At 37.0% G+C, this 70,791-nt stretch overlaps 5 protein-coding genes, 2 long non-coding RNA genes and 1 pseudogene across 13 annotated transcripts; 4 read left to right on the top strand and 4 right to left on the bottom strand.

Moving 5' to 3' along the window:
* Positions 1-2,654: 2,654 nt before the first annotated feature.
* On the bottom strand, positions 2,655-9,195 carry LOC113673120 (dynein intermediate chain 3, ciliary). 4 transcript variants are annotated; one of them, XM_027189483.2, is made up of 15 exons: positions 9,093-9,195; positions 8,625-8,818; positions 7,661-7,822; positions 7,356-7,474; positions 6,776-6,918; positions 6,564-6,677; positions 6,125-6,229; positions 5,730-6,013; positions 5,309-5,362; positions 5,048-5,091; positions 4,679-4,814; positions 4,153-4,299; positions 3,964-4,055; positions 3,191-3,413; positions 2,655-3,006 (listed from the first exon to the last, which is right to left on the bottom strand). In XM_027189483.2, the coding sequence occupies exons 2-15, from the start codon at positions 8,805-8,807 to the stop codon at positions 2,950-2,952; spliced, it is 1,863 nt and encodes a 620-aa protein (XP_027045284.2). In that variant the 5' UTR covers positions 8,808-8,818; positions 9,093-9,195; the 3' UTR covers positions 2,655-2,949. The 4 variants fall into 4 exon arrangements, with proteins under 4 accessions (XP_027045284.2, XP_027045287.2, XP_027045286.2 ...); XM_027189486.2 differs by having other exon boundaries at positions 8,625-8,815; positions 9,118-9,186; XM_027189485.2 differs by having other exon boundaries at positions 9,118-9,186.
* Positions 9,196-9,226: 31 nt separating this feature from the next.
* LOC113673130 (CDP-diacylglycerol--glycerol-3-phosphate 3-phosphatidyltransferase, mitochondrial) lies at positions 9,227-14,977 on the top strand. The gene is made up of 5 exons (XM_089184016.1): positions 9,227-9,502; positions 9,638-9,715; positions 10,397-10,680; positions 11,069-11,604; positions 13,483-14,977. Exons 1-5 carry the CDS (start codon positions 9,269-9,271, stop codon positions 13,875-13,877), a joined length of 1,527 nt encoding a protein of 508 aa, XP_089040142.1. The 5' UTR covers positions 9,227-9,268; the 3' UTR covers positions 13,878-14,977.
* LOC113673116 (TNF receptor-associated factor 6) lies at positions 14,280-29,845 on the bottom strand. 2 transcript variants are annotated; one of them, XM_089184017.1, is made up of 8 exons: positions 29,551-29,845; positions 26,978-27,038; positions 22,696-22,803; positions 21,931-22,092; positions 20,913-20,987; positions 19,398-19,475; positions 17,177-17,427; positions 14,280-16,891 (listed from the first exon to the last, which is right to left on the bottom strand). In XM_089184017.1, the coding sequence occupies exons 1-8, from the start codon at positions 29,754-29,756 to the stop codon at positions 16,402-16,404; spliced, it is 1,431 nt and encodes a 476-aa protein (XP_089040143.1). In that variant the 5' UTR covers positions 29,757-29,845; the 3' UTR covers positions 14,280-16,401. The 2 variants fall into 2 exon arrangements, with proteins under 2 accessions (XP_089040143.1, XP_089040144.1); XM_089184018.1 differs by lacking the exon at positions 29,551-29,845 and adding an exon at positions 29,129-29,239.
* Positions 29,846-34,427: 4,582 nt separating this feature from the next.
* On the bottom strand, positions 34,428-67,864 carry LOC149038706 (TNF receptor-associated factor 6-like). The gene is made up of 9 exons (XM_089184027.1): positions 67,656-67,864; positions 47,828-48,037; positions 47,061-47,121; positions 44,846-44,953; positions 44,048-44,209; positions 41,270-41,344; positions 39,844-39,921; positions 36,955-37,226; positions 34,428-36,664 (listed from the first exon to the last, which is right to left on the bottom strand). Exons 1-9 carry the CDS (start codon positions 67,778-67,780, stop codon positions 36,175-36,177), a joined length of 1,581 nt encoding a protein of 526 aa, XP_089040153.1. The 5' UTR covers positions 67,781-67,864; the 3' UTR covers positions 34,428-36,174.
* LOC149038707 (uncharacterized) lies at positions 47,432-47,960 on the top strand. Its single transcript, XR_016180230.1, has 2 exons — positions 47,432-47,585; positions 47,835-47,960. It is a non-coding gene; the product is annotated as an uncharacterized LOC149038707 (long non-coding RNA).
* Positions 48,382-49,963, top strand: LOC149038708 (uncharacterized). Its single transcript, XR_016180229.1, has 2 exons — positions 48,382-49,023; positions 49,712-49,963. It is a non-coding gene; the product is annotated as an uncharacterized LOC149038708 (long non-coding RNA).
* LOC149038709 (uncharacterized) lies at positions 51,530-56,971 on the bottom strand. 2 transcript variants are annotated; one of them, XM_089184024.1, is made up of 8 exons: positions 55,037-56,971; positions 54,872-54,949; positions 54,625-54,750; positions 54,102-54,249; positions 53,853-54,004; positions 53,543-53,613; positions 53,212-53,293; positions 51,530-52,795 (listed from the first exon to the last, which is right to left on the bottom strand). In XM_089184024.1, the coding sequence occupies exons 1-8, from the start codon at positions 55,110-55,112 to the stop codon at positions 52,692-52,694; spliced, it is 837 nt and encodes a 278-aa protein (XP_089040150.1). In that variant the 5' UTR covers positions 55,113-56,971; the 3' UTR covers positions 51,530-52,691. The 2 variants fall into 2 exon arrangements, with proteins under 2 accessions (XP_089040150.1, XP_089040149.1); XM_089184023.1 differs by having other exon boundaries at positions 53,543-53,616.
* LOC149038710 (uncharacterized) lies at positions 65,037-67,220 on the top strand (annotated as a pseudogene). Its single transcript, XR_016180219.1, has one exon. The product of XR_016180219.1 is annotated as an uncharacterized LOC149038710 (transcript).
* Positions 67,865-70,791: the final 2,927 nt, after the last annotated feature.

The raw sequence follows: 70,791 nt of genomic DNA on the forward strand, positions 1-70,791 counted from the left end.
TAGCCTCTATTTTGCGCGAAAACATAGTCGTCTTATTTTTCCTTGGAAATTATCTGTTACTCGAAGCTCACAGTTTCGCATCTTGGAACAGATAATGTCCGCGGAAAAAATATTCGTGCATATTTTCTCGCCAAATAGAGGCTATTTTTTTAAAACTACAACTATGAGTGCTTTTCTTGGCTTCTTTTTCTAGATTTTCGGTTAACTTTTCCTTGACCAAATCTCACTCAAAAAAAGCTCGATTGTCGATTCAATTTTCATGAACAGAAGTAAACTCAAAGTCTCACGTCACTGAAATAGATTGATAACATTTAGTGTGTGAACTGATGAAAAATAGTCATTCTAGTACCGTATGATCTACCGGAATAACACCATAATTTTTGTCTTTCCTTCCTTTTTTGGCAAGGTCGTGACTATACTGTGTGTTCTAGCACTGAAGAGTGAATTTCTTGTGGTTACACCATACAACGACACACTTGCTTGCTTTTCAATTTTGTATATTTATGTATTTCATAGAAGAGGCGTTTTATAATGTGATAAATACGATCAGTAGACTAGCTTTCACGATGTGAATCTTCTACTCAGGTTCGTAAAATAACTAAGAGCACATTGACTCCAAGGTTTTTTAGAAATCAGTAAAACATTTGGGCAAAACATTTTATATCGATTCAGATACTCTCTTACCCACACCCTCTATGGCTAAGCTTTGTGGTTGTCATCTACGGTTACACGGCAGGATCTGGGTACAAGATTATGCTCCAGATAGACTATTTTTCCATTGGCCATTTCTTAAGTACATGAATGCTTGAAATTCCAAACTTTCAATGAATCATTATGACTATGAATCTAAGAGTTTGTCTTGCCTCTTTCGAGAATTTAGAGGACAAAAACGACGAGAAACGTGAACAAGACAACATCTGAATACCCGGTTTCTGTAATCGTTTTATAATCACTGTTTGGTTGCTTCTAAAGAATTGATCCTAGCCAAAAATAATCAAAGAATGATTTATCTTGGGATTCAATCACTTAGTAACAATCGTGGTTTGCTGTACACCACTAACTTTTCCCACTCCCCTTCCTCATAAGTTACTAATGGTCTGTCCCATATTTTATATTTTTTCGACGGTTATGCTCTGAGGCAATAGTGCTATTAACTGACTCGATTTTAGTTCTACTCTCTGATTTTTTTAATCAATCTCCACCCGAAATTTAAAATTCTAATGCTCTGGAAATAACCTCCTGGTTTTCTCAGACTCTAAACAAACAGACGTCGACTTGAACTAAGTTAACTCAAAGGTACAAATTCCTTAAATACAGTTGAGAGATCTTTCCATAAGTTTCTTATCTTTTCTCACTTCAGTTTACTTCCTTGATCTTTTATTTCCTAACCTGGGGAATATCGACAGACTCAGATTTATCATAATAAGAATAACATGGAAATGGTTTGTCAATCATCGGAAAAAGATAAAGACTGTCATTCTGTAATCACGCCTTGAGTTTCTGTTTGCTATTATGGTCTCGTCTTCTCACTTCCTGCAAAAGGATTGATGTCTCTCGTTTTATTAGAATTTAGACAGCGTATTATACATAAAATGCCACACTATCTTGCTTTGCGTGTAGCTTAACATTTTCTGGAAACCTTGGGAGTTGAAGACACTGCTCTGTCCCATCCAACCTAGGACGAGGAAGTCTTTGCCAATCACCGTTGACACAGATAAGAAAAAACACTGACGGTAGACGCTAGGCGTTGGTAGCTCTTTCACTTATTCTTCCTCAGTAAAGCAGAATGATACGCTCATCGAGGATATACTTGAGAATCTAAACACTATCGACTGAATACCTCCAACATGGATATATGTTACATCTGACGTAACAGGAAGTCCCCCCAATGCGTTTCAACTTCTACATCTATTTTAGAAATGCCAAAAGCTATGCCCACCAGATCGCAGCTCCTTAACTATCCATTGTCAACACCCCAATAAACTTGTTTTATGCATGCTAGAGCAGCATATGGTTCTTCAAGTCTATAACTAAAAAAACGTATCTTTTATGATGCTCTGAAGAGATCGCTACAGGTTGAGGTGGTCCTTCAATACAAATATTTGCCTAGTTGGTCAAATCTAATCCCGGAGGATCTAAATTTTCGGTCTCACATCCGAGCTCTTACCGAAGTCTACAAAAAGATTTCGAATAAAGGGATTCATGGTAGACCTATTAGTGGCTTACTCAGCTCACTTGCCCGAGTAATCTTAACCAACAAGATTGCGCTAAAATAAGTTTTTTGATTGATGTTCAGCACCCGGAAGAGGAAAGCAGCTGGAACTCAACTGCCACAGTTCCGCAAAAGGTTTTCCTACACAAAGTTACCAAAGAGAAGAAAATTGGATGTAGGAACTTAAAGTAGGTCTTGGTGGTTCGTTAGTTTGCATCAAACATTTTTAAAAACGGCGCAAAAAAAAAATCGGTCAGTGTTAACAAAATAATGGTTTCAATTTTGTTTTTATTATCAGTGTCTTTCGTCAATCAATTCCTTTAAAAATCTTTTCCTTCTGTCCTTCCCTCTCATTGGAAAAAAAAGCATTTGTAAGCATACTCAGCGAACACTAACATCCAAAATGTACCATTGCGTCTTTCCAAAACTTTTGTATAACTAATTTTCACTTCTTTATTTCAAAAATAAAATAATAGGACGAACCGTTAAAGCATATTTACAAACACGATAAAGCAGGGAATGAACGGGCTCTTTCTTGAGGCGTTTTTCTGTACAAAACCCACACTTTCGGGTAACCTGTCACCTTTTGACCACATCACAAACACACAGTTACCAAATGATCTCAATGGAGAGTTTGTCTCATAAACCTTGCAATCTATTTACAGTGTTCGTTAAAACTGATAATTCACTCGAGTAGAGATACTGTAATGACAGCTGTTTTTGTTCTGTAACCATTGTTATTCTTTCACAGATTCTTCAGTTTTCTCGGAACTTTCAGCATCGTTTGGTGGAGCCTACGAAAGCGAAAGAAAACCTTTTTAGGTAGCTCTGAGATAATAACTATAGTTTGTGAAAAGCTTCAGTCGCGAAAAACGTTATTGTACATCTATTGTTGTGTCATTCGGGAAACTTCGAGCATCTACACGTACACTCTCGCCTAAACGCACGCTACATGGGCAAACAAGAAAGTTTTCTTACCTCATCAGACTGCTTCTCTTCGCTGGCTCCTTCCTGATATTCTTCATGAGTGATTCCCTCTTGTGCTATGGCCTGTTTCACCTCAGAAAAGGCTGCATTCCTCTTGTTTTCAGCTTCCTCTAGAGCTTTCTTCTCAGCGTCAATAATCTTAAAGAACTCAGCTTCTGCTTTGCTAACTAAATCCTCCCCTTCCTCCTCATCAGCTTGCTCATGAGCTTCCTCTCTATAGGAAAAATCCAAACACATGAGTCAAAACACAACATAATGTGCTTTTTCCGAAACAGCAGGCATGCGCGAGGAGATCAATTCTGGCTAGCCACGCGCCAGTTTCCCACGCAAAAGTTCAAAGGAAACCAGAAGAAACAACCGCTGTCTCGCAAAATGAGCATAACAAAACTGAAACGTTAATAGAAATCTGTAAAAGGGAACAGAAGTGGGTAAACTTTTCGAACTAAAAACTTATTCAGGTACTGATGTACCGATAATTTACCGTTTAAGTTTATGACTTAATCAAAAAAGTTATAGTTTTTAAAACACCGTAACTTACTGGCTGGTATGGCTATTTGTAACTTGTGTGAGAAAACTTGGTTCTGACAGCCTGAAAGCACGCCACCTTACAATGACTTATAACCCCTTGCAATTGCAACGCTTGCACACGCGCAGACGTTTGACTGCTATCTTGCTTTTTCAGACACGACCTTTCACGTGGTCTAATCCCGTATAAGACTTACAAGATCGTAGCAAAACAGTTCAATGCAGGCGTATTATCTTACTTATCCTGTGAACTCTTTGATCTCTCCTTCAGTCTCATCTCACGATGTCTTGTTTCTAGAATCTTTTCTCGTTTTGTCTCCCTTTCAAACATCTGAAAGTGCAAATCACAGGAGTTTGAAATCAAAGTACTACATGACATTTAGGTTTCATCTGGTATATACATAAATGTGTTAACATGCCATTCTTACCGCAGTGACTGAAGCTTTCTCATTTCTCTGAATGTTGCACAGGCCATCAGACAGCTCTAGTAGAGTGACAGTACCAGAGTGTGAACCACAGGCTACCAACCTGCCATGCTCTTGCACACGCAGCGAATTCAGAGATTCGTCACAAACCTAAAAACAAACCGCAAATAAAAGTTTCGGCTATCTTGTTATTTGATCATTTCCTTTTCAAAAAAATCTAAATTATTACCGTTGGAAAATTGGGTGTAATTTGACAGGTACAGTACAAGGATTATAAGCTGTTATGTTGGCCTCTTTATTTATTTATTATTTTTTTTCTATGATCAGACCAAAGTCTGTGTTTGTCCCTGGATGGAAGGGTCAATTGTGTGTTCCAAACAGAAGTTCTATAGTAACCACTTCAGTCTTCTATCATACTGTATTCTATGGACAATGCATAAACCAAATATCCTACCTAAATCACAAAACAGTTTGTCTTTTCTGGGCTTGTATTACCATCATATGTAAGACCAGACAAGGCTGAACTTACTTGAATACTGAGTGTTGGGTCATTCTGTTTGAATAAGTAGTCCCACACATCCAGTGTACCATCCATCTTAGTGGTAAAGAACACGGCAGGCCGCACAGGACTCCAACATCCATCTGTCATGTATGACATGTGTTGCCTGGAAAATCACAACTAAAAATTACTAATTAAGAACTATGACCACGTATGGTAACTCGTTCTTGCAACTTTGTGACTCAAAGATTTCCTTGGCTACTGGTGGCTTGTAGCATGCTATTAGTCTCATTTGGCTTCACAGCTTTCCATGACCTTCCATAGGTAACTCATACAAAGGTTTTTGAAAAGAAAGGAAATACAGTATTGCTAATAGCAATTTACAAACTCTTAACTTACCTTGTCCACATAATAGACGATTCTCTAAGATCCTCTGACCATATCTAAGGATGGACAAAACAAGAGAAATTTATCACAATTGAGCTGAACCATATAATATATAATTTAGAAAAAACACAAAAGCCATCCACTGAAATTTAACCCTCAGAGCATCTCCTTCTCATCACCCATGCAATACATCTTCATAAATTGTGTTGATAACATCACAGGGCACTGGAACAGTGTACTTATGACTTAAATGATCATCATGTTCTTACTTACCCTTGCTGTCCAGTCTCCAATGGTCAAGAAGTTCTTGGGGAAGAATGGGTTGCGCTGAAAAGTGAAAGTGACAGCTGCCAATTCAGTTTAACTTTATTTTTCTTTAAAACAAAACATAGCTCTCACATTAATTGCACCAGAAGTTTGATATGTGGTTAGCTTTCCAGCTATTTGTGGGGCAAACTATCTCACTTTTCTTTTTTTGTACAAAGAACAAAGAATGAACTGGTGGTAATTGGTGATTTCTGTTACTTCCATGCTTAATGTGGCTTATAACTAGTACATAAATTATCCTGTTTTCTAACAGATTTCTAATTTGTCTACCAGTCACAGCTAGAATAAATGATTCTATAGTGTTGCCTAAATATTTTTTAGCATAATCAAAACCTTGAAATTAAAGGGAATGCAAAGGGGAACTCACTTGAACAGCATACACAGGTCCATAATGCTGGGAAAAGGAACACACAATCTTCTCTGAAGGTGTCTTTGCCTTTCTATTACAAGACAACACAGATCCTTGCTCTGTTCCAACCATAAACTTTGTTGGCATAGTGGGTTCATACTCTAAAGAGAATGCTCCCTGGGGCCGAGGATCTTTCTTAGGATTTGGACACAGTAACAAGGACTCTGTAGGCTCTCCACCCATCCTACGAATGTCCCACCAGAGAACTCGCCCATCAGTACTGGTGGAAAAGAATTCAGTACCTAAAGAAAATATTGAGCATTGAGGAATTGTCACTGCAGAATAAACTTAATGACTATAATCCATTGAGGGGATGGATAAGAGTAACACAGTTTAAAAGCAACAACACTGACCTGTCTTTGACTGAAGGAAAATTGTTTTGTATACAGGGTCCCTATGGCTGTGCTCAATGGCTGTCATTTCCACAGGATGAGATCCCTTTCTTGTGTCCCAAAATCCTGTTTAAGTTTTATTAGAAGATTGTATAGTGTATGGTAAAGAGCTTTGCACCTTAATATCATTTTCTCTAGGTCTCCCACCTTGCACATAATTTAAAAAATAACAATTTTATTTAATAGGTGAATTCCTCTGATTTTAGAGCATTTCCTAATTTTTTTTGTCATTCATTTTACACATGAGCTTCTAGTTTTGATGAGGAGGGTAACCTCATACCATGCCTTGACATAAACATAAAAAATGGTTTCATTTGATTGACTCCCCTTTTAAGTTTTTTAAGTTGTGAGAATCCTTTGTGTTAAATTACGAAATCAAATATATATCTTAGTACAATACCTAATTGTCCATTGTAGCATCCTCCAACAAGAATATGTGGATCTTTTGGGTTATATTCCAAGCAAACTAGTGGTGAGACAGGTTTCAAAGCCAGCTCTGGTTTATTTGGATTTTCTAAGAAGACAAGCATTTAAGTGCAAAGAAGTAAATAACAGTGTCCAAGTCATAATACCACTCTTAAAATAGCTGTAACTCTTCAAACAAATTCTTACCTATGTCCCATATGTATGAGTCCATAGAGGTCTCTCCTGCAAATTGCTGAAACTCTAAAATGGAGTATGCCACAGCCAGCTTCCCTGAACTATCTGGATACCATGAAAGGCTGGTAGCTGTACGCTTGGTGTCATGAGGATCTCTGAATAAATAAATTTCTTCTGTCAACAACTGCCATTGCCAATTTGGCCATTTTTTAAAATTATTATAATAATATTAAGAATAGCAATGATAATAATAATAATAGAGATGGAATTTAACATGGGACATTCCACAAAGTGGCTCTTCTTGTCCACTGTTTTCAAGTTGAATTGGAATGTTGGTTTTTGTGGAGGAGGGAGAATCAGAGGAATTGTGGAGAAAAACCCTTCATACAAGGATGAGAACCAACAAAAAATTTGACTCGTGTGTGACTGCAGGTCTGGTAACTAAACACAAGCCACAGTAGTGGGAGGCAAGCCCTCTCACCACTGCACCATCCCCACTTAATATTGAAGTACAGATGTGTTGCTTCTTTTATTTAGGCCTGTAATTTAAGACAAAAGTTATGGTTTTCAATGTGATAATTAACTTGCTTACCTGAATACATTTATGGTTTTTGCTGATGGTGGGTCACCTGAAGTGTCCACATCAATGTCTGAAAAGTACTCCTCATAAATGTCAATTGCATTGTTCTGTTTGATACAGTGTTCCATAATCTGAAAAGCAACAAATAGAAATTGTATATCAAAATAGGCTTGAAGAGTATCAACAAGATTAGAGCTTGAACATTGAGATCACTTCAAAATGTGATCTTCAAACCTTCACATAAATTATTAAATTGGTCTGATTCACCTTTATCATGATATACTAAGCAAAAATTAGGTGTATGTTCATGAACTTACATTTGAAAGTTGTTGAATGGTGTTCATGTAGATCTCATCCTTTTCCACTTTTTTCCTGTACCTGATGGTTTGTTCAACCTCAGCTGGATTTACGTCTTTTGGCCAACCACCCTCCACATGGTTTATACCACGACTCTCTGTCTCAAACCTCTCTGTATTCACCTTACCAAGTAATAACATATCTCTTACTAAATATGTTTTTTAAGTCTGAATATCCAGAGAGTAGTCCTAGGAAGACTCCTCTTAGTTCACAACTGATTATTTGAAAGCTTGAGGTTTGGATAACAGTCAAAATGTTCAGACAATTAAGTAATCAACAATGATGTCTTTTGGGACAATCTCTCAAAAAGATTTCATAAATTGTCAAATAGATTTATCATGAACCTTGATCTATTAGCTCTTGTTTTTTTGTCATTGTAACTTAAGCCTTGCAGTGGTCACTCAGTCAAGTGGTCTGACTGTAATCTGCACACGTGCACACAAGATGGAATGTGAGATAAGTGAGGATTGCAATGTGGAAATAGATTGCACATTTAATGAGTAGAATTTTTTCCATTTGTCTGATTTCTTGCTTTCTTTCCAGTGATTACAGAGGGCTCTTCTACCCTCATGTGTGCATGACATACATATCTCTGTGTGCTTACCTTTGCATGAGCAGTCTCTTTATTTTTCCCAATGAATAAACTACTATTCTTTGCAAATTACCTTGTCCATTAAACATTGCTCAAAACCAATAAGTGTATTGACACTTTCAAGAAGGGCATTCAATTACTATGCAATCTAACCTCTGAATACCTTAAAAAGTGTTAGCTGTCATGGGGAGGTCAAATAATGAATAAAGATGTTGAATTTCCTATGGAACTGGGTCTATACTTAAGATTTAACATCTAGGAAGTGTCTACTTACGCAGGGAGGAAAATCATAGCAGAGTGTTTTTGTTAATGGATAAATTTTCTTTAAGTACCTCATGCTCAGACATTTCTTGAACACACTGAATCCCAGTATCACAGGGGTTTTTCTCGATGTAGTCTTGGAGGAGTTTTTCATCTGGAGCTATATCTACGTGTAGCTCTGCTTGACGATCAGAGAAGTTACACTGACGTCCAAATTCACTTCTCTTCTTTGTGTATACGTACACAATCTCCATTTTAGATACTTCTGTCCAGAAACAACCGAGAAGAAAGAAAAATAGGCTCAAAAAATGAAAAGTAATCTCGCAAAATATTTCAATTAAGAAATAAACAACTGTAACACTAAGATTATCCTTTTGGTAGCTGTTGCAAGCATTCAACGATATAAAAGCAAAAAACAAAATCGAGTTTAAAAAAACTTCTAGATTGGGATAACATAGGGATCGCAAAAAGCTATTTCAAAGTTTTGAGCAAAAATTAGCAGATACATAGATAAATCTAGAAAAGATTGAAGAACATACTTAATTTAAAAAGCAGACAACATACAAATAAAGTTTCCTCAACACAGAGCAACGGCAAAGATGGCGGACCTTGTTGTCGTCTCCTTCGCCTGGCAACCCGAGAAGGCTTGGTCGCTAATTTCAAGCTCGGTTACAAAGTGAACGTGATCGTTTTTTTCAGAAACTTTTGTCAAGTAATGCAAAGTCTGCTCGATTTTGGGCCAGTTTTGTTTGCGAGATCTTCTAAATTTTGTGTTTGGATTAGTTCAAAGCTTTTTTCTTCTTCACATTGTTATTATGGTGGCACTTCTCCCCGTCAAACTCCAAGGGAAACAGTACAATGGATGGCAGAACATGCACCTGTGTTCCCGGTGAATGGGAAAGATATTACAGTTTTAAACGAACCTGAGCAGTTTTTTGCAACTCTCAAGGTATGACCAAATCGGATATCATTTATCAATATTATGTATGCACGTATTACAGGGTTCAAGCTTGTGTTGACGTTTTCTTTTCCTATAGATAAGCTAACTGTTACGTCTTCTTTAATGATATTTTTTCTTTTCAAGGATAATGTCAGCAAAGCAAATCGCCGGATTATTTTGGCTTCACTGTACTTAGGGACAGGAGAAAAAGAGCAACAACTAGTAGGTGATTTTATAACTCAAATTAATTGACAGCATTTTCAGCATGCTAGTACAAGCTAGTCAGCTGGCTCTCAGATCCCAGAACCCGTGGCCGGCTAGGGTCATCTCTCCCAGCTGTTAGTGCCTGTGAGAGCCTGCTGGCTTGTTACTGGACTTCAGAAGCTTCATCCAAGCCACTTCTGCTTAGATTACTTTGAACAATACTATTTTTACTGTGCAATATATTATAATGGTTTTTATCCCAGGCAATCTTCAATACATAAGATTTCCCTTTTCCATCATACCTGGATATATATAAGTCTTTTGAATGGAGGAGTAACATATGACCATGAAGTCTGGTGATTGGAGTGAGAGTGGTCTGGAGAAGAACTGTTATCAGGAGAAGAGAGTCAACAATATTATTATTATTCTGATTAAGACTTCACCTTGGTTGATGAAATGCCAGTCACTACAACAGACATCAGCCCTTCTCAGAACAACTCTAAAAAGACTAAAAGATCAAATACCTGGATTTCTTAAAGAATCAAGCAATTAATGAAAATTACAGTTTCAGAATACGGCATAAGGCTTTGAGAATTTTCTTAGGATTACAAAAATTGGACATTAGTGAACATATGTATGAAAAAACAGTGATAAGTAAAACATATCAACAAGCACCAACTACCAAATACTTGTCTCTAGGTTGATTGTATCTATAATGCTGTGAAGAGATCTACCTCTTTGGATAAGTCTCTAGATGTGGAGATACTTTTGGAGCACACCCGAGGATCCAGAGGAGAGCACAACTCTAGAACCATGCTCCTACCACTGATACAGAGCTTCAGTCCTTCCATCAAGGTGTCCCTGTATCATTCACCCAGCCTCAGAGGCCTGCTAAAGCTGCTTCTTCCTGAGAGGTTTAATGAGACAGTGGCCCTGACACATCTTAAGGTGTATCTTACTGATGACACTTTGATTATGAGTGGGTAAGTTCCTGTATTAAAACAAGACTAAGAGAGAGATAAGTTAACCCTTAAACTCCCATCAGTGACCAAGACAGAATTCTCCTTACAATATCAATGTAATATCAAGTATGCAAATATGCAAGAATAATGACAAATGTGTAGTAGGGGATTATTAGTTGATTCAATACCAAATTCTCCAAACTAAAATCATAACAATTGTATAGCAGACAGCAAGGAGAAATACTGATAAGATCTGAGGGTGAAAGGGTTAAAGATGAAACATGTACATAGAGAAGCAGTCAGTCATTCATTAAATTAATGTTATTAGTTTATCAGATTGTCAATTTAAACGCAATCTGCCAGTACTTCTCTCTCTCCATCTCTTAGTACGTGCTTATATCTTCCCTAGAGCTAACCTGAGTGCAGACTATTTCACCAACCGTCAGGACCGCTACATTGAGATCAAGAATTGTCCTCAGTTGGCAAACTTTTTTCATAGCCTTGTTTCAACTGTTCGAGCTTTCTCACTTCAACTTCAACCAGATAACACCACAAAAATGGGAGAAAACTTTCCTCTTCATCCAACTAAAGGATTTGATGGTGGAAATAAATTCAAGGCTGAAGCAGGGAGGAGGGTGTCCAAGTTCTTGCAGAACCAAAAAGAAAAGAACAATTGCAGCGATTTATTGAGGACACCAGACCAGGTTTGTGATACCTGGGTTGTTCCTTTGGTCCAAATGTTTCCGTTTGGCATTCGTCAGGATGAGGTTGTCACCAGCAAGTTACTGAGTCATGCACCTCAAGCTAGCAAGCTATTCTTAGCATCAGGGTATTTTAATTTAACAAGAAAGTACAGGAATATTATTTTGAAGTCACCTGCCAAATGTGAAATACTGACAGCGCACCCAACTGTGAATGGTTTCTACCAAGCTAAAGGAGTGGCTGGTAGGTATAGTAGGTATAGGTTAAATAGTCCCACACTAAAAGATTATAACTTAACTGCACAGATTCTGTGTACAAGTAACAGTGTAGCAATGGTAACAGGACTGATTGGAGTCCAATGCTGCCTCTAATCAAAACTATATTGAAATTCTGGAACATGATTGGTTATCATCAGTCCCATTTAAGCATTAATAGGACAGGGTTTGCATCGTGCTGTTGTTGCACCTTTCACCTAGTTAACTGTAAGTTGCTTTTTTATGAAAACGTCAAGTTTATTTCTCAAATTTGTCATAGTTTGGTTAATTGGTAACATGACGTCATGTCATCCAATTTTGTCTGTAATCATACTGATGATCAACAAATTGTACTCCCACTTTGTAGAAGTCTGATTTTGTGACCTGGTTTAAGGAATTAATTCAATTCTTAGAGTTCAGTTTAATGACAGATTTGTGTGTGCTCATTAACTTGCCAAGTTAGATAAAGTAAGATGGACAAAATGGAAAAACAGGTAAATTCAAACCTGAGTAGCTCAAATTGATAAACATCTAATTTGTTTATGGTGTTTCTATACTTACAGAATATACTATTACCTTCTTATTATTTATTTATTTTTTTTTGGTGTGGTCTGAAAATTATGAAAAACAATTCCAAATGACATGTAAAAATTGTATACAGTCAAAACTGTATCAAGCTGTCATCCATGGGGAATGGCAGGATGATAATAAAGAATGATAAATAATGCTATTTAATGCCATCATCTTAAAAACGGTAACCAGTCAACTCGCCGACGGACCAACTCACCGACGGATCAACTCGCCGACGCCAACTCGCCGACATATAAAATCGAGTAGAGACGTCGGCGAGTTGGTCGTCAATCCAATACAACTTATTAGAAGTTAAACATACAGAAAAGTAAACGATATTTAGTAAAAAAACACTGGTGAACATTGGTGAACATCAAACAGAAGCTTAGGGTTTGAAGCTGTTAGAGTCATTGGACCGAGTTGGTCCAACTCGCAATCGCTCAGATTTTTTAACGAAAACTTGGCTTTCTAGACAAGATCTTTAGTAAAAAGCATTTCTTTTTATTTGCAACAAAGTTTATAAGGATCTCAAGGCAAATAAAGTAAAGTAAACATCGCCAATAACAGTGATTGATCCTTATAAACTTTGTTGCAAATAAAAAGAAATGCTTTTTACTAAAGATCATGTCTAAAAAGCCAAGTTTTCGTTAAAAAATCTGAGCGATTGACATGATGAGTCTTTACGGTGTTGTTGTCGCACAATAACTCGTTCGCGTTTTAAGCTGTTATAGTCATTGGTGATGTTCACCAATGTTTAAGCTTTTGTTTGATGTTCACCAATGTTAGTGTTTTTTTACTAAATATCGTTTAATTTTCTGTATGTTTAACTTCTAATAAGTTGTATTGGATTGACGACCAACTCGCCGACGTTTCTACTCAATTTTATACATCGGCGAGTTGGCGTCGGCGAGTTGGACCGTCGGCGAGTTGACCGTAATTCATAAAAACTTGCTAAAAAAACACTATCATTAATTTCAGAAGAGAAATGTGTAGAGAATTTTACATGAAAGATTATTCTTAGTTTTATCTGAGTTGTTCTGCTCTAAGTGATTGTTCAATACAGATGCAAGACAATTCAAGGCCATTGGCATCACTCAGAGGCAACCATGATTGCCTATTAAAGGTCTCATCTAAATAGGCTTGAAAATTGCAGTGATTAAGGGAAGACAAATTCGAAACTTTCACAACCAACCACATAATATGGGGCAGCTTAGTAGAGGTTCGACTGTTTAAGGTTTCAAAAAACCTAAAATTGCATGCAGTCAGTGTCCTAACAGTCAACTTCCTTTTCTTTCAGGTGGTATTCCTCATGCTTACACCCTCTTAGCACGAGATTTTTACAAGCAAATTTTGGAACACAAGCAAGCTGATAACATCTTGGTACAAGAGTATATACGTCACAAGTGGACATTTCACGTGAAAGGACTGTGGTACTACCCTCCAAATGAGCCTCTGCCTAGCTTAACCTTGATTGGTTCCCCAAATTTTGGACATCGTTCAGTTTATCGAGATTTAGAGGCTCAGGTTGCCATAGTTACAACTGACCAAGATTTAAGTGAAGCACTTCACAAGGAGAAGACTCACCTTTACAGCAGAGTGCAGCAGGTCACCTGTGAGACATTTGAACAATCTGAACGTAAAATACCAGTGTGGGTATATTGTGTAACAAGATTAATAAAGAATCTTCTGTAACACTTGTCTCTTTATTTTGGTTTGCACACAACAAATCCATTTATAAATGATGAAGGACTCAGCATGTGGTCGTGAATGTATATAGTAGAGTGCTAGGCATAAACAAATTGAAAGAACTTCTGTTAGCGCTCTGAAAACCTTGAAATATCATTTATTGGGTGAGTAAGAAACCTATTTTTGGGTTTGCAGACATTAAGTTGGTGTTATCAATGAATGAAGGAGTTTGGTTTGATGTTGTTTCAAGTTTTCAGGGTCGTAAACAGTGGGAATGCAGCTACCACTTGTCAGGCATGTGAGAAATTATCCTAAATTCTGCTGTTTTTGTGGTCTAGGTGTAGTAACTTACCTGTCATTATTATTCAGACTCAAATAATATTGAATAACAGGAGCCAACCTTAGAAATTTAATAATTCTACAAAGTTTATTAAAACTTGTGGGAGATGCAACATTGTCATAATTACTGGAAAGATTGCACACAGAGTAATCTGATTCCAATAAGATGCCTAAACCTTGTACTACCTCACCTCAGTACAAGAAATAATGGAACAAATTTTGTTTAAGCTACAAAAACAGAAAATGGAACCAGATAAAATATGCGTGATGCAGACCCTATTTCTTTAAATCGTAGCATAGCTGTACATCTTCTTTATAATATGTTCTAAGAACCCTTCAAGCTGCATGCTCCCCAGTTTCACCCACATTTATCAGTCCTTTAGAACAAAAATACACAGTCACAGCCATTCCATGATTTCTTGAGCCTACAATGTGTGTAACTAACTATTGGATAAGCCAGCTCAAGTTTTACTTAGGTCTGATCAAGTCCACAGTTAATTAATAATCTACTATTTAATAGCAGCTCTTTTTAGTTAATTGTAAAACAAATCTTTCCAGTTTTTGGATGTACTTATAAGTTTAACACTTGCTATATTTATAGAGTTGAAATGCAAGAACACTCTTAATGAACTCATTAACTCCTAGACACCTGCAGTTAAAAGGGTTGGTGCTAAGGAGAGTTTGTGCCCTTTCGTTCCTAAATTGTACTCAAAAATGTAAAAAAAATGAAAATCAGTACTCTTATAAAACAATAATCTTGTTGCTTCACTCACAGTTTACTTTTGGCAAGCTTAAAATAATTTTTTTTCTTAATTAAGTACTTTCCAAGCAGAGAATGGCAAAATGTTGACTTAAGAAAAAAAATTATTAAAGTTAAAGCTCTCTGAGGACACTCTTTTTAGGGGATAGCTCTTAACTCATAGGTTACTGGACAAGATTCCTTGATTTTTATAAAAATTGTGTACAACACCAGGTGTAAGGGGCCTGACCTTTATGTGGAAACATGTTCTACTTCCTGATAATGTTCACTCACTAAAACTTACAGGCATCAACTGTTGTTAGTTGCAATGCAAGTGCATTATCTTTCAAGTTACTTAAAAAACTCATTAATAATTCATAAGCCCATTAACCTATCAAATGGTAGATAATACATCACGTGCAGTGACTTTATATTGATAAACTTCATCCTTATTAGTATGCGGTGTTTTATCAAATATAAAGACACTGCACGTGACTTATGAATATTAATTAATTATCAACACAGAAACTGACACAACAAATGGTGGGAACATATTTAATGTTCTTTCAACAAATTTCACACAGTAAATTTACTTTTGCACCAAATTAATAGTACAGTTGTGAAATACACATCTGGAAAAATTCTCTATTCCATTAGTACAGTAATCTGGTAAAGGCATATTAGACAATACATCATCTGAAACTTCGAATTCAAGATCAGTTGGCAGAAGTGACTCCAACTCGTTTTCGCTAACCTCTTCGTTTGACCTTTTGCCAGTAGTCTCCCTATTTTCAGGGGGGCCTAAAATCTTGCTAACCTGGTGTTCTTTCAAAACATGTGTGAGATTTGATTTTCTTGCATACTAATCTAATTTTTCTCGTATGCTAATTTCTAACGTTCACAAAAGCATAATTGTTATGAACTCTCTTGACACATGCTTTTCCAAGAATGTTTTTGAAGCCGTTCAAAAAACTCGCAGCACGTGTTTTATCGGGTCAAAAACCACTCAGCTTCACCTCGTGGTTTGAAACCTGATAAAACACTCCTGCTCGTTTTTTAAACATTACATAAAAAACTAGGACATCTTTTTAAATTACCAACTAAATTTAGGTTAAAAGAATCATTCAGGCACTTTGAAACAACCCCTTTCACTTTGTAACATTTTTTGATGTCATGTACTGACAAACAGATCTGTGACCACAATTAATGACAAATTGATCAGCTGGTAGATAGAACTGACTTACATGTATATGAATGGAAGTTCAGTAGGAGGATAATCAAGAACATCAAATGATAAAAGTGAAAGGGTTAAAACTGAATAGAATGTTCATTACATGTATGTTTCCCTAAAAATTATCCTAAACTCACACACAACTGCCAGAGTTCTTTTATGATCTTTCCACATAAGTTGATATGTTTTAAAGACTCCAAGCAAGTCATGATAGTGCTGAACTAACCAATCATCTCAAATTTTACCAGCAGGGTATCATTCTTGGTGTACTGTGGCTGACAAATCAGCTCAATGGGGGCAAATTTTGGGTAACCCAATCCATAGTAGTTGTGCGGTGCCACTGGTCTTTGACATGCTTGCAATTTAGGTTCAGCCACCAGGGTTTCACTGATATCACGATGCTCCCCTTCATCTTCAGATTGATCCAAGATGGACAATTTGAACTTTTTAGCAAATGGCCATTGTAAGAAATCGTCATGATCACCTCGCATCAAATGAATGAACAATGCCACATGTTTGCCAACACCATCATCTACACCATTCATGTTGATTCGCATGCACAGTTTGTACCCAGGATACAGACTGGTGTAAAATGGAGGGCTGTAATTTGTTGTGCTTGCTCCACTGATGGCACCTTGGTAACAGTCTCCGAACTTTTCTATTTTCCAGGTATATGTTCCATCACAAAAACGTCCTGCTTGTTTCCTCAACCTATAATTTTAATTGGGATAATAAAAGTTGCTGCTGTTCATTAGGGAAAACAAAGTCACTGTTTTAAACTCAAGATACATGTGGTACAATGGAGAGAAACTCAGGCTGTGATGCTCCTGCCTTATGGATGTTAGATTTATTTTAGGTCAGTTTAAGTTGCACCAAAAGAAAGTGCAATCTTGGCAAATTCAGGGAAAGATTATTGGAAATAGTGTTTGAAAATTTAGCTTCCCAAGCTAGCTTCCTAAAAGTTATCATAAATTATCCAGCTCTGGGCAAACTTACATAATTTCTTGTTCACGCAGTGGTGTCTCAAGTCTCATATGTGCTTCCTCAGTTGCCTTCAATTGGCGTTCCAGACGAAGCACCTCATTACTGAGCTGGGTAACACGATTCTTTAGCTCCTCTAATTCACTTTGCTGTTGTTGGGTCAGCCTTCCTTCCTGGTCTTCTTGTAGTTGATGAAATTTTAAGCAGTCGTTGACATGACTTGAAAGCTGCTCCATGATATGCTTGTTCACATCAGATCGAAGACCCTGTAAAATCAAAGAGTCTGTGAGACAACTCACTAATGAAGATGTGCATTAAAGTAGAAAGATCATTGTGAGAGATGACACACAAATGCATTTATGTAATGCTTCCATATGCCAAAGATGGAAAATTTATATTCAATGCAGTTTATTTAGTAGAGGGGGACAGGAGGGCAGGAGCACTACTGGAAAAGGTGTAAAATAAAACTTTATAAGCAAGAAAGCAAAGCTTTTCTCTCAGGTTGAAAAGAATGGCAGAAGTTTAAATAAGTCAGGTCAAATACACATAAAGCACATTTGAAACTACAATTATAGCTATTGGATGGCACAGTGAACTTAAATTTCTTCTCTATAGTGAATTGCTTGTCAAACTGTGATAATCAGGTCAGTGAAAACTGGTGTACTGTGATGATGTTCATCTTGAGTAAATTACTTCCCCTCCCCTGAAAAAATCCAGCACCACAGAACGGATAAGAATAATATGCAGGCAAGTTAGTGTTAACAACTGAGTTGACAATGTAAATTGACCATTGTAAAGGGTAAAAAAGCCAATGTTTTGAGCATTAGCCCTTTGTCAGAGCCAACCACCAATCACTCTGACAAAGGGCTAATGCTCGAAACGTCAGCTTTTTTACCCTTTACGGTGGCCAATGAATGTTTTCAACTCGGTTGTTAACACTAAATTGCCTACATAACTGTACTCTCCCACCAATGCAGCACCACAGTTTCTTTAGAAACCTACCCCCTTTAAGAGTAATATGTTTTGGCACAGCTTGCCAATAACCCAGGTTTCTAATACTTATTATTGACTTGAAGATGGGAGTAACACAATGAAGGGCAGGAGTTGAGAGGCAAATGGGAACAAAAGTCCAGGAGGAAAGAGAATGTGGTAAGGGGGGTGAGAGGCTATGACCCCCTGTATCCCACCACCCCCTCCCCCCCCCCCCCCCATTTACTGATAAAACTCTGCATCTTTGATCTTTGAGAGTCAAATACTTGTTGGCAAAGATAAGTTTCAATCATGTGAAGGCCTTCAATAGGTTATGGGAACACTAAATTTTTAAACCTCAGAGGTCTTGCTTTTTAGCTGCTGTAAGTATTAAATTCCTGAGAGCTAAAGACTTCATACTCACAACTAACATGGAAGAGGAAGTAAAATTTCAAAGTGAGTAAAATTTATACAACTTGGATAAGAAACAAAATTTGAGACAACACAGAGAAATTTAATTCATCCCTGAGAATATTGATGGTTGGTAATGTAAACAGCTCCACTATGGGCATTTCATACTTGTAAGTTAAATTGTTTAAAATTCTTTCTTCCTTTTACAAAACCAGTCAGTTGTCTACTTAAAAGTGATTTATTTCAAAAATGTTTTTTATTTGTTGTATGTCTATTTTAAAAACAACAGCAACAACAATAACAATGACCACAGAGAAGGTAACCCCTCAAACATTAATTAATTTTGGCAATTATATCTAAAATACAGCTGTCATTTTTTTTAAATGTATAATTGCATAACTAATAGAATCCTTGCAATCTAACTGGCCACTGTCAAAGAGCCCGACTGTGTGACTTGCAAGCAAAAGAATCCAAACATGAAACTACCTCTGTCAATACATAACAAATCAAAACAAACAGTACACTGCAGCCCAAAACATTTTATTTATTTGAAGCAGCCATGTACTCCTTGCCTTTTTTGCATTACACAAATGTGTCATTTATGTTTGATTAAAATATATGTATAAATAGAAAAACAGTCTAAACAATGTTTTTCCTTGTTTCTGAAGTATTTCTATAGTCCTTTGTTTTTAACTCACAATAACTCAAACTCCAGACAACTCAAACTCCAGACAACTCAAACTCCAGACAACTCAAACCCTTTTCAATTTCTCATTATTTCCAAGTTTAAGTTATCAGGGGTCAACTGTATAATTGAATGTCACAAGGCCATATACATAATTATTCAAATAAATACCTCAAATGAGCATCCGAAAGTGTGTAGGGGGCATTTAATTCTCACATTTACACACACTCGTTCCAAGTGGTATTCCATCTAGTAAGGCAATGCATAATAATATCAGAACCAAAAATAATTGCTTTAGAAACTATAGGCTATGCACAATATTTTATTGTACAATTATAAGGAAGTTTAATAAGTGGGATGTTCATTAATCTCATTAAAGATATAACAAGGATAAGGTAGACAATCACGGGTGTCCTTTGCAAAAAAATTTTAACATGCTACTTAAAGCATACCATCATAAAGTACAGATATACATCACTAGAAATGTTGTGAAATGCACTATTTGACAAAAATTGTTTATTTTCAGCTTGATCTAATTGTAAACCAAATGGGGCATCACAATTCAAAATGGACAATGTTCCTTTAAGCAAATTAATCACATGTAAAATCTGACTGCTCAAGTAAATCCTCTGCACAGTTTCAATCCTGATGGGTTGGTCTTGAAAAACTTGTTGGGATTTTTCAATATTCTTACTGGTTGCTTTGCAATTTACCTGAGTTGTAACAACCATACTGTATGGCGACTTTGATAACACCAAAGTGATAGATGAAGGAAACTTTCAAATTCAAACAGAATTCATGATGCAGTGCATCTGTTCAGTTATAGATCACAGATGACATCCAAATATAGCAGGATCATCCTGTAGTGACACCCTCAGCTCCACCTAGCATACCAATTTTTTCCTCTTTCCATGTCCTCATGATGTCATTTATGGTCTATTACTGAACAGATGCACCACAACATGGAATCTGTTTGTGATAAATGGAGAGTACACTGCTTTGCTAATACTGCAACCAAATGAATGCTGAGATTGGTCAACCCTACACTAGGTTTCTCAAGGGGCATGTAGTTTCTCAAATGTTTGAAAAAGAGTATGTTTGCAGACCTCCTTTCGCTCCACGATGGACTGAGGAGAACAAGTAACAAACGAAGATATCCTGTAAGTTACATAACTTTAAATAAAATGTGTTATTTACAGTTTGTGGAAAAATGTTTTGTTTATGACATTTTCAGCTTTCATCACAGTTGTATCAGCATTGTCTTGATGCACAATCCCTCCTTTTTTTTCTCTTCTTTGCCCAACTTTAATGATGGACCTCTACCCCATGAACCCACAACTTGGAAATTTAAGAGGTTAAAATTTTGTACCTTGTACTGATGTCTACAGTCATTTTCACCTGCCTACACAGACCAATGATCTCCTCAGCCCATTAACTCCCCAAAGGGCTGAGGAGAAAGAGAAAAGGTTTGCATCCCACACAACAATAGAGATAGAAGCATAGCGAAACAACATCCCCCTGAAGGGACCTGGTGCTAAGTTGGCCAATCCCAGCATTCATTCTGACCTCAGCATTTGCAAAGTTGTTTATTGTAAAGATAATGACACTCATTTTGTTATAATTGCAGATTCTCTGATTCAACTGATATAATTACAAGAATTGCTAAATCAAATAGAAAGATCTTACCTTGCCTCTCTCAATACCATCTTTCTCACACATGTTACATCGTTGTGGATACTGGGGGCAGTTTTCAAAATGTTGCTGAAACCAAAAAAATCATTAGTTATTGCTTAAATTATGTCTCATGGTATAGATTTTGATATGAAAGTTATTTTACAACCACTTAAGAAGAGGTATAAAAATTAAACAAATAATTGCTAATCACAAGAGCGCCAATAATGTTGGAAGGACGCTTGGAGGCAAAATTCTTTCACATTATAATAGGATACCTAAAAAAAAAAAATAGAATGTGAGGGAAACAAACAAATCATCATAGCCCCTGTAGTTGTCTTTTAATAAGTTATTAACTAGTCCTTTCCATAAGAGTTAGCCCTTACCTTTTTCTGCAATTAAACAACAGAGTTGAAAAAAGGGTGAAGGAGGGGGGGGGGGGGGTGGGAGTTCCCAAAAACAAATGTTCTGAATCAATACATAGTCTTAGCCTTCTGCAAATGTGCACCAGCAACAAAGCCTTTGGAGCATACATCCATAATTAAATGTATAGTGAAAAATGTCAGATGACATTCCTTGATAATAATGTATTATGTATTCATTGACTGAGTTTGGTCGCACTGGACGGGAAAAATCATCAGCTCAAGAGCCAAATGTTGTCCTGTCTGGCCTGACCTGACCAAACTCAATCAATAAGCTTCTTATCATATGACTATATATAATGTGATAGATGGGTGCATGAGGGACAACCACAAAAAAGATTTTTCAATTCTTATTTTCTTTAGAGCAACAAGAAACTTGCAGTTTATGAGTGTGAGTGTGGGACTGGAGAGCGAATTGAGATCAGCTCACATCAACTCATTCTGCTCCATACAGGTCTGTTTTTACTAAAGGTTTTCTATGGGATTGTGTGGAAGGGGTTGCACATCATATGATATATAGTATTACACAATTCAGGGTTACAAATAATATCAGTAGGGAATACCATGTGATTTTAAAGTATGAAAAAAACAATTAACAAATCTATGTCTACCTCCAATTCATTCCACAAAACTGCCTCATTACAATAATCACAGGAGATTTTCCTAAGCAGACATTCTGCTGCCATGTGTTGCTGGAGATCTTTCCGTTTTACTTGTTTCTCACAGTCATTAGGGCAGCCAACCATAACATATGGACACTCACTTCGGTGATTCTATTATACAGATGCAAATTGGTCATTTTCAATAGCACAAGTTCTCTACCTGGAGCTAATGCTACTTACAGTTGTCTCTACACCTTATTAGATTGCCAGCAGGTTAAGTAATGTGCAGAAAGAAAATTATCAAAAGTCTATGGGATCTTTTTTGAGGGGCTTTTCAGTTTTTAGATAATCTAAGTATGTCTGCTGCGATGCCAAGATCTTCACTTTGTGTAAAAGAATGCACCTTTTCTGATGCGTGTATCTTCTAGAGAAAGTACATCTCTTCTTTTCCTAAATGAGCCATTACCAGTATGTTTGTTAAACATTTATTGATTTTCAACTGAGTTGATTGTTGAATTAGCTTTAATTATGTCACTTTCTAATTATATTTCCTATTAAATAATAATTGATAAAATACAGATCCACTCTATTGCTGTTAATATAATGTCTTCCATTTTCCAGAAATAATTATTTAATTAATAACAATTCTCACAAAGTTCACACAAAAACAAAACAGATTTTCCAAATTACAAAGCAACTGTTTTCCATTTGTTTTCCTTCTTAGGAAACTTTGTTTTAACAACCTTATTTTCTGACAAACCAAAGAGAAAATACCTGTAACTCTCCAAGGTTTCCTTTCCAAAGACATTTATTTTCTCTATTTGCTTGACAAAAAACCTGAAGGGTCATCATCTCTCGTTCTGCAAACTTGTCTGGGTATATCTTGGGTCAAAATATAAAAATGATAATAAAATAAACTCATTTAGCAACCAACAATGGGTTCAATTCTAAGTAACAAAAGGAACTTTGCTGTTCGCTTCAAATTAACATGATTTCTCGAGCAATTTGGTGTAAATAGGCACTTGTAACTTTTCAAAGACTAAAACTTTCACTTGCCCTAAGGGGGATGCACTTGAAATCAAGCTATTACCATTTTGCCAAAAAGATGATGGTTCTCTACCTTTCTATGCACAGAGGGTCCCCAACAGGCTTCTTCAGTCCTGCAATCCCTACTAAAATTTTTCTTCAATCCTGTAATTTTGATGGTCTGCACAATCAATTGTGATCCTGATCATAAATGTTTGTTCTTAGTCCATTCCCTCAACTTAAAAGGGCCTTTACAGTGGATGATGATTTTCTCAACCAGAATTGATACATTGAAGTCTTTGCTCACTGTTAGGTGTAAGTTTATCTATTTTCACCCAAATGATATTGTTCATTTTAGAAGTTTTCAAAGTTTTACAAGAATAACATACGGTAGGCACAGTAATGACTTCCTTCTTTTAACCTTCAATCATGAAAAATATCATCAGTAAAGAAGGTCCCCAATAGGTTTTTCAGGATCCGGGATTTGGCTTATTTGAAGGCTGGCATCCAAGAATTTAGAGTAACAAGGGAGCGAGATGTAGGATTGTTATTGTGAATGGGACACGGGAATCAGCAATTTTGAGGGGTGGGATTCAGGGATCAATCACTTAAACACTTTGAGAACTGGGAAGTCAGTTGACGAGAAAAATTGATCTACATGAAAGTCAAAAAAAAAGTCTAGCCTCCCACGCAGCAGTTTCTATGAGATTGTGTAACAATCACTCAGTTGTGCATTCATTACAAGGATCCACTTTACATGGCATTAAATTGCACAAGAAACTTTGGAAATGCAGCCAAAGAAGGCTTGAAGGAGACAACCTAGAGGGTGGTGTATTATTTAACAAATTCAAAGTCTTGGTATCCTGTACCCAAATGTGCCATGATCCTGTCAGCCATACCGATAATCAAATGTTATCACCTGTACCAATAGCACCACAGAACATACAGAAGATGAGAGACTGAGTACAAACATTTGGAGTAGCAGTGCATCAGATGGCAAAAGCTGGTACTCTCCTGTTGTACCTCAATCAGAGAGAAATTTGGCTGGGTGAACCAGTCAGCTTCAAACTCTCTCACTTTGAGGAGCAGCGAAAAAAAAAAAAAAAAAAAAAACCAGACCCCAGCAGTGACAAGGAATCAGATGAGTCATTTCCAGATGATGAGACTGCATGTGATGATAGTCACTCTATCTTTGGAATGAGACTCATTTTATCCACAGAAGATTTTTCCCACATCGGAAAATCATTGTTTGCTTCAATAGAAGAATTGTGTTATGGAAGCAATAGAAGCAATGGGATTGTCATCACCTTTTTTGTTTATGTACTTGTTGACATTGTTATTTGTTTCTTTGAAACTGACCTGTCTTTATTGATATGTTTATCCGTGATCAAAGTTAAAAGGAAGGAAGTTGTTACCATGACAAGTGTACGTTATTCATGCAAAACTTTGAAAACTTCAAAATGAACAATATTGTTGGGGTGAAAAGAGATAAATTTATGACTTATGGTGAGCAAAGTCTTCAATGGATCAATGCTGGATGAGAAAACCATCACCCACTGAAAAGGTCCTTAGTTGAGGGAATGGACTAGGAACAAAAATTTATGACTGGGATTGGGATTGGCCAGTATAAACCATTGGGATTACAGGACTGAGACAAAATTTAAGTGGGGATAGCAGGATTAAAGACCCTATTAGGGACCCTCCATAAAGACAGGTCAGTATCAAAGAAACAAATAACAAAGTCAACAAGAGCGTATAACAACAAAATTTGACAGCAATCCCATTGGTTCCATAAGAAGGAAAATAAAGGAAAATTAACTGAACACAATTGTGCTGTTGAAGCAAACACTTCTTCCAAACTGGGGGAAATCTTCCATGGTGAAAAGGTGCCTCTTGTTCCAAAGATGGTATGTCATCATCATCACATGTGGTCATGTCATCATCATCACATGTGGTCTTGTCATCTGGAAATCACTCATCCGATTCGTCATCACTGCTAGGAAATCATACTCTAATGTCATTTTCCCCTTCATCTGCTTTTCTACTGCTCCTCGAAGCCAGAGAGTGTTTGAAGCTGAGTGGTTCACCCAAATCCAAAATCCAAAAAATTTCCCCAAATCGAGAAAATTATTGTCATGTGACACTTCCCCCAGTAGTCTCTGTTTTGTCACAATAAAGCACATTGTGTCGCACTAGGTTGCACTAGGAGGGGGTGAAGAGGGCTATGGAATCTTCAAATCCTTTGTGATTTAAAAACCCAAATCTATAGATCCATTTCACGAAAAAGTTAAATCTGAATCCGTTTGCAACCTAGATTTGTGAAAAACGTACCTTGAGCTTTTGTGTGTTAGTTATTAATTAAAATAAATTTTCAAAAAATGTCCTTATGCATTTTATAGGACCTTTAACTAAATAGGATAATTTTTTAAAATTTAAATTTTAAACAATTTTTTAAACATTTTTTTTAACTCAACTTTTGAGCAGCACTCTGCAAACAGTTGTTGTAAAACTTGTTTTATTCTGTGACCCAATTTTTCAAACTGTTGTAGACTTCTTCAGGGAGTTTTACAAGTAAACACCAAACGCCTACAGTTATTTATTAACCATAGTTAGCAGCTATGTGGGTCAAAGACCATAAAGGCTTAGCCAGATTTATGAACAGGAACAGGTACAGTTGTGAGAAATTTTAAAGGCAAGCTGGGAAAAAGATTTGGGGCCATATTTTTTCTCAACTTGCCTTAAATGTATTTCACGTAATAGCTGCTAACTATGGCTTATAAATACAAGAGGTTAGCGGTTACTTGTAAAATATAACGCAAACTGATAAGAACTCAAAGACAACATATCCCTTTGGCAACATGTCTCAGCTTACTGGCCATGGTGCATTACTATTTCTCTAGACTGTGTGACATTCAGTGAGCCTTGACCATGAAGAAGAAATAACAGTACCACACAGACCACAAAAACAAACAAAACAAAATATTTCTGACAATCACTGAGATCCACAATCCGAACTTTATCACAAGCAAAATCCAAAATCTGGGCCCAAAAAATCACTGAAAACCACAGACCACTACCATTGCAGGATTTGCAAATATGTCAATATTACGCTCTGAATCCAAAATCTAGGCAAATACACTGTCAGAATCCGCTGATCCGTTTGCTTATTCACTCCCCTCCACTTTGTCACTACCTGGAGTCACTAACTATGTTAATGGACTAAACTGTACCAAGAGTAATGCAATATTCTGCTGCAAATGTGGAAAAGAATTTGTGAGCAATGAGTTATACTGCCATCAAAGTGGAACATGAAATAGACCCGAAAAGAAAAACATGTTGCACAGTTTGTCAGATGAGAGATCTGCCACTGAATATTACTTGGAAAGAGGATTTCATTATGATACTACTGTTCAGGTTTTAGCAAAACACCATTCCACAGCCGCACACAAGTGTCACATGACAAAATATTTTTCTCAATTGCGAAAATTTTCTGGATTTAAGAAAGATTCTTGGATTGTAAAATATTTTCAATTTTCATGAAAGCTATTTCTGGATCTATGAATTAAACCAGGGTTTGAAATTGTTTTCTCGATTTGGCAACCTTTTCAAAAGCAATTTGTCTCAAGGATAGTGATTCTGAAGATTTTTTTAGATTTCTAAATATTTTTGCATTGTCCCTTATCACCTTCTGTAAAGATTTCCATGTGCAACCAAAATCAAGAGATGTTCACGTGAGCGAAACTCAAGGACCATGATTTTTTCTGCAAGAAACTCTTTGGGAGTCACTTATGTTGACATGTTACAAGAAACTCTTCGCAAGTCAACAACTAGCTACCCACACATTGTAGGCTAAAGAATTCAATGCAAAATTACGTTTTTGTAGATAACCCACATGTTTCAATATTGTACCTAAACTTTTCTTGAAAGCTACAGTTAAAATAACAATGCTTGGTAAGACATGAAAAAAAAAAATCCAAAACATCCATCCTCAAAGGTCTGTGTATCCTTAACTTAAAAGTTATCAAATTACCTGTGACGTTGTGATGCTTTCATGGCAACTTTCTGCTGGACATTTGCTAAGACCACAGTTCCTTGAAGAAATGATAAATATGTATTTTAATCATCTTGTGTCATTGTAAATAGTATCCTGCCCTTGAAAGTGTATAATAATAATTGCCCTCTCAACAAAACTACTATATACCCTTCACTGCTTAACTCATGGACTCATCTCAGTCAATATATTTAGGGCTAATTCTATGAAATCTTGTCTTGCAAAACCCCTACACCCTTTGATACCACCCCACAGAAATATGTTTTACCGACTCTAAATTGATGGAGCCTTAAAACAATCTTCATCTTGAGCCACTGGGCAATGCTGTTAATGACACTGATCTGCAGCAATCAACTCTAAATTGTGTTTGTTTTTTGACAGAGCTGGACATTTGCTAAGACCATAATTCCTTGAAGAAATGATAAAAGTAAATTTTAATCATATTGTGTAATTGTAAATAGTATCCATAATAATAATCCTGCTTTCAACAAAACCACCATATTTCCTTCACCACTTAACTCATGAACTTGTCTCAGTTGATTTACCTAAGGTTAGTTCTTGAAAATCTCATCTTGCAAAAATCCCTACACCCTTTGATACCACCCCGCAGAAATAGATTTTGGTGATGTCACAGTAACTAACTAAAGGCTGCTAAGTGCTTCGCAATCTCGAGCCCAGGGTCAGTTTGGCTCCTTGTCAATGGTATGGTTGCCAAATAATGACCTCTAGGAGGATCAATTGATTCAATTTTTCTTATTTGTTGATAGGAAAACAATACACTCCACACAGAAAGTGTGATTCAAAGAAAGGATTGATTGGGCTGGAAGTAGAGCATTAACAATGATTAATTTGAATTTTATTCACTGTTATTGTTGTTGTTTTTTTTGTTGTGTGAAAATTTTCACTTGTGAACTGCTTGTCGATGTGTGAGGACATATCCAGCCAAAGCTGCTGTGTGCTGCAATGGCAGGAAGCTGTTCTTCATGGAACGATGGATTGCTGTTGTTGTTGTTAAAGACGTATAAGTGGAAATAAATCATTGAGGGTCCCCAATAGGTGATTTTGAGGAACAGGATTCAGGAAATAATCACCTAAACAAACCTAGAGCTGGGATGTCTGTTGACAAGAATTTTAATTAAATTTGAGTTGCATTTTACGTTTTGGCATTCCATTTTATTCTTATGCTACATTGGAATCTCTATTTTCAAGAATATTTTCTTGTTCCTTGGTCATGCACCTCTAACCCATAGGATCTAAGGTGGCTTGAAAAAAATACTACAGGCTAGAGGTACTTCATGTATTTAAGGCGAATTTAGCCCATTTAATTTACTTTTTGATTTCATGGAAAAACCTTTCTACATTCTATGTCAGTCTTGTACCGTTGTGGAGTCACTCCACAGGTATATGTAAGCACAGGCGGCCCAAGCTCGCGTCTCGAGGAAAAGCCAACGATGAATTCATGAACGCATCACGCGTTGTGTGACTCGGTGTTAATTTACGGGAGGAACCTTTGAAAATTTGTACACGTTATAAGGAATAGTATGGGGAACGAAATATGGTCGATTTACAACGATAAATATTTCGAAATATGAATATTTTACACGTAAAATCAATAAAACTTACTCATGCCCCGTGTATCCGTCGTAGTTTCTGGCGATTTCTGCTGTTTTAAGCTTGCTTTACTATCACTGTTATATATATGACTATATATGACTTTCATATATTCTTAACAGTCTATCATTGTTATCTATGTCAAAAGACGAAGTCAGCCAAGTACTAAAACAAGGAACGACCTAAAACCACCTACAACCATCTACAATCACCTCAAAAATTTCAACAACCACCTACAACCACCTCAAAAACATCTACAACCACTCGCAAACTATCTAAAACCATCTAAAACAAGGCATGAATGTCTAAAATAAGGCGAAACAACATGTCACGTACACGAAATACGAGAAGCGAACGAAACCTCTACCTCCCCCTGAAATCTTACTCTCCCTGGTCCCGTGTATAATCATGGATAAGGAATTAAACTCGATAGCTCACGAGTGAGCGCAGTGAACGAGTGAGATGTCGAGTTGAACACGAGAAGAGAAATTCCATATCTACAAGCAACCATGTACATACGAAGTATTGCGGAATTTGAAGAGCATCTTCTATCAGAGAAATGTGGTGCTTTTCCACCCTGAAGTTTGCCCTACACTCGGCTTCACTTTGGCTCTCTAAGTTACACGGCGTCCTCGACACAGGCCCCACGACCGCGGCGTGGTTGGTGGGTTGGCTGATGGGTTCACGGCCCCACGTCAATACCACAACGGAAACCTCGATAAATTTTCAGCTTTTGCGCGGCTGTGTAGTTTTTCAGCTACGCTATAGAACTCGAATAAATTTAAGGTACATTTTCTAATCAAGTGCATGGAGGAAATGATTTAAAGACATTTTTTTCTTAAAATTTCAGACTTTCTAATTGCTTGCGATTCGCCAAAACTTCATAGTATTCCAATTTTTTTGTAAATCCACCAAAATTGTCTGCAAAGATTGTCGCTTACCTTATGGAGTTAACAATGCAACGACAACAAAATCTGTGACCACAGCTTGTCTGCACTGGCTCTCGCAGCCCCAAATGACAGAGAGGACATTCATATTTGCTTTCCAAAGGTGGATCAAAGTATTCGTCATATCCTTCAGAACTTGGTTCAACTTCGTTTGATAAACCCAGCTCAGCTGAGTTATCTGTTCCGCTCGTGGCTGACATGTGGTTGGTATGAGAAACGAACGGAAAAATAGCTGGACAATCAGTGCTTCTCTCCGCGTTAGGAGATGACCATCCCGCTACTTATCATCATAAATCATCGTTGTGATCGTACGTCTCCCGAGAGTACTGGAAAGTTAAGAGCGCTACAAACATTTATAAAGAACTGCGGTTAAGTAAGGGCTGGTGATTGGTTGTAGGTGATATATGATTGACTGACTGATACGTAGAAATTTGCATATTCATATCGAGGGGAAACCCCAGTAAAAGAAACCGCTTCTTTCACTTTCTCGTTTCAATGATCTTCATTCTTAACGAGTTCGCGACGCATGTGTCGAGTGGGTTGTGAGGTTTAGACTTCTTTTCCTTTCTCCCTTTGTTCCACGAATGGAAGTTTGAAATGTACTGTAAACATGAAAATTAATGATTTGGCAGCAGATTTGAGCCAGAGGAGACTTACTAGCTCCATACACTCGAGTGGAAGCGATTTTAATACAGTACTTCATACAAAGTGTAAGTCGCTTTGTAAGCATGAAATGACTATTTGTGTTTGCTTCTGCTTTAATATTGTATTTTTTATACAGTTTTTAAGTTAAAGGGTGCAAACTCTGAATTACAAAGGTATGACACATGAACTGTTCCATAACTCTGTCCCATTAGTGCTCTAATAAAATACTTGGAAAAATTATTCGGTTCGTAGTGGGTTAAGATAAATGCAGTTTTTAGGTAATTCAATGCAGAAGAGGGTAAATTCAGTGCAAAGAAGTAACAAGCCAGACTGAACAATTCCTTGAACTGTTTAGTCAGACTTTGAACTTTTTTGCACCTTAAAATATCATTGTATATTATTGTTTTGATTGTACATGGTTGTTTTGACCAAATGCACAATGTCACTTTTAAGGCTATGAATAAATTATTTTTGCACTTGATGCACGCACTTTGCTTCTGCATAATTCTGATAAACTATCTCATAATTTTTAAACGTATATTATTAATATGTAATCATGATTTTTCTTGTGCAATTTGGAATAAGGAAGCACTTGTAAATCTTCTCAAAGACCAAAGTGTACTCTCCCTATGTGCTCATGTAATTTTGTTAGTCATCTTTGAAAAAACTTACTCGCACTTATTTATTCCAAATCACACTTGAAATCATGTGATAACCTATACAAATAGGACTATATAGATGAGTAGCACAGTCACGCCGCCATTTTGGACTCAAGTGCCTTTGCTAACGAATATCTTCGGGAAGGTTTAACCTCTAAATCTCACACTTTCCACAATATAAGCTTAGTTATCCTACTTCATTTTGGTGTAAAGAAAACAAGGTTTGCGACAAAGTGAAAATTGTAAAAAATAAATATTTCCTGAAAATGCGTGAATTCCTGGGTGTAACGCGTAACATGAAATGTATCAGACGGAAGAAAAAAAATGAAATATCTCAATATAGAACGCACATGGGGCCACTAATTTTTGGCCGTTGGTAGTTTATGACAAAAGCAACAGGCAGTATGATTTGCAACAGGAATGGTTTATTCTAACGCAAGTTATAAACGTCTGTTTTTATCACTGAACAATGTAACGCTCGCAACTGTTAAAACAACCATAGTGTGCAAAACTAGCAATAATGATAATTTCGACTGTGTAAGCAACAAACTAATAACAAAAATGTAATGGGCATACATCATAATATTTACAAACCAACGCTGAAGTTGAATCGTCAAGTAGAATGTTTTCCAGATCAAAATAAAACGCGCAGAAACATTTCGTAACGGCCATATTGAGCTTAATTCCATCACATATCCACCAGTAGATCAGTTGTCAGACGCGATTCTTGTTAAGTTGAGTAAACAAGCTCACCTCTCCTGGAATGGGCTTGTATTAAGCTAAATTTACAGAACGTTTCAACCCATTTCGTTAGATCTAACGCTAGAAATTTACGTTTGGTCGACGCAGAAACAATTTCCGCCATTGTTTCCGTGTTCATGAACCGTAACGAAGGAAAGTGACGAAGGAATATGGCGAAAAACACCACCAAAACTTTCACGAAATCCACTCCTTCGCAGCTTCTCTTTGAAAGCACATGGTTTGTTTGCACAGACAATAACATGGGAGTCCATACAGAGTTTGCAGGGGCAGATTATTGCATAACGGTGAAATGTTTTACGCGATTTTCAACACTGAGGGAATTCAACCGCAGCAGATGGAAACAAAAGAGTCCAATCTAAATTCAGGTATTTCGCGAAAGAAGGCGGCGCAAGAAAGAAAAGCAGCGGCAAAAAGAGAAAGGGACAAGGCCTATTATCAACAAAACAAGGCAAAAAAGATTGCTCAAGTTAAAGAACGGCGAAAGAAATTGCAAGCCGAGAAATCAATTCGGCCGCACACACGAAGCATTGCCGAAAAAAACAAACGCCAACAAAAAGCAACGGAGCACAGAAAAGCTTCCCGTATCGCAGCACAAGAAAAAAGAGAAAAGACAAGGCAGCAAACAAGAGAAAGAGTTAGAAAATACCGTGAAAAGAAGCGAACAGAAGCACAAGAATTTAATAATAGCGTGGATTCTCCAGGTTTCGCAAACCGGACGTCGAAAAAACGTGCTATAGATAAAGTCAAGAAGACACTCCCTTCCACACCCCGAAAGAAGGCGGAAATTGTCCAAAGCATTGTCAAAAGCCGTTAGTAGTTTATGACAAAAGCAACAGGCAGTATGATTTGCTCATGTTACTGCATCAGTTGCATTGTGAATGATGAGGAGTATTGCACTAACAAGGCATGGCTTGATGAATGGAAGCTGGTGGAGCTAACCAGAGAGGGTGATGTGGCAACCACTCGACAGGCAACTGAAGCACCAATTTTAGACCATGATACTGCTTCCTACATAGCTGACCTGGTCAGCAAGGGAAGTACAGTTGCGATAGCCGCTGAAGATGATCCTGTCTACGACTTCTATCTCCTTCAGGTCACTTCTGATGGAGTTGAAGAACTTGACAGTAATGTCACAGATGACTATCAGTGTCATTATTACAGAGGAGACAGAGTTCTTAAGGGGCACTTTTACATAAGGGAGAACATTCATGACATGACCTTCACAATTGACGAAAAACGGAAAGCGTTTGTACATGCTGCTACTGTCCGTCACATTTGCGGTGACCTACCAGTCAGAAAGAGAGGACGAAAGTCTATTTACAAACTCCCTTTAAAAGAAAATGAGGAAATCATTGCTTCAATGTGAACTAATGATTACAAAACCTCTTTTTTTCCATTTTTACATTGATTTTCTTAAGATTTTATGAAAAACCAAAAATGTGCCACGCCCACAAGGGATTGTGGGTAATACCAAAATTAGTGTTATTAATGCAAAATAATAAAAATATTTACAGATATTGATTACAATGTACATTTTGATCAAAATTAAAGTCAAAAAGTGATAAAAAGTGAAAAAATAAAAAAATAGTTATTTTTGAACTATGTTACAGCAAATGGCTGTGACTGTGCTACTCATCATAATAATCATATAATCAATAATCAATTATGTTTGAGAATTTTGTTATAGTTTTGACTAATTGAGTCGTAATGTGTAACAACTATTGTTTAAGTAATTTATTAATTTCTTAGAGTTAAGTATAGTTCTAGATTTGAGTGTGCTTGTTAACTTACTCAGTTACAGTAAAGTACGACAGACAAAATGGAAAAAATGGGCAAATTTAATCTCTTCAAGTGATAGGCCTGACTAGCTCAAATTGGTATTTAGATCTAACTCATTTATGGTGTTTTTTACTTAAAGAACATGCCCAAATTTTCAGTTTGGTCAGAGAATTATTATGAATGATGCTGAATGACAGAAAAATTGTCTATAAGGTTCTACTTCTCTGCAATTTCAACATTTTCTGTAATCTTCTAACATAAATTGCAAGCAGTCAGTGTACTATCAACTCGCTTATCTATAAGGTGGTGTTCCTCATGCTTACACCCTCTTAGCTCATGATTTTACAAGCAAATGTTGGAACACAAGCAAACTGATAATGTCTAGATACAAGAGTATGTACATCATAAGTGGGCACTTCATGTGAAAGGACTGTGGTACTATTCTCCAAATGAGCCTCTGCCTAGCTTAACTCTGATTGGTTCTCCAAATTTTGGACATTGTGCAGTACATCAGGATTTACAGGCTCAGGTTGCCATAGTTATAGCTGACCAAGAACTAGGTGACACATTTCATGAGGAGAAGACCCACCTTTACAGCAGAGTTCTGCAGGTCATCTGTGAGACATTTGAATGATCTGAACGTAAAATACCAGTGTGGGTATATTGTGTAGTACCTTCTGCAACATTTGTCCCTATATTTCAGTTTGCAAACAACAGCCGTTTTTGAAAATGATGAAAGACACAGCATGTAGTCATGAATGTATATAGTGGTGTGCTAGGAATAAATGAATAGACAGAACTTCTTTAGTGCTCTGATCTGGAAACCTTCAAATATCATTTGTTTGGTAAGTAAGAACCTATTTTTGGGTTTGCAGACATTAATTTGGTGTTATCGATGAATGAAGGAGTTTGGTTTGATGTTGTTTCAAGTTTTCAGTGTCATAAATAAACATTGGGAATGCAGCTACCACTGGTCAGGCGTGTGACAAATTACCCTAGATTCAGCTGTTTTTGCAGTCTAAGTGAAGTAACTTACTTGTTATTATAATTCAGACTCAAATAACACTGAATGACAGGGGCCAACCTTTGAAATCCAATAATCCTACCAAGTCAATTAAAACTTGTGGAAGATGCAACAGTACATCATAACTACTGGAAAGATTGCACATAAAGTCATCTGATTCCAGTAAGATGCTTGCACCTCATACTACCTCTCCTCACCTCAGTGCAAGAAATAATGGAAACACAAATTTTCTTTAAGCTACAAAAAGACAGAACCATTTAAAATATGCATGACACAGACCCCATTTTGTTAAATCGTAGCATAGCTTCATACATCTTCTCTATGATATTCTCTAAGAACCTTTCAAGCTGCATGCTCCCCAGTTTCACCCACATTCATCAGTTCTTTAGAACAAAAATACACATTCACAGCCATTCCATAATTTTTCGAGCTTACAATGTGTGTAACTAACTATTGGAAAAGCCAGCTTAAGTTTTACCTAGGTCTAATAAAGTCCACAGTTAATTAATACTCTACTATTTGATAGCAGCTCTTTTTACCTTAATTTAATTATTGATAAAGACAAATTTTTCCAGTTTTTAGATCTACTTATAAGTTGAACTCTTGCTATATTTACAGAGCTGAAATGCAAGAACACTCTCAATTAACTCATTAACTCCTTGAGACCTACAGTTAAAAGAGTTGTCAAAGGAGAGTTTGTGCCCTTTTGTTCCTGAATTGTACTCAACAATGTTCTTAAAATGTTTTACATTAAAATCACTACTCTCACATTTAAAAATAATCTTGTTGCTTCACTCACAGTTTACTTTTGGCAAACTTAAAATAAAGCATAAATTGTAACAGTTCCAGTTTATGTTTTCTCTAGCCTTTTTTTTTTTTCAAAAAAAGAAACCAAGAAAAGCTATTTGTTCCTTTGTGAAATAATAAGACAAATGACAAATTTTCAGTCCTTTTCTTATTCAAGTACTTTCCAAACACAGAATGGCAAATGTTCCTGGCTGGTTTAAAAGAGGACTTCAAGTCAAAGCTCTCTGAGGACACTCTTTCCAGGGGAAAGCCCTTACTGTAATTTCCGGAATTAATGCAAAATACGCGCACCACAGCGGGTAATAGGGAGGTGCGGGTTATGTGACAATTTTAAAATCTACTGGTAGTTGAATTGAAAAAAATTATCACCAACATGTGTTTCCTTGATTTGAAAAATTGCGTACAACACCAGCTGTAAGGAGCCTGACCTCTATGAACAAACATGCGACACTTCCTGATAATGTTCACTCACTAAAACTTACTGACATCAACTGTTTTTAGTTGCAATGCAAGCACATTAGTTTCCAAGTTACATTAAAAAACAAGGTACAAATCAATGGAAAATATAACGGACTTTTTTTTTAAAATTACCAACTAAATTTAGAATCATTCAAGCCCTATTGAAACAACCCCTTTCACTTTGCAAGATTTTTTTGCATCATTTACTGAGTGACAAACAGATCTGTGACCACAATTAAAGAAGAAATGATCCGCTGGCAGATAGAACTGACATACATGTACATGCATGGGAGTCAAGCAGGAGGATACTGGTAGTCATGAACATCAAATCATCAGAGTGAAAGGGTTAAAACTGAATAGAATGCTCATTATATGTACCTAAAAATTATCCTAAAATCACACTAGCTAACAGAGTTCTTTTATGATCTTTCCACATACACTGATATGTTTTAAAGACTCCAAGCAAGTCATGATGGTGCTGAACTAACCAATCATCTCAAATTTTACCAGCAGGGTATCATTCTTGGTGTACTGTGGCTGACAAATCAGCTCAATGGGGGCAAATTTTGGGTAACCCAATCCATAGTAGTTGTGCGGTGCCACTGGTCTTTGACATGCTTGCAATTTAGGTTCAGCCACCAGGGTTTCACTGATATCATGATGCTCCCCTTCATCTTCAGATTGATCCAAGATGGACAATCTGAACTTTTTAGCAAATGGCCATTGTAAGAAATCGTCATGATCACCTCGCATCAAATGAATGAACAATGCCACATGTTTGCCAACACCATCTTCTACACCATTCAAGTTGATTCGCATGCACAGTTTGTACCCGGGATACAGACTGGTGTAAAATGGAGGGCTGTAATTTGTTGTGCTTGTTCCACTGATGGCACCTTGGCAACAATCTCCGAACTTTTCTATTCTCCAGGTATATGTTCCATCACAAAAACGTCCTGCTTGCTTCCTCAACCTATAATTTTAATTAGGAGAAGGAAAGTTGTTGCTGTTCATAAGGAAAAAAAAAGTCAAGTCAAGGTCACTGTTTTAAACTCAAGATACATGTAGCACAATGGATAGAAACACAGGCTGTGATGCTCTTGCCTCATGGATTTTAGATTTATTTTAGGTCAGTTTAAGTTGTACTAAAAGAAAGTGCAACCTTGGCAAATACGGGGACTGATTATTAGTGTTTAAAAATTTAGCTTCCCAAGCTAGCTTCCCAAAAGTGATCATTAGTTCTCCAGCTCTTGGCAAACTTACATAATTTCTTGTTCAAGTAATGGTGTCATTTGTGCTTCCTTAGTTGCCTTCAATTGGCGTTTCAGACGAAGCACCTCATTACTGAGCTGGGCAACACAATTCTTTAGTTCCTCTATTTCACTTTGCTGTTGCTGAATCAGCCTTCCTTCCAGGTATTCTTGCAGTTGAGGAAAGTTATTTCCAATCTCACTTTCTGACTTGTATTTTAAGCAGTCATCAACATGACTTGAAAGCTCCTCTGTGATATGTTTGTGGACATCAGATCGAAGACCCTGTAAAATTAAAGAGTCAGTGAGACAACTCACTGAAGAAGTTGCACATTAAACAACTTAAAGATAGTTGTGAGAGACAATGCATTTATTGTAATGCTTTCACAAGCCAAGGAAGGAAAATTATTCAATACAGTTTATTTAGTAGAAACAGAGAGACAGGAGGGGAGCTTGAGGGAAAAGAGGGCAGTAGAGGGCAGGAAGCAGGATCTATCTGAGAGCAGGAGCTGCAAACAGAAATTAAAAAGGGCATTCGTTTGTTGTTCATTACTGCTTATCATCCAGTCATAAACTGATACCCATCAAAGTTCTTTGACTTCCATTTAATGACCACTAAGGTGTAAAATAAAACTTTATAAGCAGGAAAGCAAAACTTTTTTCTCAGGTTGAAAAGAATGGGTGAATACTGGTGAAGTTGGATACCTATCAAAGTTGGTTTTGTGGTAGGTCATGAATGAATTTGTCAGTATCTATAAGTAAGCTGTAACAGTCAAATTCTCCAGTGAACAAGTTTTAATGAGTCAGGTCAAATGTTGTCAGAGGCTATGTAGATCAGCCTTAGTATTTTTTGGTGTGGCAATGAAAACTCAGTCTGTAGAAGACTTTGTTTCTGAAAATGCCTCACTTTGTTAAATCAGGATATTAGATAGCTGTATAATACCCGTGTATCAACATATGTACCACTTTCCACAGCTAACCAAGGCTTAATTTAATAACAGAGTACCTTATGATAACCAGTAACACAATGGGGAAAACAGACAAGGTGCACTTACTAATGGATTTTTCTTCATATTTATTTACCAGAAAAAAAACCCCACCAAAAACACAGGAAATGGCCTTTTTTGAGACCCAGAACCCCTTTTTTGGAGTGCCCTCACCACTCAATTTTTTCTAATTTCCTTACACCTTGAAACTCTCACTCTAAACTCCTGGTTTTAAATAATCTGAATATTAATTGAACATTGTGATAACCAGCAGAACAATAACATATGAAGATGCTCTACCACAACTTAAACTTTAAACACTCAAAAATACTAACAGTTTAACAATTCATTTGTGGATAACAGTGTAATTTTTAATTGCACTTGTTTATACATACAAGCATTTCATGCTGGGGAAGCCGCTAAGTTTGTAGGATGCAATACATTCTTACATTCTCACAATGCCAATTAGATTTGTGAATAGCACAATGCCCTGCAATGGATATGAAATCAGTGAAACTAGATGAAAGGAATTAGAAAGGAGTACTGAACTCTTAGCCTTTTCAGTTTCATTTCTAAACAGCATGATCCCAAGATCTTAGGGATTCATTAATGCAAGTAAATACACAAATATATGTCAAACTGTGATAGCCAGGTCAGTGAAAACTGGTGTGTAATCATGTTCACCTTGAGTAAATTACCTCCCCTCCCTTGAAAAAATGCAACACCACAGAATGGTCAAGAATAACATGTTTTGGCACAGCTTGCCAATAACCCAGGTTTCGGATCCTTTTTAATTGACCTGAAGACAAGAGTTATACAATTAAGGGTAGGTGCTGGGAGGCAGACAGGCACAACAGTACAGGAGGCAGGAGAACGTGGTACAGGGGATGGGAGGCTGTGACCCCCTATATCCCCCCCCCCCCCCCATTTACTGATAAAACCATGCATCTTTGAGCATAAAATAATTGTTTGCAAAAATAAGTTTCAATCATGTTAAGGCCTTTAAAAAGTTATGGGAAAACACTGATTAATTTTTAAACTTAGAAGTCTTGCTTTTTAGCTGCTGTAAGTATTAAATTCCTGAGAGCTCAGGACTTCATACTAACAATTAACATGAATGAGGAAGTAAAATTTCGTGAGTAACATTAATACAAATTGGATGAGAAACAAAACTTAAGACAACACAGAGAGATTTATTTCATCTATGAGAGTATCCATGGTTGGTAACTTAAACAGCTACACTATGGGAATTTCATACTTGTTATTTAAATTGTTTAAAACTTGTTCTTTCTTTTACAAAACCACTCAGTTGTCTACTTAAAAGTGATTTCTTTCAAAAATGTTTTCTTTTTGTGGTATTCCTATTTTAAAAACAACAGCAAGAACAATAACAACCAGAGAGAAGGTAACCCCTCAAACATTAATTAATTTTGGTAATTATATCTAAAATAAGGATGTTATTGTTTAAATGTACGATTACATAACAAAGAGAATCCTTGAAATCTGAGTGGCCATTGTCAAAAACCCAGACTGTATGACTTGCAAGCAAAACAATCCAAACATGAAACCACGTCTGTCAATACATGACAAGTCAAAACAAACAGTATACTGCAGCCCAAAACATTTTATCCATTTTGAAGCAGCCATGTGCTCCTTGCCTTTTTTTTATTACACAAATTCATGTCTCATTTATGTTTGATTAAAATATATGACTGTATAAATAGAAAAACAGTAAACAATGTATTTCCTTGTTTCTATAGTATTTCTATAGTCCTTTGTTTTTAACTCACAATAAGTTAAACTCCAGACAACACAAACCCTTTTTAATTTCCCATTATTTCCAGGTTTGAGTTATCAGGAGTAAAATTTATACTTGAATATCACATGGCCATATATATAATTATTCAAATAAATACCTCAAATGGGCATCCAGAAGTGTGTAGGGGGCATTTAATTCTCACATTTAAGCACACTCGTTTCAAGTGGTATTCCACCTAGCAAGGCAATACATAATATTATCAAAACCAAGAATATTTGCTTTAATTAATAGAAGCTATAGGCTATGCACAATATTTTATTGTACAATTATAAGGAAGTATGATAGGTAAGATGTTTATTAATCTCATTATAGATATTAAGGATAAGGTAGACATTCGCAGGTGTCCTTTGCAAAAAAATTTTTAACATGCTACTCAAAGCATACCACCGTAAAATACAGATATACATCACTAGAAAGGTTGTGAAATGTACTATTTGGCAAAAATTATTTCTTTTTGGCTTGATCTAATCGTAAACCAAATGGGGCATCACAATTCAAAATGGACAATGTTTCTTTAAGCAAATTAATCAAATGTCAAATCTGACTGCTCCTCTGCACAATTTCAATCCTGATGGGTTGGTCTGGAAGAATGTGGGAATTTTGCAATATTCTTACTGGTTGCTTTGCAATTTACCTAAGTTGCAACAGCTATACTGTATAATGACTTTGATAACACCAAAGTGATAGATAAAGGAAACTTTCAAATTCAGACAGAGTTCATGATGTAGTACATCTATTCAGTTATAGATCACAGATGACATCCAAATATGTAGGATCATCCTGTAGTGGATGTAACATGGAATCTGTTTGTGATAAATGGAAAGTATGCTACTTTGCTAATACTGCAACCAAATGAATGCTGAGATTGGTCAACCCTACACCAGGTTTCTCAAGGGGCATGTAGTTTCTCAAATTTTTGAAAAAGTGTATGTTTGCAGACCTCCTTTCACTCGATGATGGGCTGAAGAGAACAAATAACAAACCAAGATATCCTGTAAGTTGCAAAAATTTAAATAAAATGTGTTATTTACAGTTTGTGGGAAAATGTTTTGTTCATGACATTTTCAGCTTCCATCACAGTTGTATCAGCATTGTCTTGATGCACAATCCCTCCTTTTTTTTCTCTTCTTTGCTCAACTTTGTTATAGATTTCTGCCCCATGAACCCACAAATTGGAAATTTAAGAGGTTAAAATTTTGTACCTTGTACCAATGTCTACAGTCATTTTCACCTGCCTACACAGACCAATGATCTCCTCAGCCCATTAACTCCCCAAAAGGCTGAAGAGGAAGGAAAAAGGTTTGCACCCCACACAACAACAAAGATTGAAAGCATGGGTGAACAACAAGCCCCTGAAGGGACCTGGTACTGGGTTGGCCAATCCCAACATTCATTCTGACCTTAGCATTTGCAAAGTTGCTTATTGTAAAGATAATGAAAATCATTTCGTTATAATTTCAGATTCTCTGGTTCAACTGATATAATTACAGGAATTGCTAAATCAAATAAAAAAAAGACCTTACCTTGCCTCTCTCAATACCATCTTTCCCACACATGTTGCATCGTTGTGGATACTTGGAGCAGTTTTCAAAATGTCGCTTAAACAAAAAAAAAGGCATGATTCAACTATAACTGTTTAATTATTGCTTAAATTATGTCTCATGGTATAGATTTCGATCTGAAAATTATTTTATAGCCTCTTATAAGAAGAAGTTTAAAAATTAGGCAATAATAGAAAATTAAATTCAAGGAAGGGTCATAATTTTTTGGCAAATCACAAGATCACCAATGTTGGCAGTAAGCTTGGAGACAAAATTATTTCACACCATAATAGGATACTTAAAAATAGATGTGAGGAAAATGAATGAATCATCATAGACCCTGAAGTTTTCTTTAAATAAATTACTAACTAGTCCTTTCCTTAAGAGTTAGTCCCTACCTTTTTCCAAAATTACAAAACAGAGCTGAAAAAGGGGGGGGGGGGAGTTCCCAAAAACAAATAATCTGAATCAATACATGGTCTGAGCCTTCTGCAACTGTGCAACACCAATAAAGCCTTTGGAGTATACATCTATAATTACATGTAAAATGAAAAATGTCTGATCGAGTTCCTTGACTGTTGTAGCCAATGTACAATGTATTTATTGACTGAGTTTGGTCACACTGGACAGGAAAAATAGTTGGCTCACAAGCCAAATATTGTCCTGTCCAGCCTAACCAAATTCAATCAATAAGCTTTTCATTATATTGCCAATAACTGTTGAAAATGTTGTTCCACCCTAGTAGAATGTGATAGATGGGTGCATGAGGGACAACCACAAAAAATATTTTTCAATTCAAATTTTTTTGAGAACAAGAAACTTGTAATTTATGAGTATGAGTGCGTGACTGGAAGGCAAATTCTGACCAGCTCAGATCAACTCATCCTGCTCTATACAGGTCTGTTTTTACAAAGGCTTTCTACTAGATTGTGCGGGAGGGGTTGCACATCATATGATATATAGAGAATAATACATGGGCATGCATAGATATGGAGTTTCTCTTCGAGTGTTTAACTCGATAGCTCATGAGTGAGTGCAGCGAATGAGTGAGATGTCAAGTTGAACATGAGAAGAGAAATTCCATATCTACAAGCAACCATGTATTATTTTGTTTATCATATAAACACAACAGCCCTTTACTGGGAAGAAAAGTTGACTTCATTAGTGAATGAAAATAAATGAGTCGACAATCCTTAAGTAACAATTGTAGAGTGCGTTGGTGCTGACTCTTAAGATGGAAAAATGTGTTGAATCATGATTGCAAAAACAACAATGGTCGTAATTTTCAATTTACATAATTCTCATTTATTGACTTTGTCCTCACCGACAGAAGAAGTCTTTCAGGTAAACAGTCAAAATCAGCCAGTGGCAAATCTTCCAGTTGTCGATTTTCATTCTCAGCCGAGAGAAATGCTGGCACCAAAGCCACTGAATATGCAAATTTCAGTTTTTCTTCTAGTATATTGGTTTTCTTCCCCCTCTAGAATAGTTTGAACCTCATTGTCTCTCAGAAATACCGATGTTTTAGTGTTTTAGCTGCGATAATTCGAGAAAGCTCCGACAAGCAACTTAATTGTATTGAGAATCGTGAAGGCTTTGCTGTTCATTCATCAACCTGACCAAGTGGTGCCAAAGGCATGTGACATGTAAGCAGCTGATTAGCTATATCAACACAGGTGAAAAAATACAATATTTTTTCACACGTGTTGTTACTACTTTTCTCAAGGCCGGAAATCCTTGTATAACACCGCAGTATATGCGATAAATAGTATTGTCATGCCCATGTATTATTCTCTATATTTACACAATTCAGGGTTGCAAATAATATCAGTAGGGAATATCATGTGATTATAATGTATGAAAATAGGTAACAAATCTATGTCTACCTCCAATTCATTCCACAAAACTGCCTCATTACAATAATCACAGGAAATTTTCCTAAGCAGACATTCTGTTGCCGTGTGCTGCTGGAGATCTTTCTGCTTTACTTGTTTCCCACAGTCATAAGTGCAGCCAACCATAACAAATGGACACTCACTTCTGTGATCCTATTATACAGATACAAATTGGTCATTTTCAATTACAAAATTTAACCCTTTCTCTACCTGGAGTAAATGGTACTTACAGTTTTCTCTAAACCTTATTAGATTGCTAGTAGCAAAAGTAATGTGTAGAAAGAAAATTATCAAAAGTCGAGGGGGAACTTTTTGGGGAGCTTTTTAGTTTTTAGATAATCTAAGTATGTCTGCTAAGATGCTACGATTTTCATTCTCAGCCGAGAGAAATGCTGGCACCAAAGCCACTGAATATGCAAATTTCAGTTTTTCTTCTAGTATATTGGTTTTCTTCCCCCTCTAGAATAGTTTGAACCTCATTGTCTCTCAGAAATACCGATGTTTTAGTGTTTTAGCTGCGATAATTCGAGAAAGCTCCGACAAGCAACTTAATTGTATTGAGAATCGTGAAGGCTTTGCTGTTCATTCATCAACCTGACCAAGTGGTGCCAAAGGCATGTGACATGTAAGCAGCTGATTAGCTATATCAACACAGGTGAAAAAATACAATATTTTTTCACACGTGTTGTTACTACTTTTCTCAAGGCCGGAAATCCTTGTATAACACCGCAGTATATGCGATAAATAGTATTGTCATGCCCATGTATTATTCTCTATATTTACACAATTCAGGGTTGCAAATAATATCAGTAGGGAATATCATGTGATTATAATGTATGAAAATAGGTAACAAATCTATGTCTACCTCCAATTCATTCCACAAAACTGCCTCATTACAATAATCACAGGAAATTTTCCTAAGCAGACATTCTGTTGCCGTGTGCTGCTGGAGATCTTTCTGCTTTACTTGTTTCCCACAGTCATAAGTGCAGCCAACCATAACAAATGGACACTCACTTCTGTGATCCTATTATACAGAGACAAATTGGTCATTTTCAATTACAAAATTTAACCCTTTCTCTACCTGGAGTAAATGGTACTTACAGTTTTCTCTAAACCTTATTAGATTGCTAGTAGCAAAAGTAATGTGTAGAAAGAAAATTATCAAAAGTCGAGGGGGAACTTTTTGGGGAGCTTTTTAGTTTTTAGATAATCTAAGTATGTCTGCTAAGATGCTACGATTTTTACTTTGTGTTAAAGAACACACCTTTTCTGATGTACGTACCTTCAGGGTAAAGCACATCTCTTTTCTTACTAAATAAACCTTTACCAATATGTTTGTAAAACAATTATTGATTTTCAACTGAGTTGATTGTTGAATTAGTTTTAATTACTGTATGTCATTTTCTAATTAAATTTTCTATTAAATAATAATTGATAAAATACAGATCCACTCTACTACTGTTAATTTTAATGTCTTCTGTTTTCAAGAAATAATTATAGCAATTCCCACAAAGTTCACATTCATTCATTCCATTCAGCAACCTATAGGCAAAAGAGATTTTCCAAATTGCAAAGTGACCATTTTCCATTTATTTTCTTTGTTAGGAAACTCAGGACGGTGTAACAACCTTATATTTCTGACAAACTCAAGAGAAAATACCTCTAACTCTCCAAGGGGTCCTTTCCAAAGGCATTCGTTTTCTTCATTTGCTTGACAAAAAACCCGAAAGGTCATCATTTCTCGTTCTGCAAACTTGTCTGGGTATATCTGCAGTTAAAATATGTAAGTGATGAAAAAATAAACTTATTTAATGATTGACAACTTTGTGCAATGCACATGTACTTGGGTTCAATTCCACATCACAAAAGGTACTTTGCCTTTTGCTTCAAATTAACATGATTTCTCGCACAATTTGGTGTAAATAAGCACTTTTAAATTTTTCAAAGACTACAAATTTCACTCGCCCTCAAGGTGAGTCCTTGAAATCATGCTATTATTGTTTTGCAAAAAATATGGTGGTTCTCTACCTTTCTATGTACAGAGGGTCCCCAATAGGGTTCTTTGATTCTGCAATGTGAACTAAAAATGTATCTCAATCCTGTAATCCTGACAGCCAATCCCAATTCCCATCATAAATGTTTGTTCTTAGTCCATTTCCTCAACTCAAAAGGCCTTTTCAGTGGGTGATGAATTTCACAACCAGAATTGATACATTGAAGTCTTTGCTCACTGTTAGGCGTAAATTTATCTATTTTCACCCCAGTGATATTGTTCATTAGCAGTTTTCAAAGTTTTACAAGAATGACGCATGCTAGTCACGATAATGACTTCCTTCTGTTTAACTATGATCATGGAAAAACATATTTTTTAGTAGAGACAGGTCAGTATTAAAGAAACAAATAACAACGTCAACAAGTGTATCAGTAAAACAACAAAATCTGACAGCAATCCCATTGGTTCCACAACAAGGAAAATAAAGAAAAATTGACTGAATGTAATTCTGCTGTTGAAGCGAAGACTTCTTCTGAAGCAGGAAAATCTTCCATGATAAAAGGAGCCTCTTGTTCTAAAGATGGAATGCCGCCATCATCACATCCAGTCTTGTTGTCTGGAAATGACTCATCTGTTTCTTCATCTCTGCTTGAGAATCATACTCTAATATCTCATTTTCCTCTTTGTCTGTTTTTCCCTTTTTTTGCTGCAACTTGAAGCCAGAGAGTTCAAAGCTGAGCAGTGCATGTGGCTGAATCCCTTTCTGATCAAAGTTTGACAGGAGAGTTCCAGGTTTGCCATCTGAAGCACTGCTACACCAAATTTGTTTGCCTAGTCCCTCATCTTCTGTATGCTCTGTGGTGCTATCAGTACAGGTGATAACATTTGAATACCAGTGTAGCTGACAGGATAGTGGCACTTTGGGTGCAGGATACCAAGACTTTGGATTTGTAAAATAATACACCACCCACTGGGTTATCATCTTTAAGCCTTCTTTGGGTGCATTTCCAACATTTCTTGCAAAATTTAATACCATGCAAAGTGGATCTTTGTAATGTATGCACAACCAAGTGAATATTCTCCACATCTGTTGTCATACAACTCATCAGGTTGAGGATATTTATGAAAAGAAGAGAAATATGATCCCCGATAAAAGATGACAAAAAGATGACACTTGATGTGCAGACTAAAAGTGGGGTTCACTGCACTTATATTTGAGTCACAGGTACTTCAAACTAAAGGTAAGGATGTTTATACCATGCTGTAGTACTTTCATGGCCAACCTTATTGGCTAATACCTTGATCACAACTTGTTGGGAAAATATCATGCTGTTTTCCTGATACCATTTTCAAGGAAACAGACAGAAAATCGTGGAAGCGGAGAGCTACTGAAGAATGGCCGAATATCTCACTATATCACCGAATCCGTTTCGGTGAGATTTTTTCGCCATTCCGCGTCGAATTTTTTTACTTCTTGTGCCGACAACAAAACTTCTTTTTACTTTCTCCTATGTACTTCTTTCCCTTTTTATTTTTCCATTCACATTCTAGGTTTAAACGCAAACAGATAGCAAAGATCTCCATGTGCAAACAAATCGGGAGATGTTTACGCGATCAAAATTCAGGATTTTTGCCGCAAGAAACCCTTCAGGAGTCATATATGTGGACGGTACAATTTGGCTATTCGCACTTTGGCAGGCTAAATAATTCAATGAAAAAATATGTTTTGGTAAAAAACTCGCGTGTGTTTCAATATTTTACCAAAAATTTTCTTGGAAACTATACTTAAAATAACGATGCCTAGTTTGACATGTTAAAAAAATTCCCACAACATCTGTCCTCGAAGGTCTGCGTATCCTTAACACAAAAGTTAAATAAATACCTGTGACGTTGTGACGCTTTCATTGCACCTTTCCTCTGGACATTCGCTAGGACCACAGTTCCTTGAAGAAATGATAAAATTGTATTTTAATCATCTTGTGTAATGTTATAAATGGTGTCCTAACCTTGAAAGTATATACTAATAATCGCGCTCATAAACTCGTCTCAGTTGTTACACTTAAGACTTGCTTTAGGAAATCTGAGCCCAGGGTCAATTTGGTTCCTTGTCAGCGTCATGGTCGCGGGCGAATTGGGGAGGACGGTAAGGAGGTAAGGAAAAAAGTTTCCGAATCATTTGAGTCGTTTTCCTCGACAGCCGTGATGTAGTAACTCCCTTACGGCCTGCCCAACACAAAGTTACATAGCACTAGACTAAGTGAAAAAAAAGATTCAGGCCTATACGGGATTTGAGCCCATAACCTCTGCGATACCGGTGCAGTGCTCTACCAACTGAGCTAACAAGCCAACTGGGAGCTGGTCACTGTGTTGGTTCCAAATAAACCCGTGAAGTGGTGAATAATAACAGGTAATTTCGTAGAGGGAAGCATAACGCAAATTACATTGCAGAAATCAGCTATTTCAGTGTAGTTTTTCAACAGATCGCCATAAAACTCAAATAAATTTAAGGTGCATAGTTAAATCGGATGATTTAGGACATTTTAAGATTGTTTAGAAACTTTCTACTTTCAAATTTTGTTTCGCCAAAACTTCGTAGTATTCCATTATTTTTTCGGTCAACCCATCAAAATTGAGAAGATTGTCGCTTACCTCATAGAGTTAACAAAGCAGCGACGACAAAATCTGTGACCACAGCTTGTCTGCACTGGCTCTCGCAGCCCCAAAAGACAGATAGAACATTTATATTTGCTTTCCAAAGGTGGATCAAAGTATTCGTCATATCCTTCAGACCTTGGTTTAACTCCGTGTGATGAATCCAGCTCAGCCGAGGTATCTGTTGTACTCGAGGCTGACATGGGGCTGGTATAAGAAACGAACCGAAAAATAGCGGGTTAATCAGTGCTACTCTCCACGTTTGGTGGTAATTTCGCTATTTGTCACCGCAAGTTACGATCGCTTACATGGTAGCGTGTGGTTGAACTAATAACATTCGTGAAAACCTCGTTTAAAAAGGCTTGTGATTGGCTTGTAATTGGTCGCCGGTGATATATGATAAGTTCACCGATTGGTAAAAATGTTGCGGGGAAACCCCGAATAACCCGTCAAATTGAATCAAAGTAATAAAATTCCCAATCCCGATGCAGAGAACTGGTTAAAACCGGTTCGACGAGCTTTGACTCCGTAAATTTTTATTTTGCCTGGTGTGAAACCCTGACATGATTCGCAACAGCTTCCGGTTTCTGGCGTCGCTAACGCGTATGTGTTGTCGTATGTGTTGTCGCGTCGGGTATGAAGGGAATAGCTTGAAAACAAGTGTGATTCTTCGAACAGAACATGTCAAAAGGAAGACAGTCGCGTGGAGAATGATCAACTATGAGTTACCGTATTCTTCAAACAGTGTTTTATTTGCGTTTAATAATTTTCCAGTTCAAAAAATAGAACAACGAAGGCTTACGAAAAAGGCAATTACCCATGTGGTAACGAAGAGAAATTCCCTTGTGGGAACGATTGCAAATCCTCTCGTAGGATTCATGAAAATTCACTTTTTGGGAACTGTTGAAAAGTCCCTCATACGAACTGTTGTCAAAAGGATTGAAAATGGGTTCATGGATGTTTCGAGAAGAACATTGCTCGCGTGATATTTGCGTTACGTTTAAAAGTCTATTTAGTTTAATATTTCACTTTTTCTTTTCACTTATTGATCACCTTGATTGACACTGAAATACGAGTAAGTTGATGGTTTTTAGTTAGTTTTTACACGTGTCGTGTCGGAAGTATGAATCAGGATAGCTTTCCCGTTTTTGATGATTACACAGTTTAGTTTAACTCTGGAATCCCGTCACGAAGTAAGTCAGTTGTTTTAAGTCGTTTTTGGTTTCCTTAGGCTTTGTTACATTCAATTATTCGCGTTGATTTCTGTTAGTGTAATTTCTGTAAGACCGCATGTAATTAGCGGTTAAATCTGTTCGTGTTTTTGCCCCCGCAGGGCTTTTGGCCCTAGAGGGCCAAAAACCCGAGGAGGCACCTTAGGACTCCCCGCGTAATATAGAGGAAGACTGGAGAAGAGGGAATGTGGGTATTTTCGGTAGATCATAACCAGAAAAAATCTCGATTTGATCGCTTGCACGGCCGCAAGGTATCAACGTTTTTCCCGCAAATGGTCATGGGCTGCCAGTAAAAAGACACGCGCGCGAGGACTTTTAGGATCGGCGTCTTTGACACGAGATTTGTCATAGTATAGAGGAAGACTGGAGAAGAGAGAATGTAGGTGTTTTCGGTTGATCGTAACCAAAAAAAATCTCGATTTGATCGCTTGCACGGCCGCAAGGTATCAACGTTTTTCCCGCAAATGGTCATAACTACACAACTGTAAACAACAAGCCCAACTCAAAAAAAAAAAAAAGAAAATGGTACTGTAGGGCGGGGGCAGCTCTAGTGAGAACTATAACTAGTTAAGATTATATGATGTGCTTAGGTCTATTATTTTTGGTTAGGTTCTGTTGTTTAGGAATCTTATTTATTTTATTGTTTCAGATCGAATAAAATTATTGTAAAATTTATACGATTCGGGATTCTTCAGAGTCACGTAATTTGGTTTTCATCCGACGGACCAATGGAAAATCCTCAATTTCGGAACGATGGAAAAGGCGACTTTTCAACTTCAGAAAGGGCATTCAATAACACTGAAACACATTTGGAAGCTGTAGTAAATCGTACTACATATGATGTTTCTCATGATTCTAGCCTTAGAATTAAAGTTGCAGATTTTCAAGAGGCTTTAAAATTGTAAAATATTGGCTTAGATTATCAAGGAACAAATCAAATTTTGCTAAGCAAAAGGTGAAAAGAGATCGAGCACCTTCAAGGGTAAATGTCAAAAAAATGATGATTGCTATGAAAAGTAGGATCCTGAGACAAAAAATGAAGGCGACTGTTAGGAAAATTGCTCCAAGATCATTGCTGTTTTATTACCTTGCAACGAATTATACATGGTGGCGTTTGGAATATCATATAAGAAGTGATTGTTTCTTTACTAAGTATTTCTTTCGTGGTTTGAAAAAAATGGTGCATTACCGGCCACTCGCCAGTAACTGTAGGTGTTTGAAAAGAGCATGCTTATGCCTTAAAGGAGCTGTAAAGCAAAAACAGTCCAGCATATTTATATTTTTTAGAGCAACAAATCTATACGTAGTAATGAATTTGTTTCAGAGAAATTCTTTTTGGTGGAGAGAAGGCTTTTACTATCTGGTGATGTTGAATTAAATCCAGATCCACTTCCAATTGAGAATTCACCTTTACTTCTGTCGAGATTAAATCAGCTGGGTTTAAGGCCACTGGATGTAGGTGGAGAAGGCGACTGTTTTTTTAGAGCCACGTCACATCAATGATATGGTGTTCCTGATTATCATTTTCGAGCTGCAGGAGTACAGTATTTGGTCGATCACTCAGAAAGATTTATTGAGAGTAATACTAATAGATCATGGATAGGCTATTTAAATAATATGTCAAGATAAGGTACATGGTGTGATGCTCTTATAATACAAGGAGTTGCAGAGTCAATGAATCTTATAATTCACTTCGTTGAATCTCATCATAACTTTGCTGAACAAACTCTTATACATCCCTTAAATTGCCTCAGAGGTTCAAGAACCATTTTTGTCATAGGTCTGTCAAATTGAATTCATCACAAAATTGTCAGTCATTTTAATAATACACAGACAGTTGGAAACATTGCTTATATATGTATACCAGTAGAGAAAAGTAACAAAACAGGTAATGTGCCTTCTCAGACACAGGAAAAAAAGTGAAATACCAACTTTGGAACAACATAGGATTATCAGTGGTTTTTTACTGGGATTTCACTGGAAAGTTATTTACTATACCAACATTGGGAAAATGATATAAAAACCAATGTTGGTATTTGAAATAAACTTTCCAATATTGGAAAATGATGATTCTCATTGGGATATTATTGGAAAATTGTTTTAGTTTTCCAACCTTGAAATATCAAAATTACTTTTCCAGCCTTGGAATATATTGATACTGTTTGGAAAACTATTGGAAGAATAGTTTTAAGTTACCATCCTTGGTACACTGAAATAATTTCCCAATACTGGAATATGTTAATATTAGACTGGAAAATTACTGGAATTTTGAATACGTTTTTTCCAATGTTGGCATATTTGATTAATTTTCCATTATTGGCAAACAATAATACTTATTGGAATATTAGTGGAGGTTTTTTTTTGTCAATCTTGTTTTATAGTTTGTTTTGCCAGTCTTGGTATATTGAATTATTATGTAATGATATAAAAACTATTGGTATATTAAATCCAGCAAAGTAATACCACATTTGCCTTACCAAAATAAACTTTATTTTTTTCCAAAATCAAATTATAAAGTGATAATCTCCTTCTTTCAGTTAAAACAGATCTGTAAGTCAAGAAAAAACTGAATAAAGCTGTAACCAATAAAACATATTTTATGCACAGTTTGTAGCTTCTTGAATTTAGTTTTATAAACCAAACAAAAGGTTTGCACTTAAACTGTCACTTATACTTGTAATCACTTTTCAAGATATATATATTTAATTAATAACATCAACTTAATTTCATATGGAAGATTAGCTAAACTATACCCATAATGGTAACTTAGTAAACAAAAAGTCCTTATTTCAGAAACTGTCAAAAACTGTCTAATGACTTTGAATTTGTGCTCAATCTATTTTCTCAGCATTTTCTTCCTCATCACTTGAAAATGGCTTACTAGGTGGCTTACCAAAGAAGACACTTAAGCTCTTATTGCTTTTAATTCCTGTTCTTTTAACACAATTGTAATTTAACTCTTGTGCAGGGTCCCTTGGAACAACATACTGTTGCTTTGACAATTGCTTCGCTATTCAACATGCCAATTCATATTTACCCATTCCTCATGTTTTGACTTTCAGATGTTTTTCTAGAGGATTAAGATTCCTATTAATAGATGAGTAGTCAAAGGAATTAACACTGAATGCAACTAACAAAACAACTTTGGCTGCTGTTTTTGAGATTTTATCAATGTTGCGCTCCACATCCTGCTCTGTTTCAGTATCAACTTAATTTCAAATTTCAACTTAATTTGATATAAAGATGAGTTAAACTATACCCATAATGGTAACTTGGTCAACATGTCCTTATTTCAGAAACTATCAGAAACTGTCTAATGACTTTGAGTTTGGATTAAACCATATTCTCATCATTTTCTTCCTCATCACTTGAAGATGGCTTAGGTGACTTATCAAATAAGAAATTTAAGCTCTTGTTGCTTTTAATTTCTGTTCTTTTAATACAATTGTAATTTAACTCTTGTGCAGGGTCCCTTGGAACAATATACTGTTGCTTTAACAATTGCTTTGCTATTGAACATGCCATTTCATATTTACCCATTCCCCGTGTTTTGACTTTCAGATGTTTTGCTAGAGGATTAAGACTCCTATTAATAGATAAGTAGTCAAAGGAATTAACACTGAATGCAACTAACAACTAACTTTGGCTGCTGTCTTTGAGATTTTCTCAATGTCGTGTTCCACATCCTGCTCTGCTTCAGTATCTCCTGATTCCAATGTTTCTGTATCTCCACCTGAAAGTAGATTGAATTGAAAAAATGTCACTGACAAAACTGTACCATATATCACTTGACACTTGACAAATGAAGGACAAAAAAACATGCATAAAAAGACAAGCCTGATTCATTTCAGTCATATACACTGTGGTAAAGGTTTGCACAAATCATAATTCAAAGCCAAGTCTTGTAAGAATGTTCTGAGCAAGTGTACTAGTATAAGACCACATATAGTTAACCTCTCTTCAAAACAACTTGGCCACCAGTTTTCTTTCAAGTTAGACTTTGGTGAAAGTAAGCATACAGAGAAAATTATGGGACTTTTCTAGATTTCTGAGGGTAAAAAGGTGCCTCTTACTGACTGTAAAAAAGCACAAAGTTAAAAGTAACTTGTCTAACTGTTTATAAGCAACAGGTTTGGAAGGTTTGCTTACTATCGTCAGTGCCACTAGTACTTGTGCTTGGTGGGCTTTCCATGCCTGACTTTTTTGCCCTCTTAGCACGTGTATGTTCAACCTAAAAAGTTGAAGTAACAAAATTTTGATCTAATTGTGTTCCATCTTTATAGGCTATGGGGAAGACTGGGAAAAACGGGAAGAACTTTTTAAAGGGGATATGAGAAGGAAGTATAAATGGGGCTCAAGTTAAAGACACTACTCATTTGATTTTCTTTCTTCACTAGATGTACTCCTCATAAGAGGAAGCCTGTTCACAGGCATATTAACACATGATATGAAGAAAATGCTATTTGAGCATACACTATACCTCAAAATCATAGCCATCAGTTATTCTGCAGTTTTTTTCTTGAGACCACTGGAGGATATGTGATCGAATGGCTTCTAGAAAAAGGAAAGGAATAAATCATCAGGATGTTTACAGACTTGAGGAATACACATATTTAAAAGCTATATAAGTCTTTCTGATTTTCTAAACTGTATAATGAGAAGTTCTTTAGGAGAGCTACAAAGTGTAGATACAGTTTATATTTTGACCTTTAAGAACTTCCTTGACTTGCTGTTATTTTTTTTTTCTATAATTTACTCACACAGAGAATCAGCTACATAAATTTTATTACCTCGTCCAAATCCGATCTCAGGTATGGAGCAAGTATCAGCTAGTCTTGATGCTAGCTCTTCCAACTTCAGTAGGTTGGCCTGGTTTTGTTTGAAGTAGATTTTCTGATTTCCTGGCCAAATCTTGCCTACTTCTCTTCGTACAACAGCAATCCTATTATATCAGGTCAATCAAAGTTATTCATTTTCTAGCCTTGTTGTAAGTAAAAGAATCTAATTGTAATAGTATTAAGTGTTGGTTTTCTACCTACTTTGTACGATATAAGTTCTTGTTACACTCTGACCATTTACGCTGGTCTGATTTCTTCACTTTCTTTTTCCACTGATTGTTGAACGTCGAAACGTTGAAAGTTGAGGTTCCTGCTTCTTGATCCCTGTCAGCACACATTTGTTCAGTGCCTGGCATTATTAATGAAAGAAATTATTTTGAAAGAATTAAATTAAAATCTGACCTAAATAAAGACTAAAACATGGAGATCATTTGCATCACTACTACTGGTCATTTTGCTTCTTTCCTACTAATTAATGAAAACATGGTAGGCACAAAAGTTATACAGAGTGTGCCTCATGTTCAGTTAATTTAAAATTTGCACTGTCAGGACTACATTATTTTATCCAGCAAAGAAATCCAAAATGGACTATTGCAAAGTAACTGAATTAACTTGATCAATTTCTGGCTCTCGGAGAAATGCAATTGACTTCCCAAATATCCCGCTGGTAGAAAAGTTAAATCCTCACAGTTATTTTACAGTACTGCTCAAGACCAAGGCTTACTTGCTGGTTGAATTACTTCCTGAAACGCTTGGATAATTTCCAGCTGTCTCCCAACACTCGTTATGCCAATATCTTTTAACACTTGGCGGTCCACCATTGGTAACGACTTTCCGGAAATTTCGGCTCCTGTCAAAGCGCAACGTAAAACTGAACTGGATCAAAGCTTAATTTTTAGCTCAGTTATATCAGGGTCCACTTATCACAAAATTTGCTGCATATCAAGTTCCAATATTGCGGCAGCACATACCTTTCATAAGCGAAATTTCTTCCTTTTTAAATTTGTCAGTGTCTGTCATCCACTGTGTTAGATCAGAACAACTCCATTCTGAGAATAAAGATTTAAGAAAAATATGCTTGTGCACAACCAGCTACAGTACGGCAGTAGGTTTATAAAGCAGTGCGAGCTATTTACCTCTGAAATCCTCCGGCAGAGCAACACCTTCATCCATATTAACGCTGCTTTCTTCCGTATTTACACTTGTCGACATATTTGGGCGGCTAAAAGAAAAATAAAACTCTTTCCTACACTACAAAACCCGGAAAAAAGTGCCAAACACCTTCGCATCACTGGCGTAAAACCCGGGCGCAAAATGGCGGGAGAATTTTCGTTCTATCGCGCATGCATAAAGCCATGAACCGCTGGTCACCATGACATCGGCTCCGGGATGGAAGATTTGTCGCGGGAAAAAATGGCGTGCAAAAACTTAGACGAAGAAACTTGCCCTTCCGTTTGCTTTTGTACAGTGAACCACTGACATTGACATAGTTTTACCACTTCAAAATGTAAGCAGGAAAGTTATGCTCGTTCCTCATGCAGATGAGGCTGCTAGAGGACCAATATATGTGGTAAACGATTTCATGAGAAGGATTTTTCCAATCAGTGCTGGCACAGTGGTCGTCCCTTATTATCCTGTACGAAATGATATGATTGAAGTAAGAGGTGATGATGAAGATTCACTGTGGAAGGCACTTGTCCTTGCCTTCAATATGAGGCAGAGAACTGTGACTGTTCAATTTTTTGTAAAACATAGTGGCACAATATGGATACCAGAGAATTCACCAGCCCAAGATGTTGATCTGAATAGTGTTCTTGGAATTGACTTCATGGGAGAATGGGCCACTTGTTACACTCGCTGGGAGGAATTTGAGCTTTAAGCACAAATATTATTGTACATGTGTAAACCTTTAGTAAACAAGTCTATTTCCAAGCCCCAAAATGCTACCCTACTTCGTAGTTACTACAATAATTATAAGTTGTGTATAAAGCAGAAATAAGAATTAACACTTCTAAACATTAAATTTGTATGTGCAAGAGTAATTTGTTAATTCAGGTTTATTTCAAGGTATTTATTGCTAAGAACATGCTGTTTGGCATGTAATGGCCTGCTTCATGCACCATGATTTAATCATTTATTTCAATGTGATGGTTGCAAAGTTAGCTAGCAGTGATATCTTGGAGCATTTCCATTAATTAGTCAATTAAGGTCTAGAGATAACTCTCATGCTGGTATTTCACAAACAATAACTTGCTTTTTTTCCCAACATTGGGACATCTACCACACCTTTACTTTTATTGACAATGTACCAGTTTTATTCCAAGTTTGCAGAATTAATTGAAGAAAGAAACCACCAGTGAATTCCCTGGAAAATCACAAATTTCCATATTTTGTTATCATTGTTATCATTGGATTGTTAAAGTTAGAAGTTTATATTCTTCCATTATTACTCCAACTTAGGAATATAATTGTTTACTTGATTAACAATCCAGTCAATTTCCTGAAATACACCTATGTTGGTATCACAAAACCTTGACTATTTACCACTATTTACCAGTATCAATGGCATCTTTCAGAAAACAGATATTACTATACCAGGAATTCACAAAGCTAGGAGTATTAAATGCTTAATATACCAGTAATTTTCGTTAAATATCCCCATGTTGGTACACCTTGTAATTGACTATTTTGCCAACATTGGGCTAATAATGGAAGGTTTTAACCAAGCCTGGAGTATAATATTATAACGATACCAGTATGTTCCCTGTAATCTTCCAATGTTGGTATGCTATTATAGTAATTAATTTCCCATTTTTGGATTATCATTGTTAAGGACATCATTGGAAAATCAAACATACCAATTTTATTCCCAGATTGGATTTTAAACATATCAATTTACCTACAAATTTCCAAGAAAACTCCAATGATCATTTAGTATGTGTTTCCCAAGTTTACCAATGTTGGATTTATATTGGTATCACCAATATTTGCCAATAATATTCCAATAATGGTATCTTAAATTAGCTATTTACCAATGATTTTCCAGTTTGGTATCTCTATTTTTTTCCTGTGAGAAGTCAAAAACTTGTGCTATCGAGGAGGAGGAAAACTGCACAACTTATATGCGACAATATATGAGAAAGAGAAGAGCTGACGAAAGTAATGATGATAGAGCAAAAAGATTTAAAGTACAAAGAGATGCTTACAAGGAGAGAAAAGCAATGTTAGGGCATGTCATCTCTCTGTTTCACAGTCTTGTATCTAAAGGTCCAATATATACATGTAGCTGTTGTGACCAATTATGGTATAGGCATAGTGTCTGTAGTGTCCCGTATGTTCATTATTATTATGGGATATAGTAGCGGAGAGAGCATGTGGTAAGACGATATAAAACACAATAAAGATTACGTTGTTGTTACAAAACGGAGTTGTACAGTCAATACGTCAAAGACACCACATTTGGCGACGAGGATAAACGATATTCAACTTGCCGTACGGCTGCTGAAGTGGAAACGAGTTCAAACAGTGGACAAAACTCGCACAGATGGCCGTATGCTTAAGCGGATTACCTGGATTATCTGCGTTCGACGCCGTCGGCGAACCAGCTACACTCGCCCAAAGATGGTTAACTTGGAAAGAAGAATTCGAGCTTTATGTTACTGCCTCTGGAATCAGCGACCCCACACAAAAAAGAGCACTACTACTTCACCTAGCCGGCCCCAAAGTCCGAGATGTTTTCAATAATTCCATTCCTGCTACAACACGAGGCGAAGCGAAAGATTACAAAAAAGCTATGGACTGCCTTTCAGAACACTTCAAGCTCAAAAAGAACGCCCCAATGGCCAGACAAATATTTTTAGCGGCTACTCCATTACCTGGTGAAACCGTCAACAATTTTATTACTCGCCTGCAGAAACTAGCAGAACATTGTGACTACGAGGGCGAAAGGGACAACCAGGTGAGAGATCGCGCCATTTCTTTTCTGAAGGACAAAAATCTCAAGTCAAAATTGTACCATGAGGAAACACTGCCTCTCAGCAAACTCATGGAAATCGTTAGCCAGTATCATGACAAAGAAGCGCTTATCCTCATTCCCGAAAGCCACGTAAACAGCTTGTCCCGTGATCCAAAACAAGGGGGAAAATGTTGGCGGTGCGATAAAGTGGGTCATTTCGCGAAAGAATGCCGTCGCTCACGTGACCACAAATGCGGAAAGTGCGGGCACATCGGTCATTTTGAAGTGTGCTGCCACTCCAAGCAGAATAAAGGACGAGACCCCAGCCAAAGTTCAAGTCGTGGTCGCGGAAACCCACGAACAAAACCTAGCCGTGGACGAAGAGGAGGAAATTCAAAGGAGCAACGTGATGTACACAACGTGTGCGAAGACGCGAGTGCAGACGAGCGCGTAAACAGTGATGACTTCTACGTGTTCAGCACCGGGAGCACGGATGGAGAGAACACCATGGAACTCATGATTGAAGATAAGCTTGTAAACATTGTTATAGACTCTGGTGCTAGCTGTAATTTAATGTCAGAGGAAATGTTTAATTTTGTATCGGGGGGCAAGGCTAGATTGTTGGACTGCAATAAGAGAGTTTATGCTTATGCTTCTGTACAGCCTCTCCAGCTTAAAGGGAAATACTTTTTTAACGTACAAGTACCACAGACCCACAAATCCCTGTATACTGAATTTTATGTAATGTGCGGTAAGGCAGCGACGCTACTTGGTCGCGAGGCCTCCGAATTGCTGGGCGTGTTAAGGGTAGGCGTGTCCATTAATAGCTGTGATGTCAAATCTGATAGCATGGAAAGCCTCACAAACAGTCTTGACCGAAAAGCCCTTCTGAAGTCCAAATTTCCAAAAGTATTTCAAGGCCTCGGCAAGCTCAAAGGATATCAGCTAAAACTCCACATTGATGAGAGTGTCCAACCAGTCGCTCAGCCACTACGCAGAATCCCTTTTAGTAGAAGAGCTAAGGTCACCGAAAAGCTAGAGGAACTACTCAAACTTGATGTCATTGAAAAGGTGGAGGGACCAACCAGCTGGGTGAACCCCTTGGTTGTGGTGGAGAAGCCTAATGGTGACATCAGGATATGTCTTGATATGAGGCAAGCAAATCAGGCCATCGTACGGGAGAAGCACCCAGTACCAACAGTTGAAGAGACACTCCAAGAAGTCTCCTATGCCAAAGTTTTCTCAAAGCTAGATCTAAATATGGCCTTCCACCAAATTGAGCTACATCCAGACTCTCGGGATATCACAACATTTGCTGCGCCTGATGGTTTATACAGGTACAAACGCCTGCTTTTTGGCGTGAACATGGCCACAGAAAAATTCCAGCAGATCGTGTGGCAAGTAATTAAATGCTGCCCGGGTGCCTACAATCTCCATGATGACCTGCGAGTCGTAGGGGCAGACGACAAAGAACATGATGAGAATTTAGACAGGGTCATGCGTAAACTGGAAGAATCAAACCTCACCTTGAATTATGACAAATGTGAAATTGGTGTTAGCAGCATGGTTTACATGGGTGATGTACTCTCTGGCGAGGGATTAAAAGTCTCCAGTGAACGAGTGGAAGCTATCGTTAAAGCACCAACGCCCCAAAACCAGTCTGAAGTAAGAAGCTTTCTCGGTTCAGTTCAGTTTTGTGCGAAGTTCATCCCAAACTTTGCAACCATATCAAGTCCATTGTGGGACCTAACCGGCAAAGATGTTAAGTGGCACTGGGGTCCAAAAGAAAAAAAAGCCTTTCAAGAAATCAAGGGCCTGCTAACCAGAGCACCAGTGATGGCCTACCACAGGCAAGGTGCCACAACACGGCTCACAACTGATGCTTCTCCTGTTGGAGTTGGAGCAGTTCTGGAGCAAAAACAACGAGACGGGACCTACAGGCCAATATATTACGCTAGCCGAAAGCTTAGCAACGTTGAAACAAGGTACTCCCAGTTCGAAAGAGAAGCTCTAGCTGTCAGATGGGCTTGCGAGAAGTTTTACCTGTACCTGTATGGAATTAAATTCGAAGTCCGCACTGACCATAAGCCGCTAGTCACAGTACTCGGTACAAAGTCGAAGCCTCCATCCGCCCGGATAGAAAGGTGGCTCCTATACTTGCAGCAATTTCAATACACGCTGACGCACATACCAGGCAAAGATAATCCGGCAGACGTCCTCAGCCGCCTGCCTATTGGCTCAACTCAAGATGACGACACCAGAAAGACGGAAGATTTTGCATACAGCGTGGCAAGTGCAGCAATACCAGCCGCTTTGTTGCCGAAGCAAGTTGAGACTGCCACAGCAAATGATCCAACTTTACGGATAGTGCACAAAGCTGTGATCACTGGTGACTGGACCCAATTGTCAGGCACCACCTACAAAGCAGTTAAGGAAGAACTGTGGGTAGTAGGACAAGTAGTGATGAGAGGGACTCGCATTGTAATGCCTCAGAGCCTGTGGAAACAAACCATCATGTTGGCACACGAAGGTCATCAGGGCATGGTCCGTACTAAAGCCAGGTTGCGGGAAAAAGTGTGGTGGCCACAAATGGACAAACAGGTGGAGGATGCCATACGTTCATGCCACCCCTGTCAACTTGTGGGACCAAGATCAAAACCAGAGCCTGTGAGGTCAAGCAGTCTACCTGATGGACCCTGGCAGGAGATCTCAGTGGACCTTCTTGAAATCTCAAACGGTGAACACCTTTTAGTTGCTGTCGACTATTATTCTCGTTGGCTGGAGGCTATTCTCCTAAAGAAGACAGATGCCCGACATGTGATAAAAAGCATGGAAGCTATTTTCAGAACACATGGACTACCAGAAACTCTGCGCAGTGACAACGGACCACCATTTGCGTCAAAGGAATTTGAGGGCTTCCTAGAATACCTGGGAATAGACCACAAGAAGGGCATACCCTATTGGCCACAGAGCAACGGAGAGGTAGAACGCGCAAATGAAACAATTTTGAAGATAGTGCGAATTGCACGCGTCGAAGGAAAGGATTGGAAAAAGGCTCTTGAGAACTTCCTCTTCCAATATAGAGTTACCCCACACACTGTTACTGGATTATCACCTGCAGAACTACTGATGGGGAGGAAACTGCGTGACAAACTTCCACGAGTCGAATTCTCCAAAGACCGTGCAACTGAAGCATATTGGCAACAGTTGTTGAGAGAGAGAGACACTCGTGCAAAACTCAGCCAGAAAGAGTATGCAGACAGAACACGAGGAGCCAAACACAGCAATATTGAGGAGGGTGACAAGGTACTGTTAAAGCAGACACGTGAAAACAAGCTCTCACCAAACTATGAGCCAGAACCTTACATTGTCACTCGTAAAGATGGAAATGCTGTCATTTTACAAGACACAAACGGGAACAATAAGATGCGCAACATTGCTCATACGAAAAAGTTTATGGATCCTGGGACTGTTAAAAAAGCAGAAATAGATCCACAGCCATGCCTAGCCGAGCAACCAGCGCAACCCCGACAGGATGAGCCAAATCTCAGTTCTAGTCAATCAGCAACAGATACATCTGAAGCCGTATCTAGCCCCTTACCTTCAGTTGCTTCGCGCCCTGTGCGTGCCAAGCGAGCGCCCTCCTGGATGCAAGATTATGTACGCGCCTAGTTTAAAATTATTCAGAAGAAAATAAGAGACTCTGAACTTTCTTTTCGAGTACTTTATTACTTGGTTGTTTTTTTTAATAACTTAGGGGGAGATGTAGTGTCCCGTATGTTCATTATTATTATGGGATATAGTAGCGGAGAGAGCATGTGGTAAGACGATATAAAACACAATAAAGATTACGTTGTTGTTACAAAACGGAGTTGTACAGTCAATACGTCAAAGACACCACAGTGTCATATTTTAAACTATTACAAGCTCCAAGAGGTAAACAATTAAAAATAAGTGGCAATGTTGTTAATGCCCCTGCAGATATAACTGATACTGTTCACATTTTACCAAGAGTTGAAAATACAAGTGGAACCATTAAAGTTCAGTTAAAGAGGAAGTTAAAATATAAAAGTTCAGCTTTGTCTTTGAATGTCAGACCACATAAGGTTTTTTTAAGCAGCTAAGTGGCTTTCAATCAACAGTTCTCTTTATAAAGAGGAAGGTATAACCTTCAGTGAGGAGTGGAAACTAAATGATAGTACTGAGGACTTTCAAGAGTGCTTGGGAAAAGACAACATTTTAGGCAATTCTCAAAGCATCAATGCACAGAAGCTGAAATGTTCTAGTGATGATGAGTGGAGTGAAGATGAGGCAGAAATCATAGCAGGTGTTACTGATACAATGTTAACAGCAACAAATTTTGTTGAAGACAGTGAACGTGAACATGAACATATTCTCAATATTGCACCTGGGGAAGGCAGCAGACCTCAAAGTATATTTAAAGACAAATTTTGTGAGGAATTAGCATATCCGGGTATATTTCTTGGTGAACCAAGACCAGGAAATGAAAAAAGACTTGTGAAAATTAATTATCGCAACATTTGTAAATCAGAATGAAGAAGTTCAGACAGAAGGTGTGCTATGTGTATGGAAAATATATTTTTTAAAACCAAGAAGCTGCAAATGAAAACCCTTTTAGGAATGTCACAGATTGCACTGAGAAAAACCAAAGGTAACAAAATGCCTTTAACAGCTGGATATTTCAAGCAACCTGGAAATTTAGAACGATTGATGAATGATTTAAATGTCTATAGGCATTAAGAGGCTTGCCCCCTACTTTGAAAAAGCTAAAGAAGATCTCTTTGCAATGATCTGTCAACTTGGCACAGCTACATTGTTTTGCAGTTTTCCATCTGCTGAAACTCAGTGGAATCATCTTAGAATTCTTGGTCAGCTAGTAGACAATAAGCAATACACCAATATTGAATTGGAGAACTTTAACTGGGAGGAAAAGTGCAGATTAATTTAAAGTGACCCTGTTACATGTGCAAGACATTTTGATTAACAGTTTAATCAATTTCTTTATAAGTTTCTGATGACCAATGCCCTACCCTTTGGCCAAATTTCCGACTGGTTTTACCAAGTTGAGTACCAGCAGCATGGCTCACCTCATATCCACATGCTAATCTGGCTCAAAGATGCTCCAGTGTTTGGAGTGGATGGGGATGATGCCATCACTGCTTTCATAGATAATATTATAAGCTGTCAAAAACCCTCCAACAACATTGAGTTGCGTAACCTTGTAAACAGGCAAATTCATGGACATTCTCACACTTGCAAAAAGAAAGCAAAGAGGGAATGCAGATTCAATTTTCCTCAACCTCCCATGAGATCAACTAAAATTCTATATCCTTTAATTGGGAATATGTCTGCCAATGAAATAAAAAATCACAAGGAATCTCAGAAAGCTATAAATAAACACTTGAATGATTTGAAGGAGGGGAAGGGAATCACATTTGATCAGCTGCTTAATGACTTAAATATAACAGAAAATAATTGCTTGCTGTTTCTTCTTGTCTTAATGCTCCAACCATATTTAAAAAATGAGTCCAAGTGAACTGAGAGTCAACAACTATAATCCTGCTTGTCTTAGTGCCCGGAGAGCAAATATACAGTTTGTGCTTGATGTTTATGCCTGTGCTATGTATATTGTATCATATATATCAAAAGCACAAAAAGGAATGAGTGAACTTTTGAGAAAAACATGTGATGAAGCTAGAGAAAATAACTCTACCATAAAACAACAAGTAAGACATTGGAAACACATTTCTTAACAGTGTTGAGATTAGTGCTCAAGAAGCAGTTTACATAGCTCTCCACCTTCCTATGAGAAAATCAAGTTGTCAAGTCACATTAATTTTATTAACACCTCACCACCAACGGAAAGAGTTCAACTGTTAAAACCTATGAATGAAATTGAACAGTTGGAAGATGATGCTGATGATGTACACTCTAGCAGCCCTTAAAAAAGGTACATTCAAAGACCTAGTCTAGAGCATGTTACAGTAGCAGACTGGGTAGCATGGTATGATTCAAATCGTAAGCCTTTTGTAAAGAAATCACCTTTAGTAGATACTGATGGTCTTCCTTTAGAAACAATAAATGATGACAATCATAATGATGATGACATTTTGAATGAAAGTTCAAAACAAAAACCAGCAAAAGCCAGAATCATTAGAAGTGTTTGGTTTAATAAAGAATCACATCCAGAAAAACACTTTTGGGAGTTAATGATGCTTTTTACTACATGGAGAAACAAAGAAGTTGATCTGATAGCAAATGCATCATCATTTCAAGAACACTTTTTACTTTTGAAAGATGCCATTGATGAACAAATGAACCAGTATGCTGTTTGTAGTGAAGAGCTATCACAGACTCAGGAACAGTTAGATATATTAAAAGAAAATAAAGATGAGCTTGATTTAGGACAAGTAGTACCAAACACAGAACACACTGAAATTCAAGATGAGGCTGAAGGCACTCTAGACCTACATACTGACTTTCATGAACATTATGACTTCTCAAATGATGTTGGAATTCCTTCTACTTCAGCAACCTGTAAGCCTTTTATTCTAAATGAAATAGCTGATGAAGACTACAGGGAAATGGTTCTGAAGCTGAATAAAGAGCAAAAAGAATTTTTTTATCATATCTTACATCTCATAAAAACCTCAGACAAACCATTCTACTCTTTCCTAAGTGGGGGAGCAGGTATTGGAAAATCACACCTTACAAAAGCACTTGATCAGGCTGCTCTAAAATTTCTCAACTTGTCAGCTGGAGATGACTTTCACTAAGTGAAAGTTATGTTGCTAGCACCCACTGGGAAAGCAGCTTTTAATATCAAAGGCAACACAATTCACAGTGCCTTTGCAATACCAGCAAGCCAGTCTTTAAAAATTACAAGCATTTGGATTATAGTAGACTAAATACTCTAAGATCTAATCTTAGAGGGCTTTAGATGAGATTTCAATGGTAAGAAACAGCATGTTCAACATACAAATAAACAACAGGTTAAAAGATACTAAGGGGAGTAATCAAGATTTTGGTGGTGTCATTATTGTTGAAATTGGTGACTTTCAACTTTAGCATGTGATGGATGGTTACAATTTTAAGGACACTGATGATTTTAAGTAGGGTGTACTTTCTTTAAATTTAGAGCAGGAATACTTTAAATTGTTTGAACTACATGAGATCATGAGACAAAAAGAAAGCAAAGTATTTGCAGAAATTTCAAACAGATTCAAAGAAGGCAAACACACAGAAAATGATTTTCTAAAGCTACGTGAGAGATTATTCACAGAAACTAATTTGAATCATTTACAGGATGTACCCTTGTTTATACAAACAAGGCTCCAAGTACAAAATAAAAGCCCAAGATAGTGTCATTGATGCAAACTCTTCAGAACTCAAGAAAAAAATAATGCAGCAGATCCCAAATGATCTGCCAAAAACAAAACAGCTCCTAAGTACAATAAAGACAGCATCAAACACAACCACAAAGTATTTTGACTTAAAATCACAAACTTCAGAAAATGAAGCAGTTCGTGCTGTCTGCTTTTCCCCAGAAAAGCGTGTCACTTTGCACCAGTTACAGCAGAAAAAATCACCAGTCAAGATAGTTGGGCCCAATTATCTTCCTAAAAAAGATTCTCGTCATCTACTAATACACCATTTCCAAGAAATTCAAGGTCACTACAACCACTCTGCAATTCCCATTCAAGGAATCTTTCAGTAACAGATTCTACACTATCAGTCAAGTTCTAGATGCAAACCCTTATGGGACCGTTGATATCAAAGTAAAGATATCAACAAAGTCTGAAAATAAGCAAGCCATTGTTCACAGGGAAAGAACAAGGTACAAAGCAGACTGCGTAGTTGCCAATGAAACCAATTCAGTAAAACTAGTTCTATGGGAAGAAACCATAGACAAAGTGAAGGCAGGAAAATCTTACCACAGAAAACTGTAAAATAAAGATTTTTGATGACTCTAGGTTTGTAAACACCAATGAGTTCACTAAAATAACACAAATCAGTGACATACCAAATGTTAATCTAACTACTCCACAATTGCATGATTATCTTGTACCAGGAACTTGCATTGGTGCTGATGTTTGCCAACATTGTTCTTGTATAGTTTGCAGCAGAAAGTAAGAAGAGTCAATTTTACTGATGACACCGTAACATGCTCTAATTGTCAGATAACGACTTTATTTTCTTTGCTAAAGACCAAACTTGTTTGCCAGCTTGTCATTAAAGTTGGGGAGAAAATAGCAACATACACAGCTTTCAATGATGCTGTCCAGAGCTTTTTAAACAATATCAAATGTGACACAGCCTTATCAGATGTTGACATTAAAGTGTTGAAAAACAACTGCTACATGCTGGACCTCAAAAAATGATTGTGGATAAAGCATCCAAAATTATTTCTCAGTTTTTGTCAGCTTAGCTATAGCACAATGATAATGTTACTGCATGTTGTCGTTTGAGGAGTTACTTCTCCTTTGGCCACTGAGATTAATTCTAGTAACTTGACAGAAAAAAACAATTGTTGATTGTCTGTAATGGTGCAATGACAAACAAAACAATATACAGTTGTCTGAGTTTCTAGCACCATAAAATACTCTCTTTGTTAGGGGTTGTTTTAAGCACTAATTATTTCATTAGATGTTCTTGTTGTTTTTGTTCTGTTCTCAACTTTATTACATTGATGTTCATTGCTGTTATGATTACCTTCTCCCACTGTTTACAAAACAAATGATAATAATTTGTTAGTACTATACAAGTACCTTACTGGCCATATAATGTTTAGTTCTCGCCACAATAGACGCCCATAGCAACATATTAAATCAGCAACATTCCATCTTGTTTGGTTTTGTTCCCTATCCTGTTATTTTATTATGGTTACATTCAAGCCTCATGTTAATGCATTATTCCTTCTCCATCTAATTTTCACAAATAATCATAAGCATTATACATGTATTACAATTGTTATTTTCCAATAAAAGAAAAATACAACATTGTGGAACAGTCTACTCCATTCAAGCAAATTTTGTTGCAAATGGAATCTACTAGCCTCGGGCTGGGGATGAGGCTGGGATGAGGCTGGGAATCGACCAGTATTACACTGAGTTCACCACTTCAAACACCACCCAAAAAATAAATAAGTTACCACTTCCCCCATAATAATTGTTAGAATAGCTTTACAAATACAAACATGCTCATTCCAAACAAACCTCTCGGTAAGGAGATGGAAACGGCCTTAGAAGACAAGCAAAACACCAAAGAAGCACAAGAGTCTCTCAAAATGACTCAATAAATAAAGAGCATGTTAGACTGATTTCTAGGTTGTCAAAGGTTGACACTAATACATAACTTCGAATTTTCCCATTCATTAATGGTGGCCATGAACACATAGAATTTGTCACGTCATGTCCACTCCCTACCCGCTATCAAGCTATCTCTTTCCCTGGGCACACGTTCGCATTGCGGACCTATTTTTCTTCCTGGTGCTGTACCAATGATTCAGGCCCTACTAGAAGCAAATTATTCGGAAGTATAAAAACGACCCATACAGTCGGCAGACGACGAGGATTCGGAAGTGGCCGACCGAACTGAGAAAGAAGTTGAGTTCTTCAAAAGTTAGAGGTCAACAGAGAAAGTACAAAATCGATTTACATGGAAACCTTTCGTTAATTAAACAACAATAGCTTAATTGGTTATCTGAAAACTTTTTTTTCTCATATAAAGAAAGATTATGGGGAAGCCAGTTGTTCGGGAGCAGAGAAGAAGACACTGACCTGTCTGAACCTTTGCCTGAATTCGAAACACGTATCAAAGAAAGAGAATTCGTTGATGTCGGTGTGTAATAACGTGACCTGGAATTTTGTTGATTCATCATAAAGAACTCTATAAAGGATCCCATAATCAACCGTTTTGTTCTAAAAGGGAATCCATGCCAGCCCACTTGGTGCTTCCTTTGAGAAACCCAGCAGAGAAACAGCAGAAGAATTTGTGTCATGGTTTTCACTGCAGTGAAAGTACATTCAAAGGTCAGTAGGACAATAATAATCATTTTGAGTACAACTTAAAAGATCCCAATTTCAGCTTGCAAAACAGTGTTTCAAATCGACGCAGACACAACCAGGGTTGGATAATTATAAAGGCCATACAAGGAAATGTACACGTCACAACTTGTTTATCGATGAAAATGCTTCGGAGATGAAGGATAGCAATACATAAATGTCTCTTAAAGAACGGGCACAACCGCCAGTGCAGAAAGACATAAATACCTGCGGGTAACTAGAATCTACATTAACATGTACCTTTGTTAACTTACCACTTTCAAGAAGCGTTTCTTCGCTCAAAATTGACATCTCTCTTTTATCATATATTTGATTGTTCATCAAGGAAGTTGTTATTTCATTGTTCTGCGCATAGTGATGTATCTGATCAAGTTTTTATACTTTCCCTTAAACACTCATGCGCTGTTGTATTCGGTGCGCGGGTAACAACAACTGCGCAATAATTGTATCCCGGTCGGGATAGCAGGTAATTTAGTGTTAAAAACTGAGTTGAAAACGTTGGCCACCGTAAAGAGTTAAAATGCGGATCATGACGTTTACTTTAGACCTTCGTCAGAGCTCCAAATACTACCGGCTAGAGGTACAGCTTGCATATTTAGTCGACTTTGCCCCAATTTTACCATGGTTTGCTCCACATTTGACTTTCCTGCATTCCGACTTAGTGTTATACTTCATGGAATCACTTTTTACAAGAGCACATTTACATTTTTTTTTTTTATTTTGTCTTATACCTCTAGCTGTTAGGATCTCAAATACTATCACCTAGAAGTACAGCTTACATACTAGTCGACTTTGCCCAATCTTCACTATGGTTAGCTTCACATTTTACTTTCTGTACTCAAATTTGTCTTACACTTTAAATCACTTTTTTAAAGAATACGTTTCCATTTATTTTCTTTTACTTGGTATTACACCTCTAGCTAGTAGGATAACAGGAGGCTTTGGAAAGACTACCGGCTAGAGGTACAGCTTGCATATTTGGTCAACTTTGCCCCATTTTTTAGTGCGGTTTGCTCCGCATTTTACACTTTCTGCACTCTAAATTAGTCTTATACTCCTTGGAATCACTTTTTTCATGAATACCTTAACATTTTGTTCTTCCTTATTTTAGTGCAAATCTCTAACTGGTAGAACCTTAGGGGGCTTAGAAAATACCTGAAGTACTTGGATATTAAATCAACTTTGCCCAATTTTTATTACAGTCTGCTTTGCATTTTACTTTTTGGGCATTCCATTTTAGTCTTATACTACGCTGAAATCACTTTTTTTCAAGAACACCTTCTTGTTCCTTGATTGTGTACCAACCACTGCTTATTTGATAGTCAGCACACAAGCTATGAGCATCAAATGACTATAGCAAATCAGCTGAAACTAAAGCAGGAATTATTAGGGAATAAGCAAAGGATTTCTGGTTGGTGTTCAATAAAGAGAGGTTTGATTTCTTTTCAATCATAGCAATTTTTATTAAAAGATACGATAAATAACACAGGCAGAGGTTAATTTCATTTATTTAATTGTATGCTATGACTAATAATCCTATGACTAATTATCCTATGACTAATTATCCTATGACTAATTATCCCATGACTAATTATCCTATGACTACCTAAAGATGACTTGATTTTAGTATTTCAGACAGTGGTTGGCCTTGTCAACAATACTTCTAATCAAACATAAATATCATGAAAATTGAGACTGTTCCTTTCTGAGAAACTACTTATGTAGAGTACCGGGTATTACAAAGCAAACTTTAGTAAATCTGGTTGACATGTTCAAGTCTAAAATGAATTTCAAGTCAAATTCATCTGAAACTGGTTTGAATTGTATAGAAATAAATCCACAACCAAAGAAAATAAAAATCAGACAAGTTTAAAATTTATTTACTTGAAATTCATTTAAAACACAATGATGTCAATGACTTCAAGCTTACTTCACATAGATTAGCTGCTCTCTGGCTGGTAGTGTTTTCTGAGTAAATCAAGATCCTACTAATCACATGAACAAGACTGCAGAGCATGAAAACATACCTATGAAGTGATTCCACAGTGGCTCACTGATACATAGAATTTTTGTACATTCAAATCAAGGGGAAACCCCAATCAATGAGTTGCCAATAATCGATCCTTGTTCTTTAACCCTGGAAAGACATTGCGACACATTTTTCGAGTGGGTTGTGAGGGTCAGCCTTCTTTTCCTTTTCTCTCTTTGTTCCAGAATGGGAAGTTTGAAATGTACTGTAAAAATGAAAATTATTGATTTGGCAGCTAGTAAGTCTCTTTTGGCAGCAAATCTCCTCCATACACTCAAGTGGAGGGGATTTGAATACAGTACTTCGTACAAAGTGTAAGTCACATTGTAAGCATGAAATCAATATTTGTGTTTGCCTCTGCTTTAATATTGTATTTTTATACAGTGTTTAAGTTACTGTTTTCGACCAAAGGCCCTTGATTGCTTTTATCTTATAATCTATCAAAGTACCGTTTGTGGGCCAGCCTCGAGAGTGCTGTTGATCATTTGATCAAACGCTCTTCAACTTCTCATCCAGTTTGAACACAGTATTGCTTATTAGGCCGTTTGTTGTCTGTTAACTACTTGGGTAAATGCAATAACATTCTTATAAAAGGAAAGAGAAAACAACAGTCAAGCTGCAGAGGCTATTGTCCGCCTTCATTGTCCTTTCCAAGCTGTTATTTATTTTTCTAAAACCAAAACAAGTCAACTCCAGCTTTTCCGCTAACACCCGGAACTTAAAACAGAACATTTCTCAGAGACATCACTCCGGCTGCTAGAAATAGAGGATGGATTATTTTTGGAGGACTTACTAATGCCTATATGCCAATATACTATATTA

The sequence above is a fragment of the Pocillopora damicornis genome, chromosome 10, assembly GCF_964200805.1.
Source record: "Pocillopora damicornis chromosome 10, jaPocDami1.2, whole genome shotgun sequence".
NCBI classification, from domain to species: domain Eukaryota; kingdom Metazoa; phylum Cnidaria; class Anthozoa; order Scleractinia; family Pocilloporidae; genus Pocillopora; species Pocillopora damicornis.

Excerpts from the sequence above, each read along its gene's own strand:
- LOC113673120 (XM_027189483.2), bottom strand. The coding sequence starts at position 8,807 with ATGGAGATTGTGTACGTATACACAAAGAAGAGAAGTGAATTTGGACGT. Across the intron at positions 7,475-7,660 it reads CCATTCAACAACTTTCAAAT|ATTATGGAACACTGTATCAA; the intron begins GTAAGTTCATGA and ends GTTGCTTTTCAG. Across the intron at positions 4,056-4,152 it reads AGAAAGCTTCAGTCACTGCG|ATGTTTGAAAGGGAGACAAA; the intron begins GTAAGAATGGCA and ends TTGCACTTTCAG.
- LOC113673130 (XM_089184016.1), top strand. The coding sequence starts at position 9,269 with ATGCAAAGTCTGCTCGATTTTGGGCCAGTTTTGTTTGCGAGATCTTCT. Across the intron at positions 9,503-9,637 it reads AGTTTTTTGCAACTCTCAAG|GATAATGTCAGCAAAGCAAA; the intron begins GTATGACCAAAT and ends TTTCTTTTCAAG. Across the intron at positions 11,605-13,482 it reads CCAAGCTAAAGGAGTGGCTG|GTGGTATTCCTCATGCTTAC; the intron begins GTAGGTATAGTA and ends CTTTTCTTTCAG.
- LOC113673116 (XM_089184017.1), bottom strand. The coding sequence starts at position 29,756 with ATGTCAGCCACGAGCGGAACAGATAACTCAGCTGAGCTGGGTTTATCA. Across the intron at positions 27,039-29,550 it reads TGCATTGTTAACTCCATAAG|GAACTGTGGTCTTAGCAAAT; the intron begins GTAAGCGACAAT and ends CATTTCTTCAAG. Across the intron at positions 22,093-22,695 it reads GAAACCTTGGAGAGTTACAG|AATCACCGAAGTGAGTGTCC; the intron begins GTATTTTCTCTT and ends TCTGTATAATAG.
- LOC149038709 (XM_089184023.1), bottom strand. The coding sequence starts at position 55,112 with ATGTCGACAAGTGTAAATACGGAAGAAAGCAGCGTTAATATGGATGAA. Across the intron at positions 54,250-54,624 it reads GGAAGTAATTCAACCAGCAA|GCACTGAACAAATGTGTGCT; the intron begins GTAAGCCTTGGT and ends TAATAATGCCAG. Across the intron at positions 53,617-53,852 it reads TGAGATCGGATTTGGACGAG|AAGCCATTCGATCACATATC; the intron begins GTAATAAAATTT and ends TCCTTTTTCTAG.
- LOC149038706 (XM_089184027.1), bottom strand. The coding sequence starts at position 67,780 with ATGGGATCCTTTATAGAGTTCTTTATGATGAATCAACAAAATTCCAGG. Across the intron at positions 39,922-41,269 it reads ATGGTATTGAGAGAGGCAAG|GTGGAATACCACTTGAAACG; the intron begins GTAAGGTCTTTT and ends TTGCCTTGCTAG. Across the intron at positions 36,665-36,954 it reads TTACTTGAACAAGAAATTAT|GTTGAGGAAGCAAGCAGGAC; the intron begins GTAAGTTTGCCA and ends TTAAAATTATAG.